The sequence below is a fragment of the Onychomys torridus genome, chromosome 17 (genome assembly GCF_903995425.1).
Source record: "Onychomys torridus chromosome 17, mOncTor1.1, whole genome shotgun sequence".
In the NCBI taxonomy this organism is placed as follows: domain Eukaryota; kingdom Metazoa; phylum Chordata; class Mammalia; order Rodentia; family Cricetidae; genus Onychomys; species Onychomys torridus.
Window position 1 is genome coordinate 34952566 of NC_050459.1, and position 72089 is coordinate 35024654.

The window sequence follows — 72089 nt, forward strand, 5'->3', positions numbered from 1 at the left end:
GTAGCCATGTTGTCCTTGATTGCTGTCGGGCCTACTACGGCCTCTACCAATCCTTCTACTTATTGGGCTTATGTTCCTCGTCCTCCCCTTCTACATGTAGCAGGGTGGTTGGATGATGAGACTTATAAGGTATTAAATAATCAGACAAAAATCATCGGGGGGTTCCAAGATTCAGATAAAAGGACAAGCACTTCCTCATTTATAAACTTTACAAAAAACTCAAATTCATTACCAATTTGCTTCACCCTACAAGGAGTAGCTCCTCCTGGATGTCTCCACCAGCTACAGAACCTTTTTAACTGATGCCCCCAGCTCTACCGGTAAGAAAAAAGATCCTAGATAGATCTGGGAGACTCAACTACTTACTCTGGGACATCCCGCTATAAATGAAACTTTTAAGTCTGTCAATTTTATGCCTCTTGATTCCTGTATCACTAAATATTGGGATAAGAATCAATTTTGAGATGATGGTATTACCACTTTTCCTACTTGGTTGCGTTGTGGGTTTCCTCACACAGCCTCCTCCTACAATCCTTTACTGTCTAAATTGCTTATTTGGGATTTTTCCGCCTCTTCTGGAGAAAAGAAATATAAAGATTATCTTGCAAAGCTTAAGGATAAGTTTAATAATTACACATTTATGGGCCATGATAAAAAAAATCAGTAGATGGTTTTCACCAGGGTATGTTGAGCTGGTATGGGTCACTAAAACCCCCTCCGAAAACATAAAAAAAACATCCAGACTTGTTTCGGCTTGTTGCTGCTTCAGGCCCAATGTCTCAAAAAAGACCCAAAAAAACTACCTCATCTCCCATTGCAATTAGAGCGTGTATTTCCTATCCTTTTGCTCTGCTGCTAGGCTCTGCTACACATGTAAATATCTCTGCTCTTGGGTCTAACTCATATCATGTAACTTGCTTTGGATGCATTATCACTAATTGTATTTCACCAAGGGAAAGACAAAGAATGCAGATTATGATGATTGTAAAAAGACCACCTTTTATAATGATGCCCATACAATTACATAACATGACTTGGTATGATAATTCAGCTTTACAGGTACTTAGACAGCTTCATGAATTAATAAGGCCAAAAAGATTTGTTGCAGCATTGATATTAGGGATAGCAGCATTAATATCTATTATTACTACCTTTGCCATTGCTGCCACCGCCCTGGTTCAAGAGATTCATACAGCTCAATTTGTGAATGATTTGAATAAGAATATTTCCTTTGCATTATCTGAACAAGCAATTATTAACAAAAAATTAGAAACAAAGATTAATATATTAGAAAAAATAATGTTAGCCTTAAGACAAGATATGGCCAATATTAAAAAACTTATAAAAACTAGATGTCATCAAAAATACAAGGCTATTTATATGACTCCACTTCCTTACAATTCCTCTGAGAATTGGGATAAAGTTAAACATCATTTGTTGGGAATATAAAAGGATTCTTCCATTACTCATGATTTAAAAAAACTTATCGGCCATGAGCCAAGCTCGTATACAAGCTGGCTCATTAAATGTCTTAACACAAAGATTACAAAAAAATCTTAAGGCCACAAATCCCTTAGATTGGATTCAATATTTTATTTTCATAGACATTCTTGCCTTAATTATAGTTTATGTTATCATGGTTTTCCCTTGTCTTCTCAGAACAATAACCAGATCTCTAGACAATGTGCGTGAGGACCTGTACGCCTTCCGCCTTAAAAACAAAAAAAAGGAAAAACTGCCACGCCTACAACGGTGTCGCCTGCATGACAAATGCCTTAGATGAGGTAGTTACATGAAAAAGGGGGGGGCTCGCGGCCCTCGGGTCTATGCCCCCAGCGACCCCTCATCAATCTGCCCAAATCAAGGTGCCAGGCTACATGGCACCACACAGATCTGCTTACAGAGGCTGGCTGGCACTCTGCCTTCTTCTCTTAGCAGCTGTAATTATTACTGTTTCCTTGTATATTAATTCCAAAAAGTTAACTCTTAATGTTCCTAATATGCCCCATAAAGAAAATAATGATTCCTCAAAAATGGCTTCAATACCCCCACCTATATGATTCAAGCTCTTAGGCCAACAGTTCAAGAGGGTCCCTAAAGTTTGGGGAAATTCATAAATAATTTAAAACAAAAAAAAACCCTTATGATTCAAAAGGACAAAGATTCTAACAAAAAATAAAAAATAAAAGTAAAGATACAGACACTCATAGACAATTCACACGCACAGCCGACAACAGCTACAAAAAAAAGTTACAAAAATTAGTCATTCCTGCAAAAATTTTTCAGGGACAAATAAAGGTTCTCATCAAGGGTCGATGGTGGCAACCCCCTAACTTTAATCTTAGATATAATAATTATTTAGAGCTATTACCTTTTACAGGAGGTTATGATGTACATAAAAACCGATGGATAAATCATAATGGTATAAAAACAAAATGACATAAATTACAGTTCATAAAAAGATTAACTAGGTACCGACCCCCCTGGTGCCTTCTCACCCACAGACAAAGGTTAAAATATTTTCACACAAATAAAACCATGGTTAAAACAATGATAAAAAAGGGTTTAATTTTGATACAAAACAAAGATATTAAAAACAACTACAACTAGGGCCGTAATGTTCTCTGTCCAGATTAAAAAACCACAAAAAATAAAATAAAATAAAATAAAATAAAATAAAGGCTATACTCATGAGATCTGTTAATCATTCTAAAAAAATTATATAACTATATTATTGATTCTATGTCTATCACCTTACTGGCCGATTGCCATGTTTCCTCAAGTAACTATATAAAATTCACTACTTGGTCTAAGTAAAATTACAACAACTTCACAACATACTCTCATGTCTATGGCTGTCTGTCATTCGCCGAATCCCACTTATCCTGAGTACCACCCCCCCCACCCCACCCCGTTCTCCCTCGGTCTGGTGGTCTAGCTAAAATCCAGTCCGCGACAAGTAACTGTACATGCAAGAACAGAAGTATAACCTAAAGACAGAGAAAACCTCATCAGCGAGATTATAGCAGAAAAGCATCTCAGAAAGCATGGACATCTGCGCACGTGGTATTACAAACGTACAGAACCAGAAAAGAACATCCCCACAACTGTTAGGGTTAAACTTCCAAACGTTCAGAACAAAAAAAAAAAAGGAACACTGACAGCTGCAAGAGAGAGGTGCCACCACATTTAAAGGGAAAGCCATCAGAAGAGCAGCCAGGTCTCTCAGGAGAAACTCCAAAGGCCAAGAAGTCATAGGAAGTTATTTCAAGCCCTCAGCATCCTGTAAACGTCTAATTACAAGCATCTCATCTTCTTCATGTAATGTTACCTTTATCAGAATGTAGCGACTTTCTTTGACTGTCCTGACTGGTTTGGGCTGGAAGTCTGCTTCTACATATGAGCAAGCATAGGGAATGGGTTAGTAACCGGGACTCTACTTGGTTTGGGTTGTGCACACATGCCTCCTCTACTAACACACTTGGCAACCTAGTCCTTGTCTCTCTGTCTCTCTCTCTCTCTCTCTTTGTCTTTGTCTGTCTGTCATCTCTCTCTCTCTCTCTCTCTCTCACACACACACACACACACACACACACACACACACACACACACACACACACACACATTTCTAGAATCAAAAAAATGGGATTCCTAGACTCCTGTGCTCCCATGGAGTGTATAATAAAAGCAGTTCTAAGAGTTAAGTTCGGGTTGGAGATTTAGCTCAGTGGTAAAGCGCTTGCCTAGCAAGCACGAGGTCCTGGATTCGATCCTCAGCTCAAAAAAAAAAAAAAGAGTGAAGTTCATGGCTCGGAGTGAGGTGAAGGCAAAGAGAGCTCATTACAAAAATAAAGCAAAACCAGAAAGAAAACTCCCGCTGAAGAACTTAAAAGTAAATAAATCAGGTAAAAGCAGGAGTACAAGGTAAAAGGGCTAAGAGCAGACCCGGAGTCGGTCAGAACGTTAAGAAAGGCCGTTAACAATAGGTTGATGCCGAGAGAAATTCTGAAATGCACGATGCAAGGAAAACGGGTTAAGGATCTTCTGTGGGCATACTCAGAACAGAGTCTCTGGGGGATATTTTCTAGAAGGCTGCAATAACAATCTGCGTGTCTGTTATTTCGATTTTTCTGTTGGACTAACAGGAGAGTCGCTGGTTTATGTGCTGTCTGCATACTGCCTACAGATTCCATGGCTCTGCTTTCTGTTACTTACAGACAGCTCTCTGAGGTCAGTGTCTTTCTCTGTTTCGCCGATAGCCCGTCTGCTCACACAGTTAGCATCAGGTTGTGTGTCACTGCAGATTGAATTAACGTGGGAGGCTGGTCGATTTGCTCAAGCTATTCAGCTCCTTCAATAGGAAGTACCACCGACTGGAGGGGCTAAAATCCATTCCTGCATGTAGTTGTTTGTTTGTTTGCTTGTTTTCCCAAAGAGCAGAATACCATGGGCCTTGAGCTCTTTCTAAGTTAGGGGAACTAGAATCAATTCTGTGGGTTTACTTTAAAAAGACAAGTCCCTCGGAATAACTTGGTTTATATTTTGAGATAGCTGGGAACACCTGAAATCTAGGTAACCTGAAACAACCCCTACTATTCCAATACTTCCATGGTGTTTCTTTCCAGATTCATGCTCCATTTCTTTCTTTCTTTTCTTTTTTTCTTTTCTTTTCTTTTTTTTTTTTTTTTTTTTGGTTTGTTTGGTTTGGTTTGGTTTTTCAAGACAGGGTTTCTCTGTGTAGTTTTGGTGTCTGTCCTGGATCTCGTTCTGTAGACTGGGCTGGCCTCCAACTCACAGAGATCTGCCTGGCTCTGCTTCCTGAATGCTGGGATTAAAGGTGTGCACCACTGCCACCTGGCTCCTTTTTTCTTTCTTTCTTTCTTTCTTTCTTTCTTTCTTTCTTTCTTTCTTTTTTCTTTTCTTTTCTTTTCTTTTCTTTTCTTTTCTTCTTCTTCTTCTTCTTCTTCTTCTTCTTCTTCTTCTTCTTCTTCTAATCATAGTGTGGTTCATCTTTAAAGTTTACACTTTGTATTCCAAGCTATTGCATTTATTTATTTAACATTGTATATTTACTATTTACTTAATACTAGAGTAATTTTATCTCATCTTAATAAAAATATTAATAGAATTGTACCTATAATACCTAGACTACCCAAACCTCAAACCTGCTTGAGAAAAACAAGTATTCACTGAATGATCTAGTCTGCCTTATAGCTCAATGTGTTATAATTCTTTTATTTTACAAGTCAGACAGTTAATATTTAAGCCATGTTTAGGACACAAGGAACATTGAGATAAACTGCCTGCCTTTAAAGAAAGTGTGTTGTGGGGGTGAAGATATATAGATCTGTGGTAGAGTGCTTGCCTAGCATGTGAAAGGCTCAGGTTTTGATTCCTAGCACAGGAATGAAAGAAAGAAGGAAAGAAAGAAGGATGGAAGGGAGGGAGCGAGGAAGATGAAGAAGGAAGGGAGGGAGAACGGGAGGGAAGGAGGGAGGAAGGAAGATGATGATGATTAATTTTCATTGTTGATTGACAGAACTTGAAATCACCTAGGAGACACACTCCTGGCTGCACCTCTGCAGGTGTTTCCAGAGAAGTTCAAGAGAGGCAGGAAGACCCATCCTGAGTGCAGTGATAATCATCCCATGGTCTAGAGTCTGAATTTAAAAGGCAATAGAAAAAGACAGCTGAGTGCCAACATTCATCTCTCTCTGCTCCCTGCCCTACCCAGAGGAAGCAGTAGTGTTCCTGCAACCACACCCAACCCCCATGGATAGTACCCAACTCGAACTGTAAGCCAGTTGCTTCAAGTCAGATATTTTCCATAGCAACAAGAAAACCAACTAAAAGAGAAAGTTGTCACAAATAATACATACATGAAGACAGTGTTAGGAGACAGACTAGAGCCTGGGCTAAGTAGAACAGCTTGTAAGAATTCAGAATGACGGGGCTCCCTAACCCCAGAAATAACAATATCCATGTTTTTCTCATAGAGGGGTTATGACACTCTAATGTAAAATAGGTTCACATACAAATGGGAACTAGCTTTTATTAAGTGATGAGAGAAGTTTTAATCATATTGGGGAACCTCAAGATAGAGGTAGGAAATGAACTGACAGATGAGCATTAGGATTAGTTATTTTGAAGTCTAATATATATATCACAAAGATACAGAAAACTAAAACTAGCCATCTTCTGAAGCAGAAATTCCAATTAAAAGAGGCATTTTTGTTTGGTTTTTGTTTTTCGTTTTTTTTTTTTTCCCAAAGAGCAGAATACCATGGGCCTTGAGCTCTTTCTAAGTTACGGGAACTAGAATCAGTTCTGTGGGTTTACTTTAAAAAGACAAGTCCCTTGGAATAACTTGGTTTATATTTTGAGATAGCTGGGAACATTTTGCTTCAGTCTAATGGGCCACTTAAAATCCTTCAGCTCCTTTAAAGGATGTTAAAGGGAGACTTAGAGAAACAAGATAATTGCTTGCAGAGATCAAGTGTCAGAAGAGTAATGTTGCTAACAGGGAAAGAAGGAAAGTAAGATTGTATGGTTTAAAGTGAAAAATGAGTTGGCACTCTGCCAGATTCGGGAAAGAACAAGCAAATTCTGAAAGGCGTTACAATACAACCCTTTGTGGAAGGCTGGAAGCGAGTGGCTAAAACATAATTCAGGGTAAATCTCACCATTATTGAATTACTACCATATGGTTCAAACCTTAGTTTGAAAACTAAATCAGTTCTATAAGAAAGAGGTGTGATATCTATGGACGTCTGAGCTTACTAATGTAGGAGCTCTAATGCCTGGTGATGATAGTTCTACCTATTTGATTATTCAGTGAAATTTGAAACTCAACTAAAAACGCATAAATCATACACTGTATTAGTAGCGTCTGCTTAATCAAAGAGCTTAAATGCAAAAAAAACGGATCTCTAAGAAGTTCTAGAAAACATGGGAGAGACCACAAAACTAAATACGGCAGCCATATGTATTTCAAGCCAATGAAAGATGGCCACATTTGAAAGGGGCACAGCCCACACTGTGATTTGTAGAGAAAAGAAGGCAATGAGAGGGTGCGTGTGTTTGCTTCTAGATGCGTAAACTAACCCTGGGACGGAACCTCCACGGTGCTGGGATGGTCTGTATTTTGTTTTAGGTAGTTAGACAAGTGGGTACCAATAAAAACACATTCAGGTATAGAGTTGCAATGTATGCCCTTTATCTGTGTATGTGTGATGCCTCAATAAAAACAAGGGAAAAAGCCAATCTTTCTGATTAACACTTTGAAATACATAGTTCTATGGTAAATGATGCCAAGTTGGTTCGGTTAAAAAAAAAAAAAAAAAGAGAGAGAAGTGTGGAGCATTAGTTTAGTCAGAGGGAGCCCACTGCCTTTGCTAAATGAGGAACTGACATGGCAAAACTGTACTTTCCTCGTGGAACATGTGCCACAAATGTTTCAGTGGAACATTGGGAGCATATTTAATAACTTTTATACACTGAATACTCTGTCTTCTAAGAAATTCTTGCCTCTGGTGGCTTTAAACTTGAGTCAGAACCTGGAAGAAGAGGGTGTGGAACCATTTCCCCCCTCTCTCCTACCCAGCATGCCTACTTACCACAAGCCCTTTGATTCTTATTACATGTCTCTGTCGGGTTTTATGTTTCTCCATATTCTAAACTACAATTTGTATCAATAAATGACGCATACGCCAGACCCTCAGATGCATTTAGATGTTCCCCAGACTTCCCTATGGGCCACTTCTCCGCTTTCCTGATGCTCTATTCTGTCCGTTCATAATGTGACACAGATCAGGCATTCGGACTTGAGTTAGTAGGCAGACAGTTGGAATGTTTATTTTCCGCTTTGATTTGTTTGTGGTTGCAGTGTCCTAGGCGGGGTTTGGTTATGGCACATCCCACAGGACTATAATTAATCAACTTTTAGAAACTGAAATTTCATTGAAGTTGGGAGAAAGATGTGTTGGGGAGGCCCCAGGGCAGTTGGAAGAGAGAGAAGGGTGGATATGTATACAAGATACATTGTGTATATGTATAAAATTTTGTAATAAAAATTTTAAATACATATTAAAATATATAATAAAATAAAGACTGAAAATATTAAACAGGAATATTATCTTTAAAGAAAAATATTTTATAAACTCTCTTATTTAAGAATTTGCAAATAAATAAAAACATCACACACCCAAATTAACTAGGCCTAAGGTCTCTACACCTCAATGAACTTCTGTACAGTTAGACTAGGCATTTGGAATGGAAGCTGCAGAGTTTCACATTAAATTCCACACTTCCAATGTCAAATGTATTTTGCACACTTACCCACCAAAACAAAACAAAAATGTATGAAAGAATTAGGGCTAGAAAAAAGCAATTAGCTTTATATTCTCTTTCAAAACCTGTGTCTGGTGTTGGTGATTTAGCTCAGTGGTTTAGTATTTGCCTAGCAAGCGCAAGGCCCTGGGTTCGGTCCTCAGCTCTGGAAAAAAAAAAAAAAAAAAGCAGTGTACCATCAAAACCTGTGTCTGTTATATGTCTGCACTCAGTCCTTTATTTACCCTTCTAGCCTTTCTTGTTTTCCTTTCTTCAAAGTATATTATAACCCCATGTACCGCTGTTTACATATACATGTATATCACTGGTTAGATTACGCCTATGGGAAAGAATATTGTAAGTTCATCCATTTCTTGAAATTTTTAACTTCATTTTTCTTTAAAGTTTAGTAGTATTATATGTATATATATATATATGTATGTACGTATTTATGTGTTTTCATTATCTATTCATCTGTTGATGGACAACTAGGTTGGTCCCAATTCTTTGCTATACTAAATAAAGCAGCAATAAACAAGAAAAATTTTCAGGGAGGAAGCATTATTTAGGCTCACAGTTTCTTGGCAGAGGAGGCCTAGCAGCCATGGCCCTTTCTGTGGTAACAGGAGCCTGCAATGTGACCTGCCACACATCAGCACATTTGGAAGCAGAAAAACAATTGTGTGTGTGTGTGTGTGTGTGTGTGTGTGTGTGTGTGTGTGTGTGTGTGATATCTCCATGTGTGTTAGCAATATACCTGTGCAATGTACCTTATGCTGCGTTCTGTAAAACTAAGCTGGAACATACTGCAACAGATAAAGGGCACTGAGTCAGCTCCTACCCTCAGTCAGGTTCAAGGGTACTTCCTGCTGCATGGGCAGAGGGAACAGCTAAAATTTCTGCATAGAGGCTCTGTGCATAGTTTTTACAAGACCAGCTCATGACAAAATCCCAATAGAGGATATTCATACATTCTTCTATCACTCAGCACTGACTATGCCAGACTAGAGGGACAGAAATATTTAGGATCCTGGGAAAGGGCTGAGCCTTATATTATCACGGCCTACAGCATCTAGTGCAAATTAGCACTTCCATGGTAGAGCATCGCTTTTGCAATTGCACCTACCATTCTCTATGGTTCATCACCAACTACATGCAGGATATATTTTTAATTGCTTTGAGTCTGTGGACACCCAAGGCTTCATCCACCTGTTCCTGAGTGTGGACTTTGGTCCAGAGGCAATGATGAAAAGAGGCGTTTCCTTCATTTTGTTCCTGCAGATTCCTGCAACCGGAATTCTTTCCAATTTGATCATTGCAGAGTTAGGTCAGGCCCATGAGGCATGCCTAGTGTCTAAAGGGCATTCACTTATGTGTTTATTAAAATGACTTTGACAGAGAATGGAACTTGCACTTGGAAACTTTATTGTTATGTTTACTGGTTTCACATAAAATATCCATGTACATTTAACTTTCTTTTTAAAGTGAAATTTAAGGTCAGAGATGTAGCAGTTAGTAGAGTGCTTGCCTTGCATGGGCAAAGGTCAGTCACTAGCACCACATAAACTGGCATGATAGTGACTATAATCCCAGGAGGATCGTTAGGGAGCAGAGGAAGCCCTAAGTAAGTGAAGTCCTGATTGAAATGTATTTTGACATGATCACTGCCATATCCTAGGCCAACTGACCTATGGGAAACTGGCAAAGCAGGGCAGGCAGAATGTGAAGTATGTACATGAGGTAAACAAGCCTCAGGTCAGCACATATTAAGTTCTTTTTTTTTTTTTTTTGGTTTTTTGAGACAGGGTTTCCGTGTAGCTTTGCACCTTTCCTAGATCTCGCTCTGTAGCCCAGGCTGGCCTCAAACTCACAAAGATCCACCTGCCTCTGCCTCCCAAGTGCTGGGATTAAAGGAGTGCACCACCACCAGCTAATTTAAGTTCTTTGAGCTAGCTAAAAACAAGCCTAAGCAATTGGCTGAGCATTTATAATTAATACTAAGTCTCTGTGTGGCTATTTGGGAACTGTCCAGTGGTCCAGATGAAAAACTCCACTTACAAGCCAGGGTTCTGGGAACATGGCAAATCCAGTCTTGGCAGGATCAGAAGTTCAAGGTCATCCTTAGCTGCATAATTTTGAATCCCATCTACTGGCTCTTTGGTCTTGAGTGGTTACCTTTTATTTCTGTGTCAGTGTTTCTTTATTCATCATGGGGAATGATTATTACAAAATATAGACCACAGGGTTGCTAAGAGAATAGCTAAGTAGAGACACCGCTCCCAGGACAGGCCTGGCATTGCACACCTTAAGCGTCAGGAGTGTGGCGTCACTGCAGTACTTCCTGGTACATTCTGCTCTCAGAATGGCTTCTTTTGATGAAGTTTCTCTCCCACCTTTTTTGTTTTTGTTTTGTTTTGTTTTTGAGCTGAGGATCGAACCCAGGGCCTTGTGCTTGCTGGGCAAGCGCTCTACCACTGAGCTAAGTCCCCAACCCCTTGTCTCTCCCAGCTTTAACTCTAGACTTTGCTCTACATTAACATGCTTGATTTGTTTGTATCTTGGTATTTATTTATTTACAATGGTAAAATTGTCTGCATAGTAGAAAATGGAGAAACTCATTATGTAACTATGAAGACACCTTAGTATGTTAGACTGTCATTTGAGAAAAACCCATCAGAACCCACCACATTTATATGTGTGTGCATGCACGCACATGTGCGAACACACACACACACACACACACACACACACACACACACACACACAGGTATATGGGGCATGAAAGCAGAGATGGGAGGAAGAGGTCTAAAGGGAGCATAGGGAAGAGAACAAGAGAGAATAATGGAAATAAGAGACATGGGAGCAAAAAGGGTACTATTTATGGGATGGAGAGAACCAGTAAAATAAATAGCCGTGGCTGGGGAGATGGCTCAGGAAGCAAAGTGATTTTAGTGCAAGCATGAGGCGTTCAGACTTGATGAAAAGAAGAGCTGACCCTGAGTCTGGATATTTAGTACCTACATTAAGAAAGAAAGATGTGTTTACCCAGGCCTGTACCCCAGCACTGGAAACCTAGCAGAGACAGGAGAATCCAACCAGGCTAGCCAGTCAGTGAGCTCCAGGGTTAGGGAAAGAAACTGTCTTAAAAAAAAAAAAAAGATGGAGAATAACTAAAGAAAACATCCAATGTCAACTCCTAGTGCATGCACACATGCACACAGACACACCCATAAGCCTACAACCACACATACACATTACACAAACACGTACACTCTCATAGAGAGAAATGATAGGGAAGATGGGGAGGAGAGAAGAGAGTTAAGGACTGACAAGTAAGATATAATGGTATGTCCAAGTGGTGGTGCATGCCTTTAATCCGTCACTGCAGAGACAAAGGCAGAAGAATCTATGAGCTTGAGGCTACTCTGGTGTACACAGTGAGTTCCAGGACAGTCAAGGCTACATAGTGAGATCCCATCTCAATGCCTCCCCAAAGACACTATCTATCTATCTATCTATCTATCATATATACATATACATATATACATATACAATGTGTCTGTGTATATCTATGTGTCTGTCTGTTCGTGTATGTATGAAAAAATGCCACAATGGAATCATTCATTCTTTATGCTAACTAAAAAAGATTAGTTTTTAAAAGAAGCAAAAGAAAACAGCTGCCACTTCGTAAGTGATTCACTGACTACAAGACAATTAAATCAGCTCATAAGACAATTAAAAGGAAAAGATGAAAAAGACACTCATCTACTTTGTCTCAATTATTTTTGGTTGTTTGATGAGCCCTTACTAAAATATTTGTACTTGTTAATTAGCTTGGAATTCCACTGAACCACCATGGATGTTATCCAGGATGTCATGAAGTGGTGGCCATTAGCAACTGCACCCCCCACACTGGACAGGCCCCATGATCTCTTCAGTAACTCCAGAGAACTGTCTGGCTAAAGAACAGTTCTAATATGTTAGCAATTTCATCAAATTGGTATTACCTATGTGCTCAGTTTTGCTTTTTTTCCCCTTCTTTCTGACTCTTTGAAGTTCTTTGATGACATGACATCTATTTTAGTTGCTGTTTTGGAAATAATATGAAATATTAAAATTGAACCCCCAAATTATAAAAACCTAAGGTTGGAAAGAATCAAATGGCCAAATCTTCTAACCACTGGGTGCTCCTTATGTGTATTTGCAGAACTCTGCAAAAGTTACAGCCCTGAGAGGGCTGGAGCTCAATTGGTAAAGTGTTTGCCTAGCATGCCTGAAGCCTAGGCTAGACCCCCAAACCTGAATAAACACGAAACGATGGCAACCACCTGAAACGATAGGACTTTGGAAGTGAGAGCAGGAGGATCAGAAGTTGAAGATCATCCTCCACTACAGTGAGTTCAAGGACAGCCTAGCATACCCGAGACCTGGTCTCAAAGAAAAAAGGTTCCAGGCTCAGTTAAGCAAACTCTGCCATGATAATCTAAGAGGCAGCTTCTTTTCCATAACTATGATTCTTGGGAGGATCTTTGTCACTTAAGTAAAAATTAGCTTTACATGGAGCTGCCACCCAGTGTGCTACTTATTTATTCAACTTATTTATTTATTTGAATCATGGAGCCTTAGAAGTAAATCCAACACATCTTCCCAGAGGGGAGAACCCTTCAGATATTTGCTGACTACTACCTCTGCTTTTCCTAGAGCTTTCTATGGATATTCTAGCTGAGCTAAGTATTGCTCACCTTCTCCAATGAGGATGGTCTCCAATGGATGCTCTGCAGTATGAGCTCAGAGTTTATCATGTGCTTTTAATGTTGGCTTTGCATTGAAGCCAATGTTCTACATATAGCTGAGTAATTTCAGAGTGTGACTGCCTACATCTCATTCCAGCTTCTAGGTACTACACTTCTGTTAGTGGACTTTGAGACCAGATAAGCTTATTTGGGGCAGCTTCATCATCTTTGAATATTTTTATATTTTTCTATCCAGTTGATTTTTTTCTCCATACTAAGATATACCCAAATAGTAATTCATTCCTCAGAGGTTCTGTAGCATTTTATATAGCTTGATATCTGTTGTAAGAAAAAAATAAAAAAGATATTCTTTATTCTTTATAGCAATTCCTTCTAATGTATGTTACATATGTTTCTATCAGTTTTGTTCTTTTAGAAAAGTCTAATATAGACCCTGTCTCAAAGTAAGGTTTAAGCTGATCAAGAAAGACATGCAGTGTTGGTTTCTGGCCTCTACAGATCCACACACTCACACAAACACAAACCTAAATCCCCACATCCATATCAAGCCCACAGAGGTTAATAAACCTTTCTCCTTTTCTAGAGGCTGCTCCTGTTTAAACCAACCAGTTGAAAGACTGAAGCCTAGTGAACATCAGAAGAGGGCTTATTAAACCCCAGAGCTCAGTAAGAATGTTATCTCCATTCACTTCCAGTCAGTCATTGCAAACATACAAGCACATGGATAGGTTACCACACAGCACCACCAGAGCAGAGCAAAAGGCTGTAGACGACCGAGCCCACACACAAGCCTGTTCCAAGGAAACCTGACACTGGAAACGTTCAGGGAATTCTGCTGCCCTGGCAGGGACATGCAATCCAGCAGTCTGGAACAAGAAAACTTATTTTGGGAACAAGCATGCCTTTCAGGAGAGTGCAGGGAGCCTGACCTTCAATGAGGGGCCTTCAAGATGATGTTCCTATTTTCGTAGCTTGGGTTTGAGATGTGGTGCCTAGCCTTCCTTAATTGGTCTTTGCTTACTCCATGGTCTTTGCTAACAGCTGCAATGTTGAACACAGATGAACAATTTTTCTGGAGATTTTAATTCATCTGGAGCGTTGCACTGTTGATATTCAATTTCTAGCTCAGCCTTAACATCTCTACTTCCAAGTGATAGAAAAAATGTCACAGTGAGTCCTCCTGACAAAGAGGTCCTGGGTACTAGGTGACAGTGAGTACCATTTCTTTTCAAGTCTTTATGTGATTTTCTAGGTCATCCAATTATAGCTCCTCCTTCCCCCTCCTCCTCCCTACTGCCTCCACGTCTTCCTCTTCCTGCTTCTTCTTAATGTGTGGAGAATGAGTCTTGCTATGTTACTATGTTGACTTCACTTCCTGCGTGCTGGAATTTTTTATGTGTACACTAGGCTATTCATGGCTCTTTTCCTTTCTGTTCAACAATTCTCATTAAGGATTGCAGATCTGGGGCAAATAAAGGTAGTCAGGTATGGTGATGCCCACCCATAACCCCAGCACTTGGGAGACAGAGTCAGGAGGATCAGGAGCTTGAGGTCTGCCTGGGCTACATGATACTTTGTCTCAAACAGACAAAAAAGAACATCTCTGTGGAATAATCCTTCTGTACACTGTGAAAATGTGACGCATTTGTTGTTAATAAAAAGCTGTTTGGCCGATAGGATTTTCAGGGCAGAGAGGATGCTGGGAAGAAGAAGGATGGAGTTTAAAGAGTCTTGAGTAGATGCAGAAAGAAACAAGATGAATGTGCAGTGTTGAAAAAGGTACCACCATGTGGCTGAGGGTAGATAAGCAATATGGGTTAATTTAAAACATAAGAGTTAGCTAGTAACAAGCCTGAGTTATCAGCCGAGCATTTGTAAATAATAAGTCTCTGGTTATTTGGGAGCATCCGCTGAGACACAGACAAACTCTGCCTACAGTTGATATTTATCATTAGAGAACATTTCCACTACTATATAAGGGCTGGCACTCTAGCCCTGCCTTGTGAGTGCCTGAAAAGGTACAAGAGAGAATCCACCAGAGAGTAAATCTCTGACCATTATTTTCTAGAGAGAAAGTTATTGAAGTGGTTAAGCTTGGCTCCCCAGCCCAGGTGAGGAGGAATGTGACACAGATCACCAAGTAGGGCATGCAGGGGTAAGTGAAGAGCATAAACCCAGTGAGCCCCAGGGCATCTGCCAGTACTACTTGGAAGAAGGGCTAAAGGAAGGAGAGGAAGCCTAGTTCCATACACTTGATTTGGATCCGTGAGGGAATTATATGGCATCCTTTGCAATTCTAGCTTTGCTGGGGAAAGCCAAGACACACTATGACTTCACATTCAAGTCCTGCACTGGAGGAGTGGGAGGGGCCCCGGAGCAGCCAGCTGGTGGAGTGTCTCACACTCGAGGAGATCCAGGCTGTGCAGCAGGAAGGGTACAGACAGCAGCTGACTCTGCAGACGGTGTACACAGTGTCTTCCTACCGCAGTGACTCCACAGAGGCCACAGCCACCCGGTGTAGGGCCTCTGGACTGGCATCCTTTCTGTCCCACCCGAACACCAGTGCTGGCAAAAGTTCACAACTGCATGCTCACATGCTGCCGGCCACTGCTCGAACTTTCTTTGGGTTCAATTATTTCCTAAAGCCTCCTCCTCAAACCGAGTAAAATTTCTGACATCTCGCTGATACTTTTAGAAGCTTGAGCAAAAGTTTCTTTCTTTCTCTCTTTTCCTTCCTTCCTTTCGTTCGTTTCTCTCTCTCTCTCTCTCTCTCTCTCTCTCTCTCTCTCTCTCTCTCTCTCTGCTCTGTAGCCCAGGCTGGCCTCAATCTTAAGGCAATACTCCTACTTCAGCCTCCTGAATGTTGGGACTACAAGCATAAACCACCAAACCTAGCTGGATGAAATATTTTCCCAGTAAAATACACAAATATTTATTTGAAATATTTATATTTTAAAACATTCTCTGGATCACAAAGGATTCTTTATGGAACTCTGGTCATCTGAGTATTGAGGACTCAATGTTTTAGTAGGTTTCGTTTGTGGATCTAGGAAAACAGTAACTAGAAATAGCTAAATAGACTTTTTTTTTTCTTTCCTTCTTTCTTTCTATTGTTTTAATTGCCTGGTAAGAATCCAGCATGGGAAAGTTCTAGACTCTAAATAGACTCCTTCAGGAAGTTTTGGATGACAATGAAGATGGAATAAAGATGGGGTGTTGCCCTAACTTGAGCTTGATGAATATTTTCCTATGAAGATTAGAGAGCTCACTGAGCTTGAAGGATTAGCTTTTTATTAAATTATGAAACAGTTGGCACACACATTCTCTTGGCAGGTTGTCTAATCCAAGTTTGCTGACTGAAAGAGTGAGTTTGGGGAACTCACCAGCTGCCTGAGCATCTTTGTGGGGGTAACTGAAAGTCAAGAGGCTGATGGAGCATTTGGGGTGTAGCTCATAGCTGTCTACAGGCTGGTGTCTCCACTCCATTGCTCCTTTATACAGACCCCAGCTTTTCATGTGAACATTTATCACTATGGTTCATCGAGGGTCACCCTTGAACTAGATGAAACCACTCAGCTTCCTTCTCAGATTTAGAAGTGTTTGGAGGGATGACAGCAAGGATCGTTATGCTTTAGGGTGAGAAGATCTATTTTGTGGAACTTTCTAAGGACAAAGTGAGTCAGGCCTAAACTTGATATATGTAGACCAGCCTTGAGAGTACAGCACACAACCTCTTAGTCTTAGTTCTTACAAGTTACTCACTCTGCTTCCACACGGTGACTCATACACAGACAACAGAGAGATGCTTTTTGAACTCAGTTTCAAAAGAGCCACATTTTGAAAAGTTCTTAATCATATCTACCAAATTCCTTTCCTATTCTGAGTTTTCCAAATTGTCCTTTTGCCTGCTTCTACTGGTCTCTGAGTCAACATGGAATTCTTGTTAATATTTCATTTTAATTCGGCATTGTTTTGCTTTGCAACAATTATTGCCTACATAAAAGCCTATTTGCTTTGGACAAAGGGGATGTTAAAAAGAGATTTTTCTGCCAGCTCTGCATGAGTGGAATCATAAGGATGTAAGCCTTTCAACCCACAAGCCCTAGAACAGGACAACAGTCAAAAGGAAATCGTGATTGTCCACCAGTGAGCCACTTAATAGTGTTTGAAATCTAACTTTCTTGTAACTAAGATAATATGAGCCATTTTTTAATCTTTTTTCAAAATGATAAAAAGGTTGGTGTTATCTATACAGAATCTTATCTGCGGTGTATGTGGTCCCTAAGAAGCTCAATTAGTTGATCATCAGAAAAGAGACTGGCCGGGTGGTGGGGGCACACGTCTTTAATCCCAGCACTCGGGAGGCAAAGGCAGGTGGATCCCCGTGAGTTCGAGGCCAGCCTGGTCTACAAAGTGAGTTCCAGAAAAGGTACAAAGCTACACAGAGAAACCCTGTCTTGAAAAACTAACTAACTAACTAACTAACTAACTAACTAACTAAATAAATAAATAAATAAATAAATAAATAAAAAGAGACTGTGACTGTGTGACTAGCTGACTGTCTTAGGGTTCAATTTACAGTTCAAGAGCTCTGCATTCAAATCTTGCTCAATTAAGAGACACTGTAGGTACAATGAAGGGAAAGTAAAAGAGATGAACTAGCTGGTATATGGTAGCCAGTTTGAAGAGCTCCAATATTACTTGCACCCTGAAACGTTATGACATGTGTGGCAATTCCTGAGAGCATTATCATCCCTTCTGGGAAAGAGGCCACAGCAGAACAGTACTACACTAGTTCCCAACAAAGGATATCTGTTCAGCACTCTGAAGAAAAAGAACTCAAATCGCCTCCAAATGCAAACAGTCTGGGAAGGGCTGTCATCTTCCAATGAAATTAAAAAATCTAGTCCTTCTATAATCCACGCCTGGCCCAGATCCAGTCACTGTATGACCTCGGGGGAATCTTTTTTGAAGTTTTCTATATCTGTAAAACCTGGATAATAATACTATCTGTCCCAGATGGCTGGAATTGTGTGAATTAATTATTTCAAGCTGGAAAGGGCTTTGATAATGCTAAGTGTTGGATATTATTGCTATAAGTGCAGGTGGGAGCAATGTTACATGGCACATCTATAATTAGAAAGACCTAGAAACTTCAGCTGGTGCCAACACCCCAGGAGTTAAGTTTGGGAGACAATACTCTGTGTCATTTTCCTCCTGAGACTCAGTCAGCTTGTTGTTATGACTGAATACTTAATTCCCCCTTTTATCTTCCTTGAAAGGTTGAAGCTTGTCTTGGACTTGCCTATCGAGGAGGAATTTTTACTGGGTGGATGTGCTTTTCAAGCCAGAGTTGAGAATGCAGAGCCAGCATGCCTGTGAACACAGAGTCCAGGCAGCCTTAGGTTTGCAATGTTGGCTGATTAATAGAAGTCAAGAGAGTAAGAAAGCCCATGCCCAGATGCTTGACATCTCAAGAATGCAGATATGTGCTTGATTTATAAGATGAGTCGATAATGTCTTCTTTTAGAGATAAAGGCTTTTTTTGTTTTCCCTCAGACAAAACACAAAGGGTCATGTGAAACCAAAGTACACAAAAGAGATAAAAACTGAGCCGTGATGAATGAGAGGGGAAGGGAGATTTTCTGATCCCTGTAAGGACCCTGATGCACACGGTCAGGTCCTAAGGCTCCTTGACCACTGTACCAGATAATCTCTAAACCACATTTCATCATCAAACAGCTGAGTATTCTGGATGCCAGTGACATTAAAGACCTAGGCCGCAGGGCTCTTGTCAATATAGTTTACCCAGACTCAGTTTCATTTTATATACTCTCGCCCATCCCGTCTTCTTCTGACATCTCAAGTCATGGTGAGGGCCACATATCGTATCAATTCACTATAACTTGCATCCTCGTCTTCTCCACGACTGTCACCATCATCATAGCATGGAGCAGCTACCATGTGCAAGCAAAGTGTTATTTATTGTCATTGAAGTCTCACAGTTCTGTAACAGTTAAAAAACAACAACAACAACAAGTCACAATCATGTTTTCTTTCTTTAATGATTCATTTATTTTTTATTTTATGTCCATCGATTTCTTGTCTCTGTGTATGCATGTCTGTGTGAGGGTGTCAGACCACTAGAACCGAAGTAATAGACAGTTGTGAACTACCATGTGGATGCTGGAGATTGAACCCAGGTCCTCTATGGGAGCGCCAGTGCTCTTCACCACTGAGCCATCCTTCCAGCCCCCTCATTCATGGTTTCAAATGGAAAACATTTGTCAGAGACATGTAAAGAAACTTTGTATGCTCCCACCTACGCCCCAAATTTCACAGATGGCAAACCAAAACATTTTGACTATAATCTTGGCCAGCAGATAAACCTGACCTTGTGTGGTGTATTTCTTTGTATAGCCTGTTTGTTTACAGGTCTCTCTCCCTATATAGACTTGACAGTTCTTCAAGAGTAGGACCTCTGTTAATGTTCATGGTCTCATTACTATAGTTTTGCACATTGCCTGACACACAATAGGTGTTTAATAACTGTCATGTGAGAAAACTAGCAGCATGCTTTCCCAAAAGGATGGAAACAGCTTCCCATATTCAGAAGAGTAAGATACTAGATGCATTAGAATGAAGGTCCAGGAGAGTTTAACATGGTGTAAACCTAAAACCATAATTTCCAATGGAAAACACTCACCTTTAGCCTTCGGGATGAAGGCACCCCTGTGGTAAAAGCTAAATTTCCATGACAAAGGAGGACAGACTGATACAGTTTTGGAAAGGGAAGGCAGCATGCTATTCTGCTTCTGCCCATTATCTTGGGAAATAACTCAAAAGCAAAATGAACAAATGAAACCTTTGTGCAGGAATGTTACAACACCACGTGCCACAACACACTGGGAACCGCCTAAACATTCAGAAAACCGATAGGCAGTGGTGGTGCATGCCTTTAATCCCAGCACTCGGGAGGCAGAGCCAGGCGGATCTCTGTGAGTTCAAGGCCAGCCTGGGCTACAGAGTGTGTTCCAGGAAAGGTGCAAAGCTACACAGAGAAACCCTGTCTTGGGAAAAAAAAACAAAAACAAAAACAAGAAAAACCTCAGAAAACCAGTTGACTTTAAAAAAAAAAACAAAAAAAACTTTCAAGCTTTGAGTATGAAAACATTTTAATAACTTGAGGATGTACTTAAAATATAATATTCATCCAAGGGGGGTAAAAATCGCGGTTCTCATTCGCCATGGTTTCTTGGCTATTGGTACCAGGACAGAAGAAAAACAAAGCCAAAGAATTTATGGCTAATGAGTAGTGTTTTCTTGTCCATGCACTCTGCCCTCTCCTCCTCTTCCCCTCACCCTCCTCTTCCCTGACCTTCTTCTTATGATGCAGAGATCAAACCAGGGCCTTTCTTGCAAGGTCAGGCAAGTGCTGTGCACTGAGGTAACCTCCAGTCCTCTCTCTCCTGATTTCCCTTGAAGATCTCTGCATTTAAATTATTTTTTACTGGATTACTTTCTTATCAAATAAAAAATAAACCATTTTCATGGGAATTTCTTTCAGCTTTACTTTTTTATGAGCTTACAAAGAATAAGATTTCATTACGGCATTTTTCAAGCAAATTTTGTTTTTGTTGTTTTTCTCTCTCCACCCTCATAAAAATAATTTTAAAAACCTATTATTTAAGGACAGCCATCTAAAGCCATAGAGGAGTTAGATTAATTTGGGAAACTTCAGAAGTGAAGACTCCGAGAGAGCCAACTTGCTTCTTTGGTTATTGGTTGTTGCTACATCTGTGTGTTGTAGCACACACAAAACCTTTATTTTGTGTGCCAAGAGTGCAAGCAATATCTACGTGGCCCTTGCTGTGTCCCACAGTGGTTTGTCCTAATATTGAAGTCCTTATGTGCAGATGCTAAGTATGTGGGCTCATGACCAGATCACATACATGCTTTACTACCTATAGTTTCCTTTTTGTCTTTGAAGGTAGATTCAACCTTATCCGACATATTTATACTGCATCTCACCTAATTCTCATAAGGCTTTCAAGACTGTCTCACTGTCCATACTTGCCACATAAGAAAATAAACATGTAGGGGTTAGAGACATGGCTCAGTGGTTCCAAGAGCTTGCTGCTCCTCCAAAGGACATAAGATTGGGTTCTGAGCACCTACATCGGATGGCCCACAACTGCCAGTAACTCCAGCCCCTAGGGCTCTATGCCTTCTCCTGGACCGCATGGATACCTTTATAAAGGTAGTATATTCACAGCTGGGCGGTGGTGGCACACGCCTTTAATCCCAGCACTCGGGAGGCAGAGCTAGACGTATCTCTGTGAGTTGGAGGCCAGCCTGGGCTACCAAGTGAGTTCCAGGAAAGGTGCAAAGCTACACAGAGAAACCCAGTCTCGAAAAACCAAAAAAAAAAGTAGTATATTCACACAGAGAAACACACAGACAGATAAATAAAAATAAAAGTACATACCGGAAAAAGAAAAAAGAGCTGGGCAGCGGTGGCGCACGCCTCTAATACCAACACTCAGGAGGCAGAGGCAGGTGGATCTCTGTGAGTTTGAGGCCAGCCTGGTCTACAAAGCAAGTTCCAGGGAAGCCATGGCTACACAAAGAAACTCTCTCTCTCTCTAAATTAATTATTTAATTAATTTTTAAAAAATAAACTAATTTTCAGAGATACGATCCTCCCTAGGTCAGTTCATTCTGGGCTTCCACAGTTAGGAATATTTTATAATGACAGGGCTAGACAATTTATCCTATTTTAAAAAATAAAAATCCGACAAAATATTTTAAAAATATAAAGTATACCAAGCTCGATGGCACATAACTGTAACCCCAGCACTGAAGGGGGGGCAGGAATCTAAGACATGACCCTGTCTCTAAAACAAACAAGCAAATAAGTAAATAACAAATAATAAAGACCCCCAAACAACAATAAAAATAGTTCTAGATTTTTCTGAGTTGTAATAATCCTATAGTTTAGTAACTAGAAAAAACAAAACTTCTTTCTAAAATTGTTTCATATTAGTTTTTATCTCTATTATATGTGTTATTTCTATATTGTTTGATGACTGCCTTATGCAGTAATGTCTGAACATATAATACTGTCTCATAGTGCCATGCATATCATAAGACTTTCAAATATGTTTAAATCTGCAATAAAAATAAATAAATATAGACAGCTAGGAACTCATGATCTCACTCAACCACAACCATTAGTATGTCTTGAAACAAAGCCAGGGAAAGAGAGAGAGAGAGAGAGAGAGAGAGAGAGAGAGAGATCTTTCTGAGTAGTCTTGGAATTGTAGCTCATTGATAGAATATGTCCATTAGCATACATGAAATAGTTGGTTCAATACTGAGTCACAGAAAATAAGCAAATAAATAAATCTATGTGCAATAAACATGGAATGGTTATTTAAATTCAAGAAATAAAGCCAGGTATGGTGGCTTATGAATGCAATCCTAATCAGTGGTGCTCTAAGGCAGGAGGATCATGTGCTTGAGGCTAGTCTGGGCTATATAGAAAGAGCCTTTTTCAAAATCCCCAACAAAATAAATACATTTTAAGAATAAATGTCTCTTTTGAGATGCATGTAAACTGAAAGGATATTTAACTTTTTTCTTTTTTAAAACTGGCTAACTAATTTAACTTGTTATTGTGAATTGAAGTTGCCTTTAAAAAAAAAAAAAAAAAAAACCTACCTAAGCCAGGTGGCAGTGGCACACTCCTTTGACTCGGGAGGCAGAGACAGGCGGATCTCTGCAAGTTCGAGGCCAGCCTGGTCTACAGAGCAAGATCCAGCACAGGCACCAAAACTACACAGAGAAACCCTGTCTAGAAAAACAACAACAACAACAAAACCCAAATTCAGGTCAAGTTGCTAAACATGTGAACATATGCTTTGTAGCATAGTGTCCAAACCAGTAGATGTTTCCTTATGATTGGCAGCTTTTTTTCTTCTTTAGCTACTGTAAAGCTGTAAAGAAACACAACGTACATGTGATTGAAAAAGGAAAGTATTGCATTCACACAATACCAAAAGAAGTCTCTCTGTCCTTCCACCCATCTCCACACCCAGTCAACTGACAGAGCCACGGCAGTGGATATGTACAGATTTTTCCACATATATAGATCTATACATTGCTCTTTTTAAAAACATAATCAAGGGCCTGATATATTTTCTTTAGCCCTGGTAAGAACTGCTAAACTCCCTGGGCAGTGGTAGTGCATGCCTTTAATCTCACCAGTCAGGAGGCAGAGACAGAGTGAGCTCTGAGTTTAAGGCCAGCCTGATCTACAGAATGAGTTCCAGCACTGCTGTGGGATATCTTTCTGTACGCTGTGATTATGTGTTGCTCCCATTGGCCAATAAATAAAGCGGTTTTGACCTATGGCAAGGCAGCTTAGAGGCAGGCTGGAAATCCAAGTAGAGATACAGAGAGAAGAAAAGACAGTAAGTAGGGAGAGATGCCTACCTGTTGCCCAAGGAGCAACAAGATGCCAGCAGACCAGTAACACCACAGCCATGTGGCAAAACATAGATTAGTAGAAATGGGTTAATTTAAGATGAAAGAGCTAGCTAGCAAGAAGCCTGAGCCATAGGCCATACAGTTTATAAATAATATTAAGCCTCTGAGTGATCATTTTATGAGCAGTTACAGGACCATGGGGCCAGGTGAGACCAGAGAAACTTACCACTACACAGGACAGCCAGGGCTACAGAGAGAAACTTGGCTTAAAATATATGCTGAGAAGCTCTGGATTCAGTTGAGAGACCCTGTCTAAATGAGAAAGGTGGAAATCAATCAAGAAATACCCTCAATGTCAACTTTAGGCCTCTACACACACACACACACACACACACACACACACACACACACACACCTGTGCAAACATGTGGGTATATCATACAAACATACAAAAAGTGGTAAAGCCTGGCAAATAACTCTAGTATGGTAAAATCAAACCACTTTACTACTTTTTTCCTAATTTTTGTTTTGTTTTGCTTGAAGGACGGAGTCTAACTATCAGCCCAGCTGGCTAACCTCTAACTCCTCTCTCTCCTCACGCTGCGACCTCCTAAATGCTGGGATTACAAGCTTGGCCCACCACGCCCAGCTGAGGAATTTTAGTGTGTGGGTCTTCCTAGTGTGCAGGCTCAGTTTCTTTGACATTTATGTTCCCCAAGGACACACCTGTCCTACCTACCTTCCTGCTCCCTCCCGTCCTACAGAAATGGATTTAACACAAACAGCAAGCAGTCTCACAATCATTCACCTGCTCTCTCTCTTGCGTCTTTCTGTGACATGTTAATCCCTCTGCTCTTCTCTTCTGCTCTGGAGACGAGTTTACTGAGGTTTCTCTAACACTCTTCCCTAAGCTCCCATCCACTTCTCTGTGGAATTGTCTTTTTTTTTTTTTTTTAAGTTTCCCTCTTTTGATATCCTGATTGGATGAGTTCTTCAGGCTACTACTTGAGCTCATAATACACTATTGAAACTTGTCCCGAGCTCATTCTTTATGACTTACTGAAGTGTGTCCTATGCAACAGTTTTGACAGACTACTTTCAAAGAAACAAATAGAAACAGTCATGATCACCCCTAGTGACCCACTAGGGGAAGAAATTGTTTTCTGCTCCTGCAGCTTTGTGCTCCTCAGGCCTAAAAAGTTTTAGCTCTAGGAGGAATCACCATTTTGCTAGTGGGAACAACAAATATCCCATTGAGTTGGAAGCTAAGACCTCCTCCTGGCTCTTTGGGGCCCCTGATATCTTTGAGTCATCAACTGGCTAAAGAAAAAAAGAGCAACTATGTTATCATCATATTTAAGTTATGGGATGTTATAGGATGAAACATTCTTCCAAGAATGTTGCTCCCCAAGCCTTTGGAGCCCAGAAGATTGTATTCCAAGTTTACAGTGCTGGTCATTAGTGATGCAAGATTTGCAATTTTCTGTGCTGGGTTTGATTTTTTGACTTGTAATGATTTTTTCCTTTCAAAATAAGAATCTCTGCTTGGTTCTGTTCCTTTAGAGAACCTTGGCCAACTGAAATTATGGTACCAAATGTAAGGGTTCTGTCCTTAATTATGTCATCAGCCTGGGATGGCCCAGCCTAAAAAGTGGGCGGGCCTTCTCAATAAAGCTCTAGAAAGGTAACCACTGCTGGTGACTTTCCTCCACCAGCCCCTCTGTCAGCATGGCTGCCTTGGGCGGTGGCCAGCCACAAGCAGCGCCGATTTAACCAACACTAGAAACACAGGGTACCATTGTAGTTGACTTGACAATGGTCTTTACTTCCAGATGGTGTGAACATATTGTGAAAAATGGGGGCTTTGATTATTTGTTTCTGTTAAAGGTAGTTAACCAGTAAGGACCCATATTTCCTCCACTCCTTCTCCTTTGCTCACATTAGCCAATCACTTCAAGTTGAGAAGTTGAACTTCACCAATAGACATAATCAATCACTGCTGGTGTCAGCTGTGAAAGAGGCCATTCTGGCAAGTGTGTCACTAGTCTGAACTGGGTTCTGGTACACCCTTAGTACAAAATGAAGTCATCTTGCCAAACTACTTCCCCCCCCCCCCCCCCCCCCCCCGGTTTTTCGAGACAGGGTTTCTCTGTGTAGCTTTGCGCCTATCCTGGAACTCGCTTTGTAGACCAGGCTGGCCTCAAACTCACAGAGATCCACCTGGCTCTGCCTCCCGAGTGCTGGGGTTAAAGGCGCGCACCATCACCACCCGGCTTGCCAAACTACTTTTGGTTTGTTCATGTATTCCTTTGTTTGACACCTAGATTATTTTTTTCCCCAACAATATGGCTCAAGTCCAGCCAATAAAACAGAAATTAAAAGTGTTGATTCTTTCTGATTTTTAACCTCCAAAGGCAGAACTTAAATGGACAAATCAAGCTTTAAAGAGGGGACTAGATGCATTGTGGAGACGACAGCTTCTGTCTTATAGTCCTTTGAACCTAGGCTAGCTGTCTACTATCTTCTGAGGTCTCTGATAAGAATGGATTCCTATTTGTTTGGACATCTATAATCAGGTGACTTATTTATACCCTAAAGCTAAATTACTCTGAACTAGAACTTCAGAATGTACATATTTAAGGATCTGAAAAATCTCTTGAGTTTTCTTATATCACCTAAATTTGTTTAGGTAGCCTTTTCTCCTGTACTAGACCTTAACATCCCAAGAAACTATGTTTCACTATGCTCTTATTTTTCAGAACTTCATTCCTAGACCAGTAACATCTATGGCTTCTGGAAGCTTGTCAGAAGGTTCAGAATTTTTGAGACTGTATTTCCCTTATGTGTTCCAGGCTGGCATTCACTATCTCACTGTGTGTGTCCCAAGCTGGCCTCAAAGCCATAATCCAACTGCCTCTACCTCCTGAATGCTGGAATTATAGGCATGCACAACCATGGGCTGGAAGACCCAAATTTTAAGCCCTGCCCTGAGTTAGAATTTACATGTATGCAGGAGCCGAGGTGATTTGGATGGCATTGAAGGTTAAGAAATGCCACTTTGGGAAGAACTGGTTAGAGGATAAGAGGCCATGATGTTAACATCTCCCAAAAGTTCCTAGCATTTTTCTTTAATGCCTACTTCACTATTATCACCACCAGCTCTTGCTGAACGCTGACCTTTGTGCACTGTATTATGCTGTTTTCCTTGTATAACTCTATAAGCAACCCTACATTCTGTTTTATAGATGGGATAACTAAGGCTTGGAGACATCAGCGGCCTAGCCAAGGTCACGATGCTGTAGAGTGGAAGCTGTAAACCTGCTATAACATATGCAATTAAGGGTCACTAAACTATATTACCTCTTTAACCTTTTTTTTTCATTGCATACCCTTGTTTTATATGTGTTTTGCATTAGAGTTCCCTCAGCCTGCAATAATTTCCCCAAATATATCTAGTTTAGGCTTCAGCTCAAAAGTTCTAAGAAGTCTCTCTGATTGCCATCCTACCTCCACCAGGTCAGGACCCTGCTTTATATCATACAGCCATCCAGGTACACATTTCTACTTCCTACTTACCATCTTTTGAAAATATTTATTCTCTTTCTTAACTTTCAGATCTGTGACCAACTCTAGGAATATTTCCATTACTCAGTTTTAAAACCTTCATAAGTACAATGTTAGTAGTCTATGTTTACCCATCAGTCCGCATAATTTACACCAAGGTCAGCACATACCTCTTTCACAAGTATACATGTACACAAGCAAATGAATACAAATATTCACATTCTATAATTTGGAAACTGCGAGAGTTTCAAACTATACCTTCAGGTTCTTTAGATCATTGCACTCCTAATAAGGATCAGCAGCAAGCCAGTCACCCACTTCCAAAAAGTCATCCTCATTTCATCTAAGAACTGACTATGGGTCTTGTTGACAAGCACTCACTCACGCAAACACTTCTTTCTTGCAGTTGACTTTTTCTATCATTTCTCCTATACCTAGCCTTTCTCCTTAGCCAGAGGCCAGAATGAAGGCAGAGGAACTGATGAATGGCTGCCTTTACCATGTTTCTCTTGCCTTTTCACATCAGGTTGTCTGTTACAGTTCTGACTGATGGTTAAGATGCTGGGAACCAGGAGGATCACAGCATTTAGGACTGTTGCAAGTGTATCTGCATGTTAGGTGTCTGACAGCTGTGACAAGTCTGGGAACTGAAGACATCACTGCTCTCTGGCTATGTCTAAAACGAACAGGGCATGGTGCAGAGTGAAGGCAGGCATTCTTGGCAGTGCCCACAGGTTGAAGATGCCAAATTATTCAGAGGCAGTATGATTACGGAACTGGTTCTCTTGGCACCAGCAGGAGGTGGCCATCTTGCTGACCTGTCTATGATGGCCTCAGTGGCAAAAATGCATACAGTACGTGATTGGTGTATGTCTTTCCTCCCAATTTAGCTGTCTGAGCTCAAGCTGCATCTTCTGGGCCTGGCACAGAGTTAGCATGCAAGCCGTTTTTGCAAGATCTTTCTTTTATCTGCATTTTAAAACATTAATCCAGATTCATTCCAAAAAGAGCCACAGGATGGTGTCAAATAATTTCACTTAGCACCAAACCATTGGATCTGAGTTTTTGCTTCTTTGCCAACCTTATAACTTCGAGCTTTAACCAGAACTCAGGAATTCTCAGCTCAGGTAAATGGCAATAATAATATCTCCCCAGGGCAGACGATTTATGAAGGAAGATGAGACCTCTGGTTGTTTCTCCACCATTGACCAACATCAAGTGTAAAATGAGGCCTGTGAAGGAAGATGTAAAGTACAGAAATATCCTGAAGACACGAGCAGTGTTTATATCATTTAAGAACCTGGATTGTGCTTAACAGTTTAGTTCAGAGACTTGGATTCAAAGCCCCACTTGTAATACTTATCTATACAGTAGATTTGGCCAAAATATCCTTCATTAGTTGTGTTTTGTCTCATGCTCTATCAGCTGCACCATACATGATTTATTTGTTGATTTATTTATTATGGTTTTTATGAGACAGGGTTTCTTTGTATAGCTCTGACTGTCCTGGAACTCACTCTCTAGACCAGGCTGGCCTCAAACTCAGAGATCCACTGTCTCTGCCTCCCAAGTACTGGGTATGAAGGCATGCACTACCACACACAGCCATACATGATTTATTATTACAAATTTAGGCTTGTGTTATTACTTAATCATGTTAATTAGTCTATGCTGTTTCCTATACAATTTGAACTTTCATCATACCCCTATACACAGAGGAACTCAGTAAACATTAACATAATCTACATTTGTTTGGTGGATAGTCCGTATCTACTGGACTTAAAGTACATTAAGTAATCAAGGCGGTATAAAGAATGAGAAGTAGTCACATACAATTGCTGTCACCAGGCATATATTTATTCAAGATTGTATTTCTCAACTATTTCGAAACAAGATGAACTGCGGAAAGACGAGCCCAATGGGAACAACTAAATGATATTTGGAATAAAGTCATTGGGCCTAATTTTCATAACCACAGACTTCAAGGAATACCACCACCCATGCCAGGTGTACCAGACAACCCCATTGTCGGTTTCTGCTGTGTAGGGGCCCTGATAGTACACACCATTCAGGTTTGCAGAGTGACACCTAGTGGGAGAAGAAAAGAAAACAGGACAATCAGAAGGAAAGTATACATCAGAAACTTAAGCTTGCTAAGAAATGACCAAAACTTTTACATGGTGACTTCTGACATTTCCCAGAAAAATATCATCTTCCAAACCTGAGACCTTTATACACTCAAGTGTTATTGCTTAAACAGGTGAGTTTTGGTCCCATGGAAATGTGAGGATCCATCCCAGACCACTTGGAGTGTGTTGAAAAATAATCATGGCAGTTCTTTAGTAGCCTTTTGTGGTAGTTTGAATGTAATTGGCCCCATTAAGCTATAAGGAATGACACTATTAGGAGGTGTGGCTTTGTTGTGAGTAGGTGTGGCCTTGTTGGAGGAAGTGTGTCACTCTGGGGGTGGGCTTGGAGGTCTCCTTTGCTCAAGCTTTTGCTCAGTGTGAAGCTGAGACTACTTCCTGTTGCCTTCTGATCAAGATGTAGCCAGCACCATGTCTGCCTGCACCTGCATGCTGCCATGCTTCCTGCCATGATGATAATGGACTAAACCTCTGAAACTGGAAGCCACCACCTCAATTAAATGCTTTCCTTTATAAGAGTTGCCATGGTCATGGTGTCTCTTCACAGCAATAGAAACTCTTACTAAGACACCTTTAAACAGAAAAGAAAAAGAAACAAATAAAAACTGCTTTGTAACCTTCATCTATATCCTCCTGGTTGAACAGTGTTAACCTCATGCTTGGCCAAGATGGTGAGATTAGCAAAGTAGGAAGTAGAACAAATGTCTCCATTGCAGCTTCCTGGGTAGCTTGTGCTTCCGAGCTCACCAACCTAGAGTCAAGATGTGGCTTTCGTGATTCAAATCCCCTTCTTTCCCTTCTTTGTTTGTTAGCGTATCAAGTATTTGAATCTTCAAGATAAGCAAACAGAACCTAAACTTCCTTTAAAAAAAAAAAACTTCCTAGCTATCAGCAAATAATCTTTTGTTTGAGTTGCCAGGTTAATTTTTGACATATACTGCACCAATCTAGATAGGCCTGTTAGATTATTATAAAATTTAAACATTTCCTTCTTCCTCCTTTGGTGTCCGCACACTTGTGTCTGTCCTTGGCATACATAAAATGCACGTAACTGTTTGTGGTCATTTTCCTGTTATGAGATTAATCACCATATATTATTTATTGATGTAACTTATGAAAAGATATCAGACTGTAGGCTATGCGAAGAATACTCAGAAGGAGTTCTGGGGGAAAAAAAACAAACCATTGAATCAGAAAAGCAGATAATCCATTCATAAATGCAAAGTAACAGGCTTGGATCACTGAGCTTGTGATTTGCTTTCCTGGACCATCCAGGCAGTCCTCCTAATTTAAATAATTAGGACTAATTGAAACCATGCATGCTAAATCTGCAGGGATTCAGTATCCATTGTGTTTTTAAAGTACCATGGGAAGTCGCATTTAAAAAAGAAAAACCTCCAGAATACCCAGGATAAATATTTGGGCATATCTTTAAAGAGAGAAACTGTTATATTTGGTCTGTTTTAGAGCCTATTGAGAAATGGGCGATACTACTCAGTGTTCTGAGACCAGTGTTCCAGTATGTTCAGTTTCTAGCCTCGTCTTGACACTAGTTATTAAAGATTGGTGCTCCCAGGTAAAGAAGCACTTGTGGGAACAGATGAGGTGTGGGGGGTATGGGGAGAGGGACACGGCTTGCCTAAAGTGTGAGACCAGAATGGCAAGGGAGGCAGCAATGAGTATTTTAGTTATTTTTTTCTCTTGGCTGTGACCAAATACCACACAAAAACAACTTAAGGGAGGAAGAACTGATGTTGGCTCATGAATCAGGGGGTTAGAGTCCTTCCTGGGGGAAAAAGCATAGGGTGTAAGCATCAGTGGCAGGAACACTTGGCGGCTGTTTTTCAGATGACTCAGTAGGAAGTGGAGGGCTCCTACCTGGGCGTGGTTGAGTATAAATACATAGACCTATAGGGGGCGTTGCGATTTCAGCCTCAGTGGTAAGAAACACTGAGACGTGCCAACAATTCCCATAAATTAGAATGTGACACTGGAAAGCAAAGAGTTAAGGCCAGGTTTCTGGAACAATTTACTTCCTCTTTTTCTTGGGTAGTTCCTGCTACTGAATTGCCTTTTTTGTTCTCCCCAACCCCTATTTCTAAAGTCAACTACATCGTTTATTTGCCTTTTCTTAATAGGTGCGCAACCGCCCTTCAGAAGTAGAGCAATGTAACCACCTGGATGATGTACACACTTTAGATCTCAGTAATGTTAACGATTATTTCTTCAAGTCTGTTCAAAATCAGACATCAGTGAATGTTCGCAGATGACACTGTTAATTATAGGTAAGTCTTAAATGATGCTTGCTTAGAAGAGGAACTAAAAAGGAAGAGGAGGAGAAGGGAATGATTTTTTTTTTAACAAGAAAGTTAAGAGGGAAACCATGTTTCACGTTAGCACAGTAGGAAAAATGATTTAATGATTTTCCTTCTCTGTCCCTTCACACTGTTGTGTGACTCCATTTCCTTAATAAATGGCTAACTGTTAAATAGACTCAAATTTTGGAAAAGTAAAACCCAGTGGGAAGCCTACTATTTTTACGACTGCACACACTTATTTTAATTGATGGAAATACCTTAAATTCATTGTATCTGCACTGAAATCTCCCACTCTAAAGTCAGCCAGGTATGGCTGCTTCCACCTATTATTCCAGCACTTGGAAGGCTGAGGCAGGAGAGTTGCCATGGGTTTGAGGACAGACTGCAGACTGCAGTGCATGGTAAGACCATGTCTCAGATACACAAACCAAAAAATAATAATTAATTAAAAGCCAACACATCACAACAAATGATGCTATAATGAAGACTCTCATGGCTCTAAGGAATTTTAGCATGTATAGAATAGATCCATTCATAGAATATAGATTCTAATTTTAACATGTATAGAATAGATCCACTCATAGCATAGAGGTGCTAAGATGTTTTCATCACACTAAGAAAAAAAATAAAGATTATGGAATTTACATGGCTAGTCCAGTTATATGAACAAACACGACACTCCAAAATTGCCAAGGACTTCACGGAAAGTTTAATTGTCTAGATGTTTTGAGGTGGCTCCTGTTTTCCAACGAAAAAAAGAAAGATTTTCAAAGCTGATGCTTTATCTAACAAGTCCCACATTTGCTCTGCAGATGTAGCAGGCCAGCTGGGTCATTTTTAAGGAAAACTGCGTGAAGTTCCCATCCCTGCCTTAACTGGATGATCCAACAAAGTGCAGCTTGGAAAACAACTCCAGGAAGCAGGGACATTTGGTCCAGAGACAGGAGAACTCTAAATGACACAATGCATTCCTTCTCACTCAAGGCCTAAAGAATTGTGTTGACATGGGACTGCAGCTCCTCTCTAGCTACTGAGAGGAAACCTGGCAAGAGAGCAGATTTCAGCTAAGCACAGTGAGGACTACATGTCGGGTCTTCAGTTCCAGTGTTTGGGAGGTAGAGTCAGTGGTATCAGGGGTTCAAAGTCATTCTCTGCTGTATAGTGAGTTTGAGGCCAACCTGGCCTACATGAGCTTCTGTCTCAAAAAAAAGTGTGTATGTGGGAGAACAACAATTAAAAAAAAAAAAGAGCCACCTGGTGGTGGTGCACACCTTTAATCCCACTATGCAGGAGGCAGAGGCAGGTGGATCTCTGTGAGTTCGAGGCCAGCATAGTCTGCAGAGTGAGTTCCAGGACAGGCTCCAAAGCTACACAGAGAAACCCTGTCTCAAAAATCCAAATAAATAAATAAATAAATAAACAAACAAACAAATAAATAAATAAATAAATAATTGATTAAATAAATAAATATGAATAAAAACTTAAAAAGAAGCATATCTCAGGCTTATAAAATGGAGAACTTTGTATCATCAGAAATGAAATGAAGCTAGGGTGTACCTCAGAGGCAGAGTACTTGTTTATCTTGCACAAGGTCCAGGATTTGATCCTCAGAACCCAGTCTCCCAGCCCCTCCACACTCAAAAGAATGAGCTTAATGATGATATTGAAGCATTCAATCAGCGGTTGGGGTAGGGTTAAGTGTCAAGAATATTGTAGCAATTTTTTCCTGCATTAGGAAGGATTGCATTAGATGAACTAATAAGAGGCACCATGAATGAAGAGTAGTACTAAAATTATACAGTAACAGAGTTCTCGTAAAAAATGAGATGGTGAAGAGCTAGTTGGTAAATAGAGTGCCGCAGATTCCTTCCTCCCTTCCTCCTCTTCTCTTTCTTTTTAAAATTAAAAAAAAAAAACTTTATTATAAAAACAAGCAAATTAAAAACATCACCTTGGGTCTAAGTTCAGTTCATGATGCTTTTTATTTTTTTATTTTTTAAGACAAGGTCCTGCTGGCCGAGATGTCATATGACCCATGATGGCCTCACCTTCCCAAGTGCCAGGATTACAGATGTAAGCCATCACACCTGGCTGACAAATATGTATATGTGTGCACGCTCTCCACTTCCTCATGTCAGTTTGTGGTCTTCTGGTTATAACTTAACAGTAATGCAGTTTGCAAAAAATCCTTGTGTAAGTAGAAATTTGATTTATTTCCATGACATATTACTAGAGAATCTTTGTTTTTGCTCTGTGTGTGTGTGTGTGTGTGTGTGTGTGTGTGTGTGTGTTTGTTTGTCTGTCTGTACATATGTATGCATGTATGTATGTTTGTCTGTGTCTGTATTTATGTTTTCAATACATGATCTTGTTAAGTGTCCCGGGCTAGCCTTAAAGTCGTTATGTAGACTAGATAAGCCTTGAACTTGTGGTGATCTCCTGTCCCAGCCTCCGAGTGCGGTGGGATTACAGGAATGTGGCATCCCAGCCAGCTTCTGTTGCGGAGTGCTCAGGCTTTACTGACGTACCCCATGAACAAGTCCTTCAAAGCACCTCACGGCTGAGGAATCCTAGTAAGGATTACTCACTATCGCACGCAGGGCCAACATTACCTCACGTGTTATAATCAGTGCCCGCCGCTGAGATATCATTATCACCCTCCCAACTGTGTGTGTCAAGCAGCAAACCTGTTGAACCACCAGCCCGACCGCTCCTCCTCGGCACAGTTCCCTTCTTCGTAGTTGTCATTATCTCGGTCCCACGTGCTGAACTTCATTCTTTTGTGACTAGCCCACCATTGCACTTGAGGGTGAAAAGTCCCAGAAAGGGAGTCCCCAGCTGTTCCAGAATATTCTCCAATGTTCAACTCATAAGAAGACTGAGGGGGGAAAAAGAGGCATTTTGCACCATCAGTGGGAAAAGTTTGAAAAATGTGTTAAGTAAACAGCACAGGCTCTATTATATATTTTTATTTCTACAGACTTTCAGGGCTCCATTGTATAGTTCCAGGGTTAACTTGACATGGTCTATATAAATTTTTTAGTACCTTTTGATCGCCAACTTTAAAATGTTTGTATTGTGCAAAGCGACTATTTTTCTCAAAATCTGTCAGGTCAATTTTTAAAGTATAGTCTCCTAAAAAAAAAAAAAAAGCCAACAGAAACAATAAGAAATTGTTCTTTTTTAAATGCATGATATGACAATGACTTTAGGTTTAAAAATATACTGTGCAGTTTTGGTTTGCTTTTACCATTTCCTCTGCCAAGAAAGAAAGAATAAACCATGACTCCGGAGTAATACGATGTGAGCATTTTATTGTTTATTTTACTTGAAAATGACAGCAAAGTAGTAAAGTGGAAAAATTCTACTATCTAAAGAATAGAAACAAATCCAAAAATCATGTATGATTCACTTCATAAAGAACAGGAAATGTTATTATTTAGTTAATAGATTAAGAATCTAGCCAGGCAGTGATGTCACACACCTTTAATCCCAGCACTCAGGAGGCAGAGGCAGTGAGTTCAAGACCAGCCTGGTGTATAGAGTGAGTTACTGCCAAGGCTACACAGAGAAACTATCTCAAAAAAACTCAAGGGGAGGGGGTGTGGAGGTGAAGAAAAGAGTGGTTTAAGAACTATGTGTATTCCTTTTTTCTTAATTTCAATAAGAATCTAGTTTTTGTTTGTTTTTGTTTTTTGAGACAGGGTTTCCTTGTATAACAGACCTGGCTGTCCTGGAACTCACTCTGTAGACCAGGCTGGCCTCGAACTGAGACCCACCTACCTCTGCTTCCCAAGTGCTAGGATTAAAGGCGTGTGCCACCACCGCCTGACAAGAATCTACTTTTTTAAGAACTAGTCACTATTAACAACACCTTATAACCCCTAGTATCCTGGCTGTGTTTCATAATATAGTCACCATCCCCTGCTTATGTATGAACCTGGTTGTTTTTTGCGGCAGAATAAGTTATCAGCTAGCAAACTGTCTAAGAACCATTTGAAGAAGAAACAATAATCTTGGTTGTTTTATGAAAACCTTCCTTTGCTAGCATGTCACTGGAAGAGAGTATTGAGGAGCACCTAGAGAATTCTGCCTTACGCTCGCTCCATGGCGTAGAAGGTGGCTATCACTGTACACACACTGGCATCACTGACTCTGCATCAAGAAGGTTTTCTGGAGTTCCTAGCCAGTGGGGAAATATTTAAAACAAAATTAATTTATTTGGCATACTGTCTTATTTGTATATGCTAAAAATGATACATGTTGAAAATAAATCTCTAAATATAAAAAGAGATATACTATGATGACTGTAAAAAATTCTATGTGATAAAAACATTATATGAAACAAATTAGTGAAATAGTTGCTACATAAAGCCACCCCCTTCCCCTTTCCCATTGTCCCTGTTTGTGAACAACAGGCTGGTCTTCCTGCTGAAGATCTGTTGTCAAATATTAGAAATTAGATACATGTGGTGGCATGCACTTCTGTTCCTATCACTGGGGAGGCAGAGGCAGGAGGATTATGTCAAGTTAAAGGCCAACATGATCTATGTAGCAAGTTCTGGGCTAGCTTAGATATGTAGTGAGACCCTGTCTCAAAATGAAAATTAGAAATAAAACTACTAGGTAACATATATTGTACCTTCCTATTTTGTTCAATAAAATGCCCCAATAACCTCACAGGAAGGTAGAATTTAGAGTTTCAGATTCCTTGCAGTTTCAAGTGCAAATAAACAGAGCCCTTCAGTCCAGTCTACAGTTGGTACCCCATCTCCTATCTCCATCAAATGATGTGCATTTGGACATACCTTGTGGACACCCATATTGTACATCCTACCTCTGTCTACACTTATTGTAAAAAGCTGTTCCTTACCTGTTGTGCAATATTTGTTTTACAAGGCAAAGATGTGTTACATTTGTTTATGCTGCATTTGTTTAATGATGTAAAGATGTGATGCTTTTTTACCTTGCCTGCCTATGGCATCTGATCAATCTAATAAAGAGCTGAATGGCTAATAGCTGGGGAGAAGAGGGATAGTGGGGTTTGCAGGCAGAGAGAATAAGTAGGAGGAGGAATCGAGGCTTGAGAGGAGAGAAAAGAAGAGAACAAAGGAGACAGAGAGGAAGATGCCTGGGTCCAGCCAGCCAGGCAGCAGACAGTCAGCCCGACATGGAAGAAGAAAGAAAAGCAGGACATACAGAATGAAAGAAAGGTAAAAAGCCCCGAGGCAAAACATAGATAAGGAAAAACAGGTTAGATTAAGTTATAAGAGGTAGTGGGGCAAGCATAAGAGAAGGCTGAGCATTCAAAGCTAATAAGAGTCTCTGTGTCATGATTTGGGAGCTGGCTGGTGGCCCAAAGGTAGCCTGCTACACTTACCCTTCCCTCTGGCTCAGCAACAGAAGGGCAGAAAAAAAGAAAAGCATTGAACAGGTCTTAGGAACAAAGTTCAAAGCTGTTTGGAGGAGGATTCTAGAGTCTCATTTCTGGAACAAGTGTAGAGAGGGGTTTTCTTTAGATGGAGCTCTCTAAAAGCATTAGCTTAGCTCAGGTGGGTCAAGCCTGTGACCTGGGTGGGCACAGTAGGACCAGATATGTTAGGTACCCTCAAAAGTGCATATCTTAGTGGAGAGACAATGTTACACATTTTTTTTTTTTTTTTTTTGGCCAGAGCTGAGGACCGAACCCAGGGCCTTGTGCTTGCTAGGCAAGTGCTCTATCACTCAGCTAAATCCCCAACCCAATATTACACATTTTAAAAAAGATAACTGTCTCAATTTTTTTGTCAATAAGTGAATAAACTTAGAATTAAAGATCATTTCTAGATTAATTTTATTGCAGACAGTTTCCCCCCCCCCCGAAAAAAAACTTAGTAGGAATAAAGCTATTTTCAGAGGCAATTTGAGTGGCCTTAACTGCTGCCATAATTAAAGAATATAAGGACAGGCAGGGTTGGGGATTTAGCTCAGTGGTAGAGTGCTTGCCTAGCAAGCGTAAGGCCCTGGGTTCAATCCTCAGCTCAAAAAAAAAAAAAAAGAATATAAGGACAGAGGCAATTCCTTTTGGTTGAATTATGATACATTGCAAGGCATGGAACTGATAGATACATTTCTCTGTACTACCCAAGAGTAACCAGCTTGAACACCAAATAAGAAAATGAAAGGGGTGGGTATGTCGTTCTGTGGTAGAACACATGCTTACCATGTGCAAAGGCCTGATTTCAACACCCAGCACCAAGCAAAAAAAGATGAAGGTGATTCAGATTTGTTGAAAATGTCTACCCAAGCAAACCTTTACGTATAAAAATTACTTGAGAAATAAGTTTGAATTTTCTGTGTTTAGAATGGCACAATGGGGTTTTCATAGCTTAAACAATGACCCAGAAAAATACTAATATGCAAAGGAAACAGAATGAGGCGGGGATAAACGTTGCATATCAGGGCCTGAAAAGATGGCTCAGTGGTTAAGGGTACTGTCTGCTCTCCCAAAGGACCTGGGTTCAAATCCCAGCACTCACATGGCAGCTAACAACTGTCTGTAACTCAAAGATCTGACCTGCAGGCAAAACACCAATGCACATAAAATAAAGAAAGTCAATAAATTTTTAAAAATTGGGAGAAAAAAACCCATGGCATATCTGGCAAAAATACTCTTAAAACCAGGATAATTTATATGTTGAGGGAAGGAAACCTTATGCAGATTTACACAACACTGATCACTGCGGGGAACTCTGACATCCCAGGCTTATGTCCCAGAGACCCTTGTAATTACTACTCTACAGACTGACCAGTAGTTGCCTGAGCTTGGCTGGAACAAACAAGTCTTGGCATTGCCAGTGTGATTCAACATATTTTCTTATGCAGTGCAACTGGCATGTACGAGACATTGAGGACCAGACCCAAAGGGGGCTGCCTACAGTCTCAAGCTGTACGTAAGCTAAGGAGGGTGATAGATGGGAACAAGAGGCTATGAAAAAATAAAATATTGAAAAATCATTACCAAACATAAAATTTTAGACAAACATTGAACTCTAGTTATAGACAGACAAGTGAACATGTGTGGGGAGGACTGTATAGAGGGTCATAATTTATTTTTAAATTATCTATTTTGTGTTTTCAAGATTTATTTTTATGTGTATATGTGTGTGTGTATGTGTGTGTGTGTGTGTGTGTGTGTGTGTGTGTGTGTGTGTGTGTGATGCCACATGTGTGGGTGCCTTCAGAAGCCAGAAGAGAGTGCTGGATTCCCCAGAGTTGGGGTTACAGGCAGCTGTGAGCCACCTGATGTGGAACTGGGAGGAACAATATGAACTCTTGAACTCTGAGTCATTTCTCTAGCCCCAGACGACTACTGTTTTGAAGTGGCTTATCACATGGTATTACTGTGGTAATAAATTACAGAAACACATAATTATATGTATATATAATTGTCACTCAAGTCTTGAAAAATTATTTTGACAACACATTTAATTTCAAGAAATAGAAAACATATATGAGAAAATATATATTCCCTACCAACCTACTGTCTTTTCCTCTCATGCCTGGTTTAAGTAGCATTTTACAAATGGGATTATGGCTCAGCAAGTATTATTACATCTGATAAATCATGATATATACTGAATTTGTTCTATAAGCCTGTGATTTAGTAGAAAATACTATATGGCCTTTGTTGGTTTTGTAGTACTGGGGATTGAACCTAAGACCTCCTGCCATGCAAGTGCAAAACTTACCTTGCACAGTCAGTAGGTTAAGGTTTTTGTTACCCAGCCAATATTCACCGTTGTTTCGGACAAAGTTTCCAAAGCCATTTTCATAGTCATTCCAACCCCTGAGAAGTTGAAACTGAAAGTTAGTTTTAGCAAAATACAAATAGATACCTGCACCACCTATGACATTCGTCACATTCTCTCAATTAGCTTACTCTCATATTCTTACTTAAAAATGAGAAAGGAAAATCGCCACATTACTAAAGTGGAGGCGTAAGAAGGCTTAATTCACCAATCTCATACCTGCTATTCTAAATAATTACTTGTTAAAAGCAGTTACCTGCTGAAGTTCTCACTGCCGTCAGATCGTCTCTGAATGACAGTCCACCCTCCTCCATCAGACATGTCACAATAAACAGAGAATCTTGCCTGGCTCCGGAGAGGTTTGATTTTGTAAAATCCACTCTGCTCAAAACCGTCATTGTATATCTCTGAACAATCTGTTTACAAAACAGGGTAATGTAGCACTTGTTATATGTCTTTGTTCCTGAAATTCAGTATCGGTGGAGACAGATAAAACAAATGGATTACAGAATCACTTCACAAAATGCCATCTTGTGTATCTTCTAGTGGATATTCAGGAAATCTTGTTTTCTTTCCTACAACTTAGTTATCACTGACTGCTTGTTAAGATCGGGGGCGGAGATGCATGAAATATGGAGCGTTTAGTATTTTTGTAGCAAGTAGGTTAAAAACAAATCATTGGTGTTTAGTTTAGTGCTTTGTACTCAAGTAAGACCTGTCACTTATTGGACAGCATAGCAGAACTTAGCTGCACAATGAATTGAACAATGAAAGTACCAATGCAACACAGCATATAAGTATTACAAAATAAATTATATTGACTTAAATTCTTTTATCATTTGGGACTGAACCCCAAACAGTAATCTTGTTCGGTTTTTATAATCTTTCAGTTTCACTACATTTCTTAAACATTCCACTGAAATTTCTAACAGTCCACATATCCTTGGATGTTCTTGTTAAAAATTGCAAGCTTTTATGCTTTCTTTCATCCTTGTATTTTCCTCTGCCATGGTATTTCTCTGGATTTTGAAGTTAAATAGCTACCAGTTGGATACAAAAAGTAATATTGTTTCTTAAGCCACTTGAGGTGGGACAAGCTAATATCCATTGAGTCTCATTCTAGGCTGATTTGAGCAGACTTGGAGAGTATGGTCAAGTATTAAGTAGATACCCAGGCAACTTGCAGATGTTTGGAGCAGGGGCCACACTATAGAAAAGTAGTTTCAAGGATTGTCAGGTACAGAACTTCCGAAAATAATATATAAAAATCTCTTTTACAGGCTGGAGAGATGGCTCAGAGGTTAAGAGCACTGGCTGCTGGTCCTGAGTTCAATTCCCAGCAACCACATGGTGGCTCACAACCATCTATAATGAGATCTGGTGCTCTCTTCTGGACTGCAAGCATACATGCAGGCAGAACACTGTATGCATAATAAATAAATAAATATTTTTTTTAAAAAAAAGACAATTTAAAAAATCTCTTTTACATTTGACTTCTATCATTTCATTAATTTCCTCTTTAAAAATTGCCTTATGATTGAATCATGTAAATTTTACAGTGTTTTTAAGTTCTTCAGTTCATTGTTTTGATGCCAAACTGTCAACAAATGAAACATATCATATTAATTAAGTTGAGTAGGCAGTGGGAATCTGAAGAGAAAATAAATAGACTTTACAAAGCTGACTTCCATTGTGCACTACTGTTGGTCTTTTTAGTGATTTGGGCTTTGTTCATGCATTCATTTTCAAGATTCAAAAACAGAAGTGTTCTTTTATGCATGCTGGGTTATAAAACGATCCTGTTAGGTGACTAAAGAAGAAGAAAATGTCCATGTACAGTAACTCACTGGTATTTAAAAGCTTATGTCTTGTAGTCAAGAATACTGTAGGAGACTTTTGTTAAAGTCAGCACATTTTCCTTCCATTAGGAAAGAGCTTTTGTTTATAGTTGCTCTCCTATCAAAGACCTGAACAGCAAAGATGCACAAGGTCCAAACTCTTTTCCAGGAAAGTATGGAAATGATTAACTCTAACTTGCTTTAGAAAAACTTCATGAATACAGGGATTTCTGCCAACACTTTCTGTTTGTTTTTATTTCATGCCATCTTTCAGTTTTTGTTTCATGAATTTCTTTCTCTCCAGAAGAAAGTGCCAAGCACAACTAAGCCTCCCCAGGAGAGTTTTTAATGGAAGAAAACCAACCAAACAAACAAACAACCTACCCCAAGAAGAAAAAAAAAGTCAATAAATACACATTTAAAAAGCAAACAGCTTATAAAGAACAATTTAGGAGCTTGTCATGGGAGAGTCATGGCTTAAACTGTAATAGCAGAAAGTTTGATCAAAGTAGAGATTAACATATCAAGTCTCGGGGCTAGAGAGATGGCTCAGCAGTGAAGAGCACTTAGTGCTCTTGCAGAGGATCCCAGTTCATTCCCAGCACCCATATAGTGACTCACAAACATCTGTAACGTCAGCCCCAGGGGATCAGATGCCCTCTTCTGTCCTCTTGGGGTACCCATGCACATGGCAGATACACATGCATATGCATAAATTAAAAATAAGAGGTCGGGCAATGGTGGTGCACACCTTTAATCCCAGCACTCGGGAGGCAGAGGCAGGTGGATCTCTGTGAGTTTGAGGCAAGCCTGGTCTACAGAGGGAGATCCAGGACAGGCTACCAAGCTACACAGATAAACTCTGTCTCGAAAAACCAAAAAAAAAAAAAAAAGCCTGGTGGTGGTAGCGCACACCTTTAATCCCAGCGAAAAGCCACCCAGAGAAACAAACACACACACACACACACACACACACACACACACACACACACACACACACGAAGAAGAAGAAGAAGAAGAAGAAGAAGAAGAAGAAGAAGAAGAAGAAGAAGAAGAAGAAGAAGAAGAAGAAGAAGAAGAAGGAAAGAAAAGAAAAGAAAAGAAAAGAAAAGAAAAGAAAAGAAAAGAAAAGAAAAGAAAAGAAAAAGAGAAATAATTTTAAAAACATCAACTAAATATTTTGTTTGAAGCTTGTCAACCCACTCAATCCACTGGACCACAGGTAGAAGAAGGACAGGTTGGAGAAGATGTGAACCAATAGGACTTTTAAAATATTGTTTTAGTTTGTCATATGTACATCTGTGGTGGGAAGTGAGGAGGGGTATATGCATGAGTGAATGAGTATAGGTCAGAAGAGGGTATTGGATCCCCTGTAGCTGGAGTTACAGGCAGTTGTAAGTGTGGGAACCAAACTCGGGACCTTTTCAAGAACAACAGTAGGTTTGTTCTCTTAAGCACTGAGCCATATTCCAGCCCTTTATAGGACTTTTTAAAGTAAAGATTGTTGAAGGCTCACATGCTACTGGATGAAAGCCCATGTGAGTTTCTCTCCGTCAAACACTGCATTACACTTGGTGATATGAATAGTTTGTACAGAAAGCAAGCCACTTAAGGAAGCCTATGTGTTTCAGCTTCATCAAGTAACACCTCAGCTAGAGCATAATAGTGGCTGAAGCTCAAGACTGGGAATTACTCCCTCTCCCCCAGACTTCATGTTGCTGCTTTGGTTTGGTTTGGTTTTTGAGCGAGTATGACTATCCCTTGCAGGCTGTCCTATTTTTCACTAGTCTATTTATCCTTAACCTCCAAACCTGCCTTAGTTTCCTTAGGGCTGGGATTACAGACATGCACCATCATTCCTGGAGTACCTCACAGTCTTAACTATTTTTAACGGATAGCAACAGAGGTTACCTACCAGTCCACAGAGCATTCTGCGACATGCCAGAACTAGCCTCACCACAGTCATCCTCACTGCAAGGTGACAGAAGAAGAAAAGGAAGAAGGAGAAAAGATACTGGCTTATTGGAGATTGCAACATTCTTGTAACATAGACTGAGTGGTTTCTTTCCATAAAGCAAAGGGCAGAGTAGATGGCAATGTCCATGTGTATATGGCATTCTTTCCTTTTTTCTTTCTTTCTTTCTTTCTTTTTCTTTCTTTCTTTCTTTCTTTCTTTCTTTCTTTCTTTCTTTCTCTCTTTCTGTTTTTCTCTCTTTCTCTCTCTCTCTTCCTCTCTCTTCCTTCCTTCCTTCCTTCCTTCCTTCCTTCCTTCCTTCCTTCCTTTCTTTCTTTCTGGTTTGTAAGACAGGGTTTCTCTGTGTAACAGTCCTGGCTGTCCTGGAACTCAATTTGTAGACCAGACTGACCTTGAACTCACAGAGATCTGCTTGCCTCTGCCTCCCAAGTGTGGGGACTAAAGGCATGCACCATCACCGTCTGGAATAACATTATTTCTTTAGACCAAATGTTATATTAAAAAAATTTTTTTTTTTTTTTTTTTTTGGTTTTTCGAGACAGGGCTTCTCTGTGTAGCTTTGCGCCTTTTCCTGGAACTCACTTTAAAAATCTTAATTCATTCAATCCTTACAAGAAATAAAAAGGTTTGTCATTCCCATTTTATGCAGAGGAACATGAGACAGAGAATGGTTAAGTAATTTGTCTAGGGTCCAAGGACAGCAAAAGAGTTATTAGACTTTGTACCAGGTGTCTAAGAATACATATTAACCACTACCCATACTTCCTCGAGAAACTGCCCTGAAAACCTTTAGAAGTCACTGTAGAGTGGCAGGTGTCATCAGCCAAACAAATGTGTTGCAATTGTTACCAATGAATGTGAATCTGATACAATAACTTTTAATTCACAGGTTATTATCCCCCATGTGCTTAAAAAAGATAGTTTAATTATATGCTATACACATATGTGATTTACTCATTATTTGCAAAAACTACTAGGTTGTATGTAATTAGATGTTTGCTAGCATGTGATGAATTATAATTCAGGGAAATTACTAATTTAGTAACAGTATAGTGACTTATAAATAAGAACAAAGACATCTAATTTATGCAAATAGTATGCATGAAAAGACTTTTTTAAATTTAAGGACACCAAAAATATAAGCTTTGATGAGAGCACAATATCAATTCTTTTATATGATATTACATTGAATATGTTCGTTATATTTACACTTTAAAATTAATTTAAAGTATTTATTTAATGTGTGTATGGGTATGCATGTGTACTGTGTGTGTGCTTGGTGCCTATGGAGGCCACCCCATTTCCTAGAATTGAAACTGTGAACAGACAGACATGAGCCACCATGTGGTTGCTAGGAATTGAACTCAGGACCTTTGGAAGAACAGCCAGTGCTCTTAACCACTGAGCCATCTCTCCAGCCCCAATTTGGCTTTTGACTAGGTGCTCCCTGATCTCAAGGGCAAGCAGGTGATTGTTGTAAATGAAGAACTGTTATCCTAAGTTCTAAACTCAGCTCAAGATTTTGGTTGAGATCTAGCTCTACTACTTCTAGGTACATAGCAGAAGGAATCAACACAGATATACAGTAGGGATACCTGCATCTGTGTGTATAATAACCCTAACCATAAAAGCCAAGTTATGGAATTAGTCTAGATTCCCATCAACAGATTTACATATATACACAGAGAATAGAGTTTTTCATCCATAAATAAGAACAAAGTCATGTCAGTCACAGAAGAATTGATGGACCTGAAGATCATCCAGTTCAGGAAAATAAGTCAGATTCAGAAAGACAAACCGTGTATTTCTCTCAGATGCATAATCTAGGAGTAAAAAGATAGGCTTGTGGAAGGGGGGTTGTTATCTAATAGAAGCGAGGTGGAGGGGAGAAGAAATTGAGGTGCATATGATCAAGATTTACCACATGGGTGTATTGTGAGATATAATGAGAGATTCGAATGTCAAGTGAATACTATGCCAGCCACTCGTCAACCCACACACAAGGGTCAGCTAACAGCAGCAGGCAGGCAGGCAAGCAGAGACTTGGCCCAGGTTTTGTGTAGCCAGTCAAGAGAAGGCTGGGGCTTAGGTGCAAAAAATGGGAGTGCTGGGGAGCAGATCCTGGGAAACAACAGGAACTAGGGAATAAGGCAAGAAACCAGTTACTAGAAAGTTACTGAAAATGAAAACGCCAAGGTCAGAGCGGATCGGCTGAGCAAATAGGAGTAAGATGGGTAAGTGATGTGTGATAGGTTGTATGCATACGTGTTATGATGATAAGATGAATGGTGGATATTCAAATTGACTGTTGCTGGATGTAACAACTAAAACAAATCTAGCAGTCAGTATATCTGCATTTAAAATTCTTCATATATGGTCCAGACATGAAGTAAAAGAATAAAATCTGAAATATAGATATGGTTTGATTATACTTTGGTTTTTAACATAGTTGCAAGGACTGACTCACAATAAATATACAATACAAATTCTAATAAAAATGTAATATGGGGCTGGAGAGATGGCTCATTAGTTAGGAGTACTCTCTTCAACAGAGAATTTGGGTTCAATTCTCAGCACCCACACAGTGGATCATGTCCATTATGGCTCATCCATAATGAGATCTGGTGCCCTCTTCTGGCCTGTAGGCAAACATGTAGGCAGAACACTGTATACATGATAAATAAATCTTTTAAAAAAAAAATTGACCAGGAATAATAGCTACCTCCTATTACACACCGCCTAAATCTGTGGTCAACCCGTGGCTATATGATGACAGTCATTAGACATTAGCCTAATTCTAGAAGAGGAAACTAAATTTGGATCCATAGACTTTGAGGCCAGAGAGGAAGAAACAATGATGTTTCCATTTTCTCTTCTAAATTTTAAAAATCAGAAAGTTATCCCAAGATAGCAGCACATTCTGATATAACTGACTCCAAGGAAGTGTCTGCAGGGATCTCTGGTGTCAATGAAACTTTGTAGTGGGACAGCAGAGGCTGTGATGGTGACAGTGAGAAGTGTGGTACAGCGACTCACAGAGCATCTCACTTTTGTGATAGCATCCTTCCCTGGGCCTTTGGGGCTGACCAATAGTGCTTTCCTCCACCCATCCTCAATTGTCATCTCTATCTCCATTGCTCCCTGAGCTGACTCCTCTTGTTCAGTGGCTTTGTGGATGTGGTCCGTAAGGGATCAGAACTACTTACTGCATGATCCCAACCATCTTACTCATGGGAACACACAAAGGAAATGAAAATAACTATGTGGGAAAGATATATATGCACTCCCATGTTCATTGTGTCATTATTCACAACAGCCAAGAAATAGAATCAACCTGAGTCTACCAATGCATGAGTGGATGAAGAAAACTTAGTATAGGTAGAAATTGAATGATATCTAGCTTTAAAAATAGAGAAAGAAGTCCTTCTATTTCACCATCGTAAATGATTTTGGAGGGCATTACATCAAGTGAAACAAATCAAGCACAGAAAGACAAATTCTGAATGATCTCACTGGGTTTTGCTTTTGTTTTTGTTTTTGGTGAGGTAGGGTATACAAGGGACCTGTCACGGTTTGAAAATGCCCCCCTATAGGCCCATAAGGAGTGGCACTATTAGGAAGTGTGGCCTTGTTGGAGTAGGTGTGGCTTTGTTGGAGGATGTGTGTCATGGGGAGTGGACTTTGAGGTCTTAGGTGCTCCAGCCAGGCCCAGCATCTCACTCTCTTCCTGCTGTCTGTTTGTCCAGATGCAGAACTCTCAGTTGCCTCTCTATCATGATGTCTGCCTGCGTGCTGCCTTGCTTCCATGATGACAACAGACTAAACCTCTGAAACTGTAAGCCAACTCCAATTAAATGCTTTCCTTTATAAAAGTTGCTGTGGTCATGGTGTCTTTTCATAGCAACAGAAACTCTAAGACAGGACTTTTTTTTTGGAGCTGAGGATCGAATCCAGGGCCTTGCGCTTGCTAGGCGAGCGCTCTACTACTGAGCTAAATCCCCAACCCCAAGACAGGACTTCTAAAAGTACATAGAAGTAAAGAAAACAGTGATTACTAGAAGCTGGGGGGTGAGGGGCTGTAGAGATACTGTTTAAAGAATACAAACTTTGAAAACAAAAAAGGAAAAGAAGAAGCCAGGTGGTGGTGGTGCATGCCTGTAATCCCAGCACTTGGAAGGCAGAGGCAGGTGGATCTCTGTGAGTTCAAGGCCAGCCTAGTCTACAGAGCTAGTCCAGGACAAGCTCCAAAGCTACAGAAAAACCCTGTCTCGAGAAACAAAACAAAACAAACAAACAAACAAAAAAGAATACAAATTTTGAGACTGACAGGAAGAGTAAGTGGAAAACATGCAAAAATTAAACAAACAAAAAAACTCCTGTCAGAACCAGACTTTGTCCATTATCTGATGCTACATGCTTCTGTTTTGCATGATCAAGTGAGCACACTAAGTTTATGTCAGTTTCTCAATAGTACCCATCCCTCCTGAACCTCTGAGGTTTTCACGAGCCTCTTTCATCTGCTCTGAACTCCTTGGTTCTACTCTTCACCCTGAGCTGACTCCTACTCTTCATTCTTTAGACAACATTAGCTTGGCAGGAGACAGAAAGAGGTGGGACTACCAGGCAGAGAGAATCAATAAGAAGAGAAATCTTGGGAAGAAGAAGAGGAGCAAGAAAAGGAGAAGAAAAGGAGCATGCCAGGGGCCAGCCACCCAGCCACCCAGCCACCCAGCCACCCAGCCAACCACAGAGTAAGAAGGAGAGAAAGCCATATAGAGTAAAGAAAGGTAAAAAGCCCAGAGGCAAAATGTAGTTAAAGAGAAACAGGATAATTTAAGTTAGAAAAGCTGGCTAGAAACAAGCCAAGCTAAGGCTGGGAATTCATAAGTAGTAATAAGTTGCTGTGTATTTATTTGGTAGCTGGGTGGTGAGCCCCTAAAGAGTAAAAAAACAAAAAACAAAAACTACAGCTCTTGGACCTACTAACCATAGAATATGTAGCAAAAGTTTCAGGATAAATACCTGACCACAATACAGTCAATCCCCAAAACTTCAACCAATGAAAAGGGAACCATGAAGAATACACCATTAACCCAAAAGACAGAACATTTACTCAGTGACTCCAAAAATCTTGTCCCTTCTCAGTCTATGGAAGGAAATATGGTAAGAAGTCTGACCTGGTTTTGTCCTTAAACAATATCGTCCACATCCATCAGAAAATTCATAAATTATCTACTGGCCTGCAGTGATACTTCATTCATTAGCCTGGGGTAGAAAGTACAATGTTTGTAGACAATTCCTCATAGAGCATTTGCATTTCTACACATTTTTTCCAACAGAGTTTATATTCTAGATTATGTTTTAAAGCACACTTGAACAGTCTTGAAAGATATTGAGATAACATCTCCTTCTGGACAGACAGTTGCACTGTTTGATGCACACTAAAATAAAGATAACATCTGTTTTGAAGATTAGACACCCTTTTACTGGAGTTTCTTAATCTCAGGGTGTCCAGCTGTGATCTAGCCCCATTAACTGCTCACACGGGCTGTTGGTATCTGAGAACAAGAGTCATTAATGTGAATATTAAATGTATACTTCTGACCCTTGAGCTGTAGCCCTCTGCAAAATCCATGCAGGCAAGCTGATTAGCTTGCAAATAGAGTAAAATCTCAAGCCCCTTCAATTTTGGGGTATCAGCACTTTATTTTATTATTATTTTTTTACTTTTATTTTTTTGGTTTTTCGAGACAGGGTTTCTCTGTGTAGCTTTGCACCTTTCCTGGAACTTGCTTGGTAGACCAGGCTGGCCTTGAACTCACAGAGATCTGCCTGCCTCTGCCTCCCAAGTGCTGGATTAAAGGCGTGCGCCACCACCGCCCGGTATATCAGCACTTTAGAAGGGTGCCAGCTGCTTTGAAGGAATGGCTGTGGCAGAGAATCATTGTCTTCCAAGGACATACACAGGGTCTGATTTCTTGTAGATGTTGCCTGACCCTTCATTTAGTGTCTTAACCAATATTCTCTGTAGTTTTCTTCCTAGAATGCAATTTCTGTGCCTTTGCCCTTGGAACTTCTTCAAACTATCTGTCCCTTTGTGTTTCCCAGGCCCCCTTTAACCTGAGATAGCCTCAGTCTGCTTCATGTTCTGGAGCCCTAGCTATCCTTACACTCTGTCTATCCTTACTACTGTAAGCCAATGGCTCTGACCTTCTCTGACCTCTAAAGGGGAGCATAGGAAACATTGTGGGGGGGGGGGAGAAGGGAGTTTCTAAATATCAAGATGCTTTTGCAATGGCTATTTTTATGTCAGTTTGACACTGACACAAGCAAGGGTCATTGAGGAAGGAGAAACCTCAACTGAGAAAATGTCCCCACCAGACTGGCCAAAGGGCAAGCCTGTGGTGCACTTTCTTGATTGGTGATTGATGTGGGAGCACTCAGCCTATTGTGGACAGTGCTACCTACCTCTAGGCAGGCAGTCCTTGATGGTATGAAAAAAAAAAAAAAAGCCCTGGGGAGTGATCTAGTAAACAGCACTACTCCATAGCTTCTGCCTCAGCTCCTGCCTCCTGGTTCCTGCCCTGCTTGAGTTCCTGCCCTGACGTCTTCCAGTGATGAACTGTGATGAGGAACTGTAAATCCTCCCCAAATTGCCTTTACCACAGTAACAGAAACCCCAACTAAGTCAGTTGAGGAGCAGAAGAAGGTGAGGCACTCAGGGCAAGCACTTTGAGCATAAAGAGATTAGAATCCGGGTGAAGATTTCCGGCGAATGTGGGCATTTGACCGAAGCGTACATTCTATAGTTCACACAACTCTAAATCCCATGTGTGGTTCAAGTGTGAGATGTCTCCATAGGCCTTGCGATCCCCAGATGGTGGCGCTGTTTGGGGGAGACGGTAGAACTTTTAGGAGGTAGAGCCATGCTGGAGAAAGTGGGTCACTAGGGATGGGCTTCATTTCTCTTCACTTCCTGCTTTCTGACTACAGAGGTCGTGTGACCAGGGGTCTCCTGTTCTTACAGCCCATGCTTTCCCTGCCTTGATGGAGTGGATTTCCTCAAACAGTACATCAAAATAAATCTCTCCTTCTTTGGTTCTAGTCAAGTGTTTTTCTCAGTGATAGGAAAAGTAGTACACTGCCCTAGTAAGTACATTTACAGGCACAAGATGGGGAGTTTCATTCCCCTAGTATTGGCATGCCTTTGACATCTGCTTTTGGTTCCAGTCATATAAATCTCTCAATTTATACTTGTTCATCTAGTCCCCATTTTTTTTCATCTGCAAACTTGAGGATCAACTATGTTTCAAAGCTCTGATAGTCAGTGGGGAGATAAAATGCACTGACCGGGGCTGGAGAGATGGCTCAACAGTTAAGAGCACTGGCTGCTCTTCAAGAGGACTCAGTTTCAATTCCCAGCAACCACACGGCAGCTCACAATTGTCTGTAACTCCAGTTCCCAGGGACTGACTCCCTCTTCTGGCTTCCACGGACACCAAGCGTGTATGCAGCACACGGGTATACACACAGGCAAAACATCCATCATATCATATAGTAAGAAATATTTTCAGATGCATTGGAGATCCTTGCAAACCTTACACAGTGGCCATTTAATGGACCCAGTTATGCTTACATTCATCAACAGAGAAATTAGAATTCATCATAGATGTGCAGCATAGAGACAGCTGTGAACAAAGAGTTCTGGACAGCATTCTCTTTGTTTCTAACCATCACTGTTCACTCTTACAGAAACCATTCATATGTACAGGAAACCAAAGGGCACTTTTCTGTCAGGAATGGTGATGTGTGCAGTGGTATTTATACTGTGCTCACAGTTCAACATCATTTCATTTCTAGGATATAAATGCTGGCCTCTTCAAAAGGAAAAATGCCAGACCATTAAATATACATATTTGAAAACTACTCTTTTTATTCTCCTTAAAAATGAGATTTTTCTTTTCCTATCCTTTTATTCCCCATCCCCCACCCCCGAGCCAGGGTTTCTCTGTGTTGTTTTGGTGCCTGTTCTGGATCTCGCTTTGTAGACCAGGTTGGCCTCAAACTCACAGAGAATCGCCTGGCTCTGCCTCCCAAGTGCTGGGATTAAAGGCGTGCGCCACCACCACCCAGCCCTATTCTTTTATTCTATTCATTTATTTTTCACTGTGGGTTTCAGAAGGGAGAACCAGGCATGGGAGCACACACCTGTGGTCTGAGCTACTCAGGAAGTTGAGGTAGAAGGATTGTTCACACTCTGAATTTGAAGACTAGGCAACAGCTCAAAATAAACAGAAGGGAAAACTGTAGACACATAAGGAGGAAAGGCATAAATAAAAACAGAGTTTAAACATAGATATTCTCAATTATAATCTGCCATTTTTAGGTGAATATTTAACAATCCATCACCCTGATGTCTTATTAAGATACAGAAATCCTCAGATATCCTTAGTATTCCTATCACATATGAGAGAGAAAAGAGTAAAACATGGAAGAAGACAATTAAATTGATGGAGTGAGTTATGCTGCTTATAATTGCAGTAGGCATACCTTTTTAGTAAGATGTGAAGTAAGCTGAGGGTGGTGGTGATGGGTGGGGCGGGGTACACCTGAAATCCCAGCCCTTATGGAGGCTGAGGCAGGAAGACAGTTAAGTACCAGGCCAACCTACGCTATATAGTGAAATCCTGAGTTGAAAATCAAAACTGAAAAAACCGAAATGGAACAAAGAAAAAGCCCAAAGTCATTGAACACCTAGTGCCATTATTCCATGTGGATGTGTGCCACAGCTGGTTAAGATAAGGAAAACCGATTCTGACCTGCATATTGCCTCTTGCCTCCAAGGTCGATGAAATTGTCCTCCTGTCCTTCATCCAGGAACTGGACTTCCTTCTCATGCATGAGCTGTGCGATCAGAGTCTGTAGTTGTTTAACCCGAGTCTCAAGTTGGTACACCTGAGCTCTGAGCCTTCCCTGCTCCTGTAAACAGTTGGCATCCTCGAGGGCCTGCAAGGCAGTGTGCATCTCACGTTCATGGAAAAGAAATGTTGCTAATAATCTGGATAAAACCTTGATCCGATTTTGTCTCCCACTCCCACACCAGAACACTATTTCCACCAGAAAGTCGTTTCATTTTTCCCAGAACTTTGAGTAAGTTAATCTTTTGTCCTTTGGCACAGGTAAATGGGGAAACAAGTTCCTTGACACCACCTTCAGATAATCGTGGTAGTATATGGCAATTATGTTCACTATTGGCCCAAGACCAATACTAACTACCATGGCCAGTTTTGAATGCCTGATATCATGTGAAAAAAAGGAAGAACAGCTTAAAAATATTTCACTGATTTGTTATAAATCCTAATTTTTATTTTTAAAGTGTTTAAGTGTTACTATGTGCCACATGTTTCCACAGAACTTTTCATTCCTTAGCAGCAAGTTATAATAGGGTTTTTTTGTTTTTTGGTTTTTTTATGCCTTCTAGATATAATAGTCTGCACAAAAGGCTTACCCAGGCTTCCCTGCCCATTACCAGGGCAATGGTGACCAGGACGAAGCTGTGAATCTCCCCCATTCTTCCCACTTGAAAGAACTACAAGAAGGGAAAGAATGCCTCATGAGACCAGACTCAACTGGTTCAGATAAAGCCCCAGAGCTCCTGAGGGTTACCCAGAAACGTATCCCCCACCTCCCATTCAGCCTTCGGTCACACGGAGCGATGGGAGCCGACCACATCAAAGCTTAGAAATAATTGAACCTTCTCAGTAACACAGACACACAAAGGGGTTCCAGTTTCATCGAGGGCTCGAACGCGTTGCTTTGTGAGAGTGTGGAAAGGGACAGGAAAAGAAGAAAGACCTGGCGCCAGGCAACTTTCTCAAGTGTTCCTGTTCTGTAAAGTGGAGGTTCCTAGCCACCTTACAATACTGCAGAAATTCTGAGATGATTCTTTTAGGTATCTGGGCATGCATGTGCTAAATAAATGCCAGATAGTGATGTGGAATTTCTAAGGGGAAGACTATTTTTCTTTCTAGAAGAAGACAGTTATAATAGGAGGAGCTCATCGGTACAGGAAAGAACTTTCTAAATAGGCTCCCAGAAGCTAAGTCATTGCAATCAAATTGGTAAGTAGGACCCCATGAAACTAAAAGGCCATGGCAAAGACCATGATTATTTGAGTGAAGAGGCAATCTACAGAATAGGGAAAATCTTTACCATCTACACATTGGACAGAAAATTAGTATCTAGAGTGTACAAAGAACTCAAAAGATGAAACATTGAGAAAACAAACAACCCAATCAAAAATGGAACATGGAACTAAACAGAGTTCTCAAAAGTCGAAATATAAGTTTAGACAAGAAACATTTTTTTTAAAGTGTTCAACATGCTTAGCCATTGGGGACATCCAAATTAAAACTGCTTTGAGGTTTCATCTTCTCCAGTCAGAACGGCCAAGTTAAAGAAGAAAAAGAAAATAAATGACAATGTATGTTGGCACGAAGGTTGAAAAGAGGGACACTGATTCACTGCTGCTGGGAGGATAACTGGTGCAGCCACTGTGGAAACCCGCGAGGAGGTTCCTCGAAGGGCTAGCAATAGGTCTACCATAAGATCCAGCTGTGTCACTCTGGAGCAGATACCCAGAAGACTGACTCTTCTCCTGATGTTAAGATAGGAGCTCACCATGCTCATTGTAGCCCAGATGTCTGCCAGTCGATGAATGGTTAATGCGAATGTGGTACATTTGCATAGTGGAATTATTCAGCTATTGAAAAATTGAATTAGGAAATTTGCAAGTAAATGGATGGAGTGGGAAACAAGTATTCTGTGTGAGATAACCCAGACCCCAAAAGATAAACATCTCATGCTTTCCTTCATCTATGTATGTTTTTATATCTTCAGAAACATATATATATATACACGCACATATATGTTTCCTTTGGTATACCTATACAGGTTAAGAAATAGTAAAGGGCCACTGGTAGTGGAGCTTTGGAGGGTGGGAAAATACCGTACAAGGGAACAAAGGACTACTCTAAGAGACAGGGTTAGTTGATGACTACGTTGAAATGGTATTTTTTGGACACATGCATGGATTCATAAAGCCTATGATTGTGTGCACAAAACCTGCACAAGATGAGTTCAGACAAAGTCCAAGCATGGATGGGAGAGGGAGTCACAAAGTCCCACCTTCAGCTGGGTCGCTATTGGCAACTGGTGGCTGATGGGGGAGAGTTAGCTTTCTTCAGATGTGGCCCCTGAGAGGTTTCCCATGCTTAAGTAGGTGGTCCCACACCCTTGCACATAGAGGCAGAAGGTTTAGAAAAAGTTAGTGGATTTTAAAAAGTAGAGAGAACATAAAGGTGGGAGGGAATAGTGGTCGGGGGATGAGGAAGGAATTGGGGAGGAGAGTAGAGAGAATGGTAAAATGGACTTGATAAAACCGCTTTTTAAAAAGTGTAAACATTAGGGGGCTGGAAAGATGGCTTAGCAACTAAGCATTAGCTGCTTTTCCAGAGGACCCAGGTTCGATTCCCAGCACCAACATGACAGCTCACTCCAGGTTACTCCAGGTCCAGAAGATCCGACACCCTCACACAGCCATACAGGCAGGCAAAACACCAATGCACATAAAAAAAAAGCAAATTTTTTAAAAATGTAAACATTAAGTAAAAATTAAAATCAGGTAAATAAAAAGTGCTTTGGAATATATATTTGCATATAACATATAATTTGATATGTATATATAACTATTATTATATTATATATTACGTAACACATATAAATGTTGCTTAGGGTACCAGCAAGATGTCTCAATGATTAAAAAAAAAAAAAAACACATGCCAAGAAACTAGAGGACAGGCATTCCGTCCTCAGACCTACATGATGGAAAGAAAAGGGACATCCAAAAAACATCTTAATGCCTTCACTTCTGGGATCCTCTGACTTACATACATGCAGGCATGCACATTACACACACACACACACACACACACACACACACACACAATTATTAAAGAAAGAAAAGGGTTTTTAAATTAAAGAAATATTGCTTATCATTAATATTTAGTAGAAAAAAATTGTAAAAGCTGGGCTGGAGAGATGGTTCAGAGGTCAAGAGCACTGACTACTCTTCCAGAGGACTTCAGTTCAAGTCCCAACAATCACACGGTAGTTCACAACCATCTGTAATAAGATCTGGTGCCCTCTTCTGGTGGGCAGGCATATATGCAGACAGAACACAGTATACATAATAAATAAATAAATCTTTTAAAAAAAAATTGTAAACGCCATATGAAGTTAAGTATTTTTCTTTCCAAGTCTGTGAAGAATTATGTTGGGATTTTGATGGGGATTGCATTGAATCTGTAGATTGCTTTTGGTAAGATTGCCATTTTTACTATGTTAATCCTACCTATCCATGAGCATGGGAGATCCTTCCGTTTTCTAATATCTTCTTCAATTTCTTTCTTTAGAGATTTAAAGTTCTTATCAAAAAGATCCTTCACTTGTTTAGTTAGTGTTATCCCAAGGTATTTTATATCATTTGTGGTTATTGTAAAGGGTGATGTATCTCTGACTTCTTTCTCAGCCCTTTTATCATTTGTGTATAGGAGGGCTACTGATTTTTTTGAGTTCATCTTGTATCCTGCCACTTTACTGAAGGAGTATATCAGCTGTAGGAGTTTCCTGGTAGAATTTTTGGGGTTACTTATGTATACTATCATATCATCTGCAAATAGTGAAAGTTTGACTTCTTCTTTTCCAATTTGTATCCCTTTGATTCCCTTTTGTTGTCTTATTGCTCTAGCTAGAACTTCAAGTACTATATTGAATAAAAAGTATATAAAGAATTCAAGAAACTAGACATCAAAATATTGAACAATCCAATTGAAAAATGGGCTAAAGAGCTAAACAGAGAATTCTCAAAAGAAGAATCACAAACAGCTGAAAGACATTTAAAGAAATGCTCAACATCCTTGGTCATCAGAGAAATGCAAATAAAAATGACTCTGAGATACCACCTTACACCTGTCAAAATGGCTATGATCAAAAACACTAATGACAGTTAATGTTGGAGAGGATGTGGAGCAAAGGGAACACTCCTCCACTGTTGGTGGGAATGCAAACTTGTACAACCACTATGGAAATCAGTCTGGCAATATCTTAGAAAACTTGGAATAGCTCTACCTCAAGACCCAGCCATACCACTCTTGGGCATATACCCAAGGAATGCTCAGTCATACCACAAAGATACATGCTCAACTATGTTCATAGCAGCACTATTTGTAATAGCCAGAACCTGGAAACAACCTAGATGCCTGTCAACTGAAGAATGGATTAAGAAAATGTGGTACATATACATAATGGAGTACTACTCAGCAGAGAAAAACAATGACAGCATGAAATTTGCAGGCAAATGCATGGAACTAGAAAATATCATCCTGAGTGAGGTGACCCAAACCCAGAAGGACAAACATGGTATATACTCACTCATAAGTGGATTCCAGATATAAAGCAAAAAAAAATAATCATACTACAACCCACAGAACCAGGGAGGCTATATGGCAGGGGGGACCCTAGCATGACTGTGGCTTATAATAAGTTATGGTTTTACTTAATTACTGGGCAAGCCTCAATGAAACATTTCGCTATTAGAATAATAATTTAAAAGGTATCAAGCTGATAATAGAAAAATAAATAAATAAACAAAAAAATTGTAAACACCAATGAAAACATTTTGACAGGTTTCTGTCTCTTGGTGGACTAGTGTTACCAACTCAAAAGCAACCCCTTGTCTGGCAGATCTTTAAATAAAAAGACATTTCAGAATGTCATTATCTTTTTCAAAGGGTTTATATTAATGTGACTATCAAACACATTATCAGGAATATGCTGTCTTCTAAATTTTGTGCCCTGATTTATAATTCTACCCAACATCTATTTCATTAAGGAAGAATTTTTTGAGTAGTACAGAGTTTTCCTTGAAAAATCTGTCCTTGGGGCAGGGAAAAGGCTTAGCAGATAAAAGCACTTGCAGAAAGCCATGTATGATGGTTTAGATGAGAAACATCACCCTGTAGTCTCAGGCATTTTTAAAGTTGGTCCCCACTTGGTGGCATTGGTTGGGTAGGTTTAGCAGGTCTGGCCTTGCTGGAGGAAGTGTGTCACTGGGGGCACACTTGGTGGTTTCAAAGCCTCTCGCCATTCCATGTGTGCTCTCTCCACTTCCTGCTTGTGCTTCAAGATGTGAGCTCTCAGCTTATTGTCCCAGCTACCCCTGCTGCCTCTGCCTTACAGTCTTGAACTCTGATTCCGGAACCAGAAGCCCAAATCAACTCTGCCATTAGTTGCCTTGATTGTGGAAGGTTATCACAGCAACAGAAAAGTAACTAATACACCTACTGTCTGAATTTATTACACTCCCAGACTCGTGATGAAGGAAAAAAACCTGACTCTCAGAAAGCTGTTCTATAACCACAGACACAACTGCATGCATATACACACATCACATCTGTGTGTGTGTGTGTGTGTGTGTGTGTGTATCTGCCTCTGTCTCTCTCTTCCTCCCTGTCACACACACACACATACACACACACACACACACACACACACACACACACAAATAAATAATTAATTTAAATGAAAATCCAGCCTTCATTATTTATGACAGTAAACCATCCTGTGTTCTGCACACCTAGTTTATATTAATATCATATCAAATAACCTGTCCCTTATCATCCACTATGACTGTTATATTTCTTTTATAGTATTTTTACTTTGGGTATTTTTGAATTATAAATCATAATACTTTAAATTTATTATAAAATTAATCATCCCTTGAAATTGTTTTCAAATAGCTGCTCTCATATAGCCTCTATTATTCAATATGAATTATTTTAAGGAGGGTGGGGATGTAGATCAGTGGTGGAGTATGTGTTGCATGAACCGAGGCTCTTGGTTCAGTTTCCAGAACCTAAATAAATAAATAGTTTTAAGGCCATCAATTTTAATTCATTGCCCAGTAAGTGTTTCTGGGGGTTGGGGAGTTGTGTGTGTGACTTTTTTGAGGAAGGGTCTCACTTCGTAGCTCTGGCTGACCCAGAACTCCTACTGTCAACTAGGCTGGACTCAAACTTAAAATAATCTTCTTACTTCTGCTTCCCAAATGCTGAGTTACTGGCATGTACACCAGGCCCCATTTATGACTAGCAGGTTTTTTTGTCTTGTGTTTTTTGGTGTTTGTTTGTTTGTTTTTTGGTTTTTCGAGACAGGATTTCTCTGTGTAGTTTTGGTACCTGTCCTAGATTTTGCTCTGTAGACCAGGCTGGCATCGAACTCACAGAGATCCACCTGGCTCTGCTTCCCAAGTGCTGGGATTAAAGGCATGTGCCACTGCCACCTGGCACAGTTTTAAAATTTAACAGAATATGCTACATTAAACGTAAAGGCAAAAATGTCTAACTTTAGAAATAAAATGTGCAATGGTTAGTACATGCCTGTTATGAATAGAATCAAAGCATAAAGTATGTTAGTAGCATATAAAAATTTGTAAATGATATGTTCTGAATGGGCCACTGTGAGAGGGTAGAAGATAAAATAAATTTAAAAGAAGGGACTCCAGCCAGTGAAGCAGATCAGTGCCTTGCTCAGCCATTGTCAGAGAAGCCTCCTCCTGTAGCAGAAGTGAACAAATGCAGAGACCCACAGCCAGACATCATGCAGAGTGTGAGAGAACTTGGAACACTCAGTCCTAAGTGGGATGCCACCATCAAATTCATCCCCTCAGAGCTCAGGGAACCCTGAAAAGGGGGAAGCAGAAAGAATGGGAGAACAAGAGGGGGTGGAGGACACCAAGAAACAGGCCTTCTAAATCAAAATGATCAAGGTTCACATGAACTCACAGAGACCGAGGCAGCTTGCACAGGGCCTGCATGGGGCTGTGCCAGGTCCTTAGCATATATAATATACCTTTCACGTTACTGTTTTTATGGGACTTCTGTGTGTGCAAACAAGTGGGTCTCTGTGTCCTGTGCCTTCTCTTGGGCCCTTTTCCTTCTGTTTATCTTGTCTAACTCTTCGTTATATTATATTATATTGTATTATATTATATTATATTATATTATATTATATTATATTATATCATATCATATCATATCATATTATATTACATTAATCCTTAGAAGCCTGTTCATTTTCTAATAAGAGACAGAAAGGGAGGGATCCAGATGGGAGGGGAAGAGGAGAGGAACTCAGAGGAGTACAGGGAGGGTGGGGGAAGCCTTTCAATCAAATGAAAAAGAATACATTTAAATAGGGGGAAAGTCATTTAAAGCAGTCTGTTTTCTAAGTTAGAAGTCACACATGAGCTATAATCTTAATATAAACAGTTAAAATTTTACCCGTAAGTACAGCCTGAGAAACCCTTGCTGTGCTATGCTGCTTTTTCCAAACTTGCCCTCATTTTCTGAAAATGGAATATAACTGTATCCTTGTTATTTATATTGAGAATTTATATTTTTAAAAAACTAAATGTATTTGATCTCCACATAGCTGAAGTAAAGAAAAGCATTTGGGACATCCAGATCACAATGTGGTCTGTTCTGGTTTTTCTTTTGTTGGCTGAAATAGAAAGTTATACTTTGAACTCCCATCCAACTCACTCAAAATATAAAGAAACTGGAAGCTAGTTAAATTCTGAAGCTCTCCTCCAAACTACAAGCCTGCCTTTATTGTCAGTCATTCCAATCTCTCTGAAAGACCCATGGTTATTCTTTTAAGTTGTGGTGACTGTCATTCATTCTCATGAAAAAAAACATCAGCATTATTACAGTCCAGTCAAGAGTGCAAATAATAACTTACCTCCAGTCAAAATGAATCAGTCCTCAGCTAGGCTCAGTCCAGACACAGCCTCCCAGGAACTTCTAACTGAAGTCAGAATTTGTAAATTGTCTGCTCCATTATTTGATTAGAAACAGGCAAAGTTGATTCTGGCTGTAATCCAGAAACAACATGAAGAAATCAGTTTAACTGGAAGGAATACAAAAAAATAAATCAAGGAATACAAAAAAGCAAATCAAGGGCAAACCCCAATACTCTTACATTTTCAATTTCCTCCAATTACATGACATTTTTATTGGATTACATATCCATGTTTCAGCCTTTTAGAGATATGCTCACCCAGAGAATTTTGTACTTTAACTATCCTAAAATCAATGTGCATCTGAAGTTTTGTCTTATAGATGTTAAAGTTAATATCCTGCCACCTGCCAAAAGGGGAGCTAAAGTATAACGTCAGCTAAGACATGGATAGAGGCCACATTTTTCTTAGGTATGAAAACCTCACCATCACAGGTTTCTAATCACCAAGATGGAATGGCCAGTTTATTTGATCTCTTTTATTATAATTTTTCTTTATTCTTGAGAACTTCAGACATGAAGACATGAAATATTATCTTACCCATCTCCCATTCCCCTCCGAGTTTCCCCATGTTCTCGACAGTGTGTCCCCTCCCAAGTCACTTTTTAAAATCTTTCTTTCTCTCTCTCTCTCTCTCTCTCTCTCTCTCTCTCTCTCTCTCCTCTCTCTTTCTTTCTTTTTTCTATAACCCCATAAAGTCCAATCAGTGGTGCCCACAGGTTCATGGATGTGTGGCTATCCACTAGCTAAAGCATTGTCTGATGTGTAAAATTGTGACACTTACCTGTGAGCACCAGCTGTCCTCTAAGCAAGCTTTTTGTTCAAAGCCTCTGGAACAGTTTCTAACACGTGATAGGTTACTTTCCAGGTCCAGTTCCACTAATCATGTTGTGTAACAGTTTCAGACTGGAAACCCAGGTCATCGCTCACTTTTTGTTCTGATGTAACTCAAGTAGTTGTTTGCTGTTTGTTCTGTTGCCCCTATTTCCTAACTCAGATTCCAGTAAAACACACGTTATTTTCCTTCTGTCCTTTGTCATTTACCGAGTGAAAGCATTACCTGTATTTGACCTTCCCGTAAAACACTTTCTTATGATTTACTTAGAAGACTTGGAAGTTACGATAGAAAAGTTAGTCCTGATTGAAAAAAAAAAAGGGGGGGGGGAATGTCATTTGTACTTGAAGTGGTCTACCCATACAGAAGTGGAATTATAGCATTTGAAATGGTAGAGAATTCAAGCTGCTGCCATTAAAAGGAAAACATGGAATTTTTGTTTATTTGTTTGTTTTTGTTTTTCAAGACAGGGTTTCTCTGTGCAGTTTTGGTGCCTGCTCTGGATCTTGCTCTGTAGACTAGGCTGATCTTGAACTCACAGAGATCCTCCTGTCTCTGCCTCCCGAGTGCTGGGATTAGAGGCATGCGCCACCACTGTCCATCGAAAACATGGAATTTTAAAGCTCATGTGATAATAACCACTGTGGTGGAGTGTGATATTTTGAACTTCCTATTTTCCTTGTATTTTTATTGCTTTCTCTCTATTCAAAAAATAATTACTAAGCTCCAAAGTTACAGGAGGGGACAATAGTATCAATGGCAAGAACTACCACATTCACCACATTTTCTACATGCCCAATATAGTATGAATTTTTTTTCTTTGCATTTTGGTGATGCTGAGGATTAAACCCGTGGCCTAGCACATACTCAAAACCCGTTTTACCAGTGAGCTACATACCTTTGCCACAGCAGTAACTACATTATCTCAACCTCAACATCCTAGTGGCCTATCAACTGTCTGTTTTACAAGTGAGGACATACGGCCCAGAAGTTTAAGTGACTTGACAGTTAGCAAGAGGCGGAGGCGGAACTCAAAGGCAATCTGGCTCTGAATTCATGAACCTCACTGTGGAAGATAGGTTGTGCTGTCAATTAAGGCCTTAGTTCAGGTCATTGTCCCAAAAGGAAGCCAGGAAAAGCTAATCAGACGATGAGAACCAAATTTAGCGTCCATGTCCCGCAAAGGTATGCCCCAAACTGCAATTTCTAGGCATTTTGCAGATTTTTTTTGTTTTTTGGTTTTTTGTTTTGTTTTGGTTTGGTTTGGTTTTTCGAGACAGGGTTTCTCTGTGTAGCTTTGAGCCTTTCCTGGAACTCACTTGGTAGCCCAGGCTGGCCTCGAACTCACAGAGATCCGCCCGGCTCTGCCTCCCGATTGCTGGGATTAAAGGCGTGCACCACCACCGCCCGGCTGCATGTTGCAGATTTTGAGGGGCGCAGGAGAACACAGTGGAAGGACAGTCATAAGGAAAGGTCAGAAACACTGAGCATGGTGGCACACGCCTGTTCTATCAGCACTCGGGAGGCTGAGGCAGGAAGATTGCAGGTTCAAGGCTGGCCTAGGCTACTCCTATATATGGGAAGGAGGGAATCAGGAAGAGGAGAATAGGGAGGGAGGGAGAGAGGGAGGAAGTTGCTGCTATAGCTCAGTTATGAAGGTTATAAAGCGCTTATCTAGCATGGCACAAGACTTTGGATCCACTCCCCACCTCTCGGGACAAAAAAAAGTGAAAATGGTATCATTGCATAAAACCTTGGAAATGAGAATCAGACCTGAGCTCTGAGAAAAGTGTAAGAAAAAAAAAATTAAATAAGAGGAGCAGGCTGGTCCAGTGTTGAGGCAATGGACCGGAAACCGCAAGGTTGATTTGCATACTTTAAGGCATGAATATTTGTTTATTGATAGGATATCATGTAGCTCAGGCTGGCCTGGAACTCCAGTTCCTCCACCTTCCACTCCATTTCCCAGGATGCCAGGATTACAGGCATTCAATGCCACACTGATGCATGCCAGACAAGCACTCTACCAACGGAGCTGTTTCTTCACGCCCAATGCCTAATGGGTTTTTGTTTTGTTTTTTAATTCTATTTATGTTATGTGTGGGTGTCTTGTCTGAATGTATGTTTGTGCACCACATGCGTGAATGCTGACCATAGAGGCCAGAAGAAGGTGTTGGGTCCCAAGAGACTTGACTTACAGAAGGTTGTGAGTACCTTACAGGTGCTGGGAATCAAACCTGGGTCTTCTGGAAGAGCAGCCAGGGCTCTCGTCAGATGAGCACCTCCAGGCCCACCAACGCTTGTTTTTGTCGTTGTTATTGGTTGGTTTGCGAGACAGAGGTCTCACTGTGTAGCTCTGGCTGTCCTGGAACTCACTATGCAGAACAGGCTGGCCTCGAATTCACACAGATCCACCCATCTCTGCCTCTCAAGGGCTGGGATTAAAGGTGTGCGCCACTATGCCTGGCTCCCAGCGTACAGGTTTTAAAACAAGCTTCACTGAACTAAACGGTGAGGTCATTAAGGCGCACATCTCCTAGAAGCTGGATGTATGTGGCTCTCTTAGAGTCTTTAGACTAACTGACTCAGTACTTTCTTTTTCAAGAACTATGTGAAATAGAAATGCTGATATATTAATATAGAAAAAAAGAGAATTGCCTTCTAACTTGTTGATGTATTACAGCTGTAGCTGTAAGTTTCTCCGGTCCCACCTGGCCCCGTGGTCCCGCATACCACTCACTACACCTAGCAAACCTGCTCATTGTGGGCTGTGGCTCTGAACTAAAAAACCAAACAAGGAGACTTAGAGAGCAGAGGACACTGGATAATTTTGGCGGCTTTCTTTTTAAGAAATGGTGCTATCCGCTGGATTTCTCTGGTCCAAGAACGTTTTCATTGAGCAGAAGTTACGGGTCCTTCAAGACCACGATTCTCTGCCTCTGGGATGAGTCAGCTAAGCGTTGGCAAATAAATCCTTTTCTTCTCTTTCTGGAATACCTCATCCAGGAGCTCTTCATTTTATACGTCAGATACAGGGCGCTGATATCCGAACCCGCTGGACCCTGCATTGTGCCTTCTGGATTGGATGTCTCCTGGTATGTGATAGTTGAGCAAATCCTAGTGTGAGGGTTTAATTTCAGTCTGTCCATCTCCTGCCGTCTCAAACTACAGCAGAGACAAGTCGGCGCTCAGTCCTATCACCAAGTAGACGCAGGTAACTTATCTTCTATCTGTTAGTGTATTGCCCCAGGATACGGTTCTCTTCGTAAGATTCTATTGGTTTGTTTTACTTAACATAGAACATGAGGGGTTTCGCTGTAATATTTTCATTGTATTTTGCTCATATTCGCCACCCATTCCCTTCCCTTCCTCCCCTTCCTCTTCCTCTTGGCCCCAAACTTCCTCCCAAGGAACTCCTCTTCTGCTTTCTTATCATGTGTGTAGCTAAAGCTAGAGTGTGCATGTGACAGAAAGAATGCAGCGTTTCTCTCTCTGTTTCCCCCCATTGCTCTCCTGTTCCCCCTTCCTTTCAAGCCCTCCCCAACACATACCATGTTGTCCTCATTGTACCTTATGCCTGGTGGATGTAGTTGGTAACCTTTTGGAAAGTACCAGGTCTTCATTCATTGGCAGCTATTAACAGATGTCAATTACAATCTTTATTTCACACAGTCTGGGTGTGCGCAGGGGCGTCAGACATCAGAGGCAGGGAAAAACAACAAACAGCAGCACTGGTATGAGGGAAAACAGAGAGTGCTGATTGTAGGACCCAGTAAGAGGCCTTAATCCAAACCCATTACCAAAAGTTGGATTTCTTCTGTACTGCTTTTGATAGACAATGAGCTTAGTCATTCTCTCTTCTCCTGTTTCAGTTTTTGGTATATAGTTTCAAGTATAGAATCCACATATGAGTATGGAATATTTGATATTTTGAGCCTGGATTGTTTTACTTAACATGATGGTCTCTGGCTGTATCCATTTTCCTGCTCCTCACATAATTTTTATTCTTACTACTGAATAAAGTTTGAGTGTGTGTGTGTGTGTGTGTGTGTGTGTGTGTGTGTGTGTGATGTTTATTAGCTCATGGCTGATGGACATATAGGCTGGTTTCATGTCGGCTACTGTGAATATGAACTGTAGAGTTATGGGATCATTGCTTCATTTTACTGCAGACTGGCATCTGCATTGCTCACTTCGACAAGTCTTTCTTCTCTTTGAACACCAGTTTTCTCATCTATAAAACTAAGTGATTGAACCAAATCAAACGTAAGACCCACTTTTGTTTCTTATTTATTGCTTAATTGTTACAATTTACAAAACAACAGTAACAAAAAACCTACCTTACTGTCTTAGTTAGGGTTACTATTGCTGTGACGTAACACCATGACTGAAAGCAAGCTAGGGAGGAAAGGGTCCATTTGGCTGACACTTTCACGTCACAGTTCATCATGAAGGAAGTCAGGACAGGAACTCAAACTATGCAGGAACCCGGGGGCAGGCACTGATGCAGAGGCCATGGAGGAGTGCAGTTATGGCTTGCTCAGTCTGCTTTCTAATAGAACCCAGAACCACCAGTCCAGGAGTGACCCTACCCACAATGGGCTGGGCAATCCCCCATCAATCACTAAAAATGCTCCACAGGTTTGCCTACAACACGATCTTATGGGGGTGTTTTCTTGATTGGTAATCTCTCCTCTCAGATGACTATAGCTTATGTCAAGTTGACATAAAATCAGCCACACACTCACCCTATGATATATACAATATGTAAGACAGAACTTCATAGATAACCAAACAGGAATGACAAATATGAATGCATAAGTGATCAAGATGAAAGCCAAGCTTGGGTAGAGAGTCCTATTGGTGCTCTCTGCAGGCAATGATATAGCTGTCGTAAACCTCAAGGGAAATCCCTACAGTGTTGTCAGAAAGCCTAGCTGTCTTGGTCTGCTCCAGGTCCCTCTGGGAGCTCAGGAACTGCCCTGATCCCTTGAATGTGCTGCTGGTACATCAGGTAGATGCTTTGTTTTCTTTTGAGAAAAGGCCTCATGTAGCCTGAGCTGGCCTTGAATCCCCCCACCACCATCCTCCTGTTTTACTTCCTAAGTGTTGTGGTTACAAGGGATCAAATCTCCCATGAGTGAAGTGTTTTTGAACATGCTTTATCCTTACCTTCTCTCTTGCCTCATGAAAAAGGGCAAAATTTCTATCTCCCCATCAAAGATAAGAATAAAAACTAGTAACATCAGCACAACAAAGATACACACTTATAGACTTATGCAGTGGAATATTGATTTTTATTTACACAAGGTTTTCATTTAGAATATAATGTGGGCTTTACTTTTATGTAATAAGAACTCATAAACTGGAAAAGTTTCCACCTAAAAGAGATATGGTTCTTCCCCTAGTTAATATTAAATTGTCATCAAAACCTCCTAATAAATGTGAGAAATTGACCAGACACTTTAATCTGTGTTCCCTCTCCAAACCCCTCAAAAATGAAAATAATGAAATGGAGAGGCATAAGCTGGCAACACCAAAGAAAACACAAATGATACATGAATTAAAAGATGACAAGTGCTAGCCAGGCACAGTGGTGCAGGTCTTTAATCCCAGCACTTGGGAGGCAGAGTTGGACAGATCTCTGAGTTCGAGGCCAGCCTGGTCTACAGGGCAAGTTCCAGGACAGCCAGGGTAAAACAGAGAAACTCTGTCTCCAAAAACACACAAACCAAACCAAGCCAAAACAAACAGATTATAAGTGCTTTTCAGAAGAGGGCTCAAAAGAGCCACAGAAAATCAAGGACAACAGTTAAGGCAGAAAATAGGATTAGGGAAATACTATTTGTAGTTCAACTCTGAGATGCCTTCCACAGCTGGGCATGGCAGCACAGCCTTTAATCCCAGCACTAAGGAGGCAGAGGCAGGTGGATCAATAGATAGATAGACAGACACACAGATGGATGGACGGACAGACAGACAGACAGACAAAGACTCCTTCCTCGCTTGGCTGTAGTTTCTACCCTCTTCATTCATACACTGCTCACCCTTTGCCCTTCTTATTTTATAACTCAGAGAATTTGATCTGGGAAGCATTTTCACTTAAGGTTTCCAGGAACATTGGAAGGAATAAGACATGATCAGAGAAAAAAAAAATCAATGAAAACATGCATAATAAGGAGTGAGACCAGGACTGGAGAGATGATTTAATCCCCAAAAGTGCTTGTCCTACAAGCAAGAAGCACCAGAGGATGATCCCCAGGTCCCAGGTATTAAACAATCAAACAAAACAAAACAAAACAAAAATGGACATGGCGGCACATTAAGAAAGATTCTGGACATGGTACCATGCTGTTGTAATACTAGCACTGGAAGGCAGGAACAGGTGGATCCCTGATGGTTGATGGGTTTAGGATTCAGGACTGTCAAAGACCCAGTCTCAAAAAAAGAAGGAGGAAGAGGAGGAGGGGGAGGAGGAGGAGGAGGAGGAGGAAGAGGAGGAGGAGGAGGAGGAGGAAGAAAGGAAGGAAGGAAGAGAGGAAAGAAGGAAGGAAGGAAGGAAGGAAGGAAGGAAGGAAGGAAGGAAGGAAGGAAGGAAGGAAGGAAGGAAGGAAGGAAGGAAAGAAGGAAGAAACTAAGAAAGAAAGAAACTAAGAAAGAAAAGAAAGAAAGAAAGGTCTGCCTGGTTGTCCCTACAGGCCTGTACAAGAAGAATGTAAAAACATAATGTTGTTAAGCACTTTTCTGGTTTCCAGGAAATGTTTAGCTTCACATTCCATAAAGCCTGTGTCCTCTCCAGTATTCTAGCTAAGAGACAATGAAATGATTACTTGGTACTCCAGTTTCTCATTTATTTGAATCTTTTGTTTTAGCTCTGATTATACAAGCAAGAATATATTAGTTATCTAGCCAAAAGAAAATTTAAAAGTCTTTTCTTATTCCATTTCTTTCTTTCTTTTTTTGTTCTTGTTTTGTTTTGTTTGTTTGTTTGTTTTATTTGGTGGAGCTGAGGATCGAACCCCAGGCCTTGTGCTTGCTAGGCAAGCACTCTACCACTGAGCTAAATCCCCAACAGCTTCAACCAAGAAACATATTTCTTTTCCTTTCTACATATAAAGGGCTTTGGAATTGTGTATATGTTATGCTTCTGAACAGCACTATTTTTCCCCTTATAAGATCATATGCCGTTATTTTTTTTCCACCAAATAAAGGTTGAATTCTAATCAAAAACAGATTTTCTTTTCTTACACTTATCATATAAAAAAGAACTTCAGCTTTACTGTGTAAAAGAAAATCTGTGGGGGGAAAAAGAAAACAAGAGCACATGGTAAGTGAAACCACATTTTAAAATATACCTTTTAAAACAAAAAAAGAAATACAAAGGTTTATCAAATATTTTCATACTTACCACGTCAGCACATGCCAAAAGCACAAAAAGTAAAAAGTCAAAACTGGCCTGAATCTGCTTTGTGTGTCTACATTTAATTGTCCATTAAGGATTCTTCCCCCCCCCCCTTTGGTTTTTCAAGACAGGGTCTCTCTGTGTAGTTTTGGTGCCTGTCTTAGAACTCGCTCTGTAGCCCAGGCTGGCCTCGAACTCACAGAGATCTGCCTGCCTCTGCCTCCTAAGTGCTGGGATTAAAGGCATACACCACCACCGCCCGGCTTCATTAAGGAGTCTTAACCTTGGTATAATTGATATTTGGGGTTTAAAGCATTCTTTGTCATGGTTCTTCTGTGGTGGTTGTCTTGTGTGTGGTAGGATGTTTAACAGTGGTCCCCTTCTCCCCTGTTGTGCCAACCCAAATGAACACAGATACTGCCAAGTGGGGCCACTAGGGTCAAAACCGCCCTCAGCTGAAAACAACTGTCTTATGGTCATCTCTATTTTTTAAAAATATGTCTATTTATGTGTAGATTATATGTGTGAGAGAGAGACAGAGGCAGAGGCATGGGGCAGCTGTAGAAACAAAGAAGAGAGAGAAAATATGGCTTATGCTTTAATTCTACTCAATAGCGACGTATCTGCTTTTTTGTTTTGTTTTGTTTTGTTTTGTTTTGTTTTGTTTTTCGAGACAGGGTTTCTCTGTGTAGTTTTGCGCCTTTCCTGGAACTCATTGGTAGCCCAGGCTGGCCTCAAACTCACAAAGATCCGCCTGCCTCTGCCTCCGGAGTGCTGGGATTAAAGGCGTGCACCACCACCGCCCCACTCTGCTTTTTTAAAATATAAATTTGTGCCTGAGCATGGTGATGCATGGCTTTAATCCTAGCATTCAGGAGGCCAAGGCAGGTGGATCTCTATGAGTTCAAAACTAGCCTGGTCTACACAGTGAATTCCAGACAAGCCAGCAATACATAGTGAGACTGTTTCAAAAACAAAATGAAGTTCTTATTTTAAAAGGTTATGTTTGCACTTGAATGGCTTTACCAATAACTAGATCTCTCTGAGGAACAAAGGCTGCCTGCTGCACACGTGAAGGACCAAGAGTAGACACCTCTAAAATGGAAGTGTTTTGAGTTGTCTGTTGTTGTTGGTTTTGTTTTTCTCCTAATTTCTCTGTAGAGGCACTAAGGAGAATTTCTATAACACTCATAATTCAAAACTCTAGAATGCATTTTGTGCCTGACATCAGCAATGAAAGATTCTGAAATATTGAGGTTCTAGTTCCAGAGATATCCACTTAAGACTGTTTTGTTTTTGTTAGAAGCCAACAGGCGTCATCTTGACATCTGGAGCAAAAATATATTGGATTTGTTGGATGCTAGACAAATAACAGATCCAATTAAAGACTGACACAGACCAGCAAAAAATATAACACTTAAGGATGGCTCCCCCCAAAAAAGGAGAGTTCTTGGACTTTATCTATAGTGTACAGCACATTAAAAATGTTTGAGTTTGAATTGCAGTGGAAATGTAGCTTCTGTAATTTTCCATGTAAACTTCAAATCCCCCAGAGAGGAAAATCCATCCAATTAGCCCAGTGACCTGTATGTGACTGTAAATCTAGATATCAGAGATAGCCTCCTGACCTTTGGATAATTTTGACTGGTGGGGGAATGATTGTATGCAAGAATATCTCCTCAGTGTGTGTCTCCTTCAAATGCATCAGAAATTTTGAAGAAAAGAAGAATGTATCTGGTTAAATTGAAAATTGCTTGGTTCGATAACAATGCCTAGCAAACATGCAATCTCATCTCCCATGACTGTCCTCGATATTGAATCAACCATATTAATTCTTCTTTTGTTATTTCTGTCATGCATACATTCCAGACACTTTTCTACTTTTTTTTTCTTTTTTAACCAAGCTTTGTAAAATGACTACGCATACTCACTTACCTCACATACTCTCTTCCCATGTATTCTTCAACCAAAGCCAATGACTTTTGACCCCTTTACAATAACTACTCACAATAGGGCTAGCAGAGGACCTGGGTTTGATTCCCAGGACCCACACCTGCCATTCCAGTTCCAGGGGATCTGATGTTCCCTCCTGACTCTTCAGGAACTAGGCACACATGCAAGCTAGACATACATGCAAGCAAAATATCCATAACATAAAATATCAATAAATAAACAAATAAAAAAAACCCTCTTTTGTACTTTTCCATTCTATAACAAAAACTTCAGGCCAAGTAACACAGAAACGAAGATGACTTCACAAATTTTGGGCTAGCAGCCCAAAAGGTGTGGTATCAGCTCTGGAGAGCAGTGTTTTGGGCTGTGTTGGAGGTGAAGTAGAATAAAGAGAGTGGAGGTACCATCAGTGTCAGCCAAGGTTTAACTTGGACCATAACATTACAAGGATACTCGTTTCTTCCACATCTTCCTAATCCTCTGTAATTCAATGAAATTCTCTCTCCCCTGAGCCTTCCCACTCTTACCCTCTTTGCTCTCTTCTTCTTTTTTTTAAATAGATATTTTATTAGTATTTCATTATTTTATATATATATATATATATATATATATATATATATATATATATATGGCTGTGAACCACCATGTGGTTGCTGGGAATTGAACTCAGGACCTCTGGAAGAACAGCCAGTGCTCTTAACATCTGAGCATCTCTCCAGCCCCTTTCACTCTCTTCTATACTCTCCACCAACCCTCCTCCCCAAAAGGTTCTGTCAGAGCAGAAGCATTTACTGTAGAGAGTACTTATAGCCTTTGAACACTGAGATTTTTATTCTCTAGTTTTCTAACACAGACTGGCCTCAAACTACACCATGTAGCCTAGGATGTCCTAGAACCTTAATCTTTCTGCTTCTGCCTCTTAAGTGCTTATGATTTCTGGGCATGTGCTACATAGCTTTGTTTGTTTGTTTGTTTAAAGATTTATTTATTTAGTATACAGAAGGGGGCGCCAGATCTCATTACAGATGGTTGTGAGCCACCATGTGGTTGCTGGGAATTGAACTCAGGACCTCTGGAAGAACAGCAGGTGCTCTTAACCTCTGAGCATCTCTCCGGCCCTACATAGTTTTTTGTAGTGCTAGATAGGGATAGAACTTCAGGTTTTGTCAGGCTAGGCAAGTGCGCAGCTGACTGAACTCCATCACTAGCCGGAGCATGTTTTTCAAGTGACCAGATGTGGGTGATGTAACAGACACAAACAACAGTGGGACCTACGTAGAAAAGTGGACGCACTAAGTCCTTTCTCACTATGTCTTGAAATGAACACTGGCACCTAATAACTAAGTCGGCAGTCCCCTGCCTCACTCCTGAAGATCAGGGTCCATGATGTCAGAGTGATGGAAATGTGTCTTCTCGAAGTATCTGCTAATCAGGATCTGTCAGGGCTTTGTGTGATGAATGTCAGTCTTCAGAGAAGACATTCTTGTCTTAGAATGCTGTGCAGGGGTGGGCTCACACCAAGCGGTGTGACCATAGAAGAGCAACACTCATTTCCACAGCAGAGCTAGCTGGCAAATGCTACACATGGGGTGAGGAGAACAAAAGTGTTGCGCTAATGCAGAAGGACTTAGACATTTGAAACTCTTGTTAGTATTCCAGGAAGAAAGGGGAAAAAGGAGGAGGCACGGACAGGGACCAGGCAAACAAGAGTACAAAGGCTCCATGAAGATGACTGAGCAAGACAGCAACTGAGCGGCTCTGGGTCGTGGTCAGAGA

At 40.4% G+C, this 72089-nt stretch overlaps 1 protein-coding gene across 1 annotated transcript; it reads right to left on the minus strand.

Moving 5' to 3' along the window:
* Positions 1-29024: 29024 nt before the first annotated feature.
* On the minus strand, positions 29025-60132 carry Fgl1 (fibrinogen like 1). Its single transcript, XM_036209276.1, has 8 exons — positions 60066-60132; positions 52714-52794; positions 52025-52211; positions 39649-39808; positions 39333-39430; positions 34649-34737; positions 34290-34480; positions 29025-29225 (listed from the first exon to the last, which is right to left on the minus strand). The coding sequence occupies exons 2-8, from the start codon at positions 52774-52776 to the stop codon at positions 29066-29068; spliced, it is 948 nt and encodes a 315-aa protein (XP_036065169.1). The 5' UTR covers positions 52777-52794; positions 60066-60132; the 3' UTR covers positions 29025-29065.
* Between the last annotated feature and the right edge of the window lie 11957 nt (positions 60133-72089).

Coding starts and splice junctions, on each gene's coding strand:
- Fgl1 (XM_036209276.1), bottom strand. CDS start 52,776: ATGGGGGAGATTCACAGCTTCGTCCTGGTCACCATTGCCCTGGTAATG. Junction 34,481..34,648: donor TTAAAGTTGGCGATCAAAAG/GTACTAAAAAAT, acceptor TTCCCCCCTCAG/TCTTCTTATGAGTTGAACAT. Junction 29,226..34,289: donor TCGGGCTGGTGGTTCAACAG/GTTTGCTGCTTG, acceptor TTCTCCCACTAG/GTGTCACTCTGCAAACCTGA.